Raw genomic sequence first — 71,601 nt, 5'->3', positions numbered from 1 at the left:
GAAGCAAAAGTCAATAAGACAAAGCTCACAAAGACTACCTCTGCCAGAATTTAGCGAGGAGATTGCTGCATAATTCGTCTTCGACCTTTCATCAAACATATGGTGGACATCATGTCGCTGCTCTACAAATGAAACAATAAGAAACAGCGATCTCCGACCATGTTTCCAAATAGCATGCTTTCTTCTTTTGGATGACGGTGTTCCAAATTATTGCTGTGAAATGCCACCACTTCGGCCTCACAAATATACCCCTGGCCTGAGAAAACTCAGATAGCAAAATAAGAGGTTGTCTTCCTTCGCCAAGAATAAAGACACAGCCCCATCTACCATTGGCTTTGTGGAAGCTCTTATGTACCCATCTCCAATCTCCAATCTCCAATTCAGTTTCATTCTTCAAGTCCACCTTCATTCCAGTTTAGTTCTGAACTTTGTCAAAGACAGTGAAAACAAAGATAAGAAAATGGAGAAGAAGAGAAAGCGGAGAACGGAAAAGAAGGCAGTTGGGCCTCCGTTACACTTTGGGCCTCTGTGAAGTTTCTGATGGTTGCCCATAATAAATCTGGGTGCCCAAAACAGAAAAAGAAAAGAAAAAGTCTGATGGGTATCTCCGGGATTCAGACGAAAATTAAAAAGTGCGACTCGGAGTTCTCTTGATGCGTTGAGGGTCCTTGTATTAAATTAGGGGCTGTGAAAGCTTCATGAATCGAGAAACATGACTCACGAGGATACAATAGAAGCTCATGTCCAAATTTGGGCCCATTTGAAGAATTCGGTAAAGCATGACGCTACGGGTGTCCATTGCAAAACACCCGGGCTTTGGGTTTCGTTAAAAAAATACTGCGGAACCTAAAAAATATTCTTTTGGTACAAAACCAAGGAAAATCCCAAAATCCACAAATTTATGAACTACAATGGTTTGATCCATTTACAAGCTTTTGCCTACATACCCTGTGAAGGGATCAAACCATTGTAGTTCTGAAATTTGTGGATTTTGGGATTTTCCTTGGTTTTGTACCAAAAGAATATTTTTTAGGTTCCACAGTATTTTTTAACGAAACCCAAAGCCCGGGTGTTTTGCAATGGACACCCGTAGCGTCATGCTTTACCGAATTCTTCAAATGGGCCCAAATTTGGACATGAGCTTCTATTGTATCCTCGTGAGTCATGTTTCTCGATTCATGAAGCTTTCACAGCCCCTAATTTAATACAAGGACCCTCAACGCATCAAGAGAACTCCGAGTCGCACTTTTTAATTTTCGTCTGAATCCCGGAGATACCCATCAGACTTTTTCTTTTCTTTTTCTGTTTTGGGCACCCAGATTTATTATGGGCAACCATCAGAAACTTCACAGAGGCCCAAAGTGTAACGGAGGCCCAACTGCCTTCTTTTCCGTTCTCCGCTTTCTCTTCTTCTCCATTTTCTTATCTTTGTTTTCACTGTCTTTGACAAAGTTCAGAACTAAACTGGAATGAAGGTGGACTTGAAGAATGAAACTGAATTGGAGATTGGAGATTGGAGATGGGTACATAAGAGCTTCCACAAAGCCAATGGTAGATGGGGCTGTGTCTTTATTCTTGGCGAAGGAAGACAACCTCTTATTTTGCTATCTGAGTTTTCTCAGGCCAGGGGTATATTTGTGAGGCCGAAGTGGTGGCATTTCACAGCAATAATTTGGAACACCGTCATCCAAAAGAAGAAAGCATGCTATTTGGAAACATGGTCGGAGATCGCTGTTTCTTATTGTTTCATTTGTAGAGCAGCGACATGATGTCCACCATATGTTTGATGAAAGGTCGAAGACGAATTATGCAGCAATCTCCTCGCTAAATTCTGGCAGAGGTAGTCTTTGTGAGCTTTGTCTTATTGACTTTTGCTTCTTGATTCCACACTCAATAGAATTTGGTTTCGTTATCCACTTCATGTTGCTGCACTTCTTGATCCTTTGTCTTATTCACCATAATTGAATGCCACCGCCAAGTTTTTTTATTATCTTCTTTAACATGCTTTATTTTTTGGTTTTGTCTTGGTCTGTTAAAGAAGACCTGATCTGTTGATCATGTAACTTAATTAAATGACTTTTCCAAGAGGTGCTTCTGTCATCTTGCTGAAGAAGAATTCGGCCACATGCAGAAGTGACCCCAAAGTGCATGATTAGCTCTCTTAGTCATTTGTTTTTCCCATCCTTCCTTGACTTTTATTTTGAGAGAAATCCCATCAAGCTCGTTTTGATTTTAAGAGCAGAAGAGCCAAAGTTTCAAGGACTCTCCGTGCTCGGATATTTTTGTTAGGATAGTCTGACTGGGAAGCTTTTTGCTTGCTTTTTCTCGATGTCAGTGAGGATGAAGGCGATGAGTTCATCTCTGTTTTTTTTTTGACATTCCTGCTTGCAGATTTGTTGCAGGCTTCCGTCAAAGCTTTGTGTCATTGTTGGAAATTGAGAGCAAAGCCCTTGCTGCTAGGATTTTACGAACCAACAGTTGTCACCCGGAATTTGAGGGCAAAAATGGTGCCTGAAGGTATCGCCGGAGCTCGAGGATGATACGGCACCCTAAGGCAGGCCGTGTTGGAGCTCGACGACAATATCAGCACCCTAAGGCACACCATGTCGGAGCTTGAGGATGATACGGCACCCGAAGGCACGCCGTGCTGGAGCTCGACGACAATATCGGCACCCTAAGGCACGCCGTGTCGGAGCATGATATTGATACCCTACGGTATCACTTCGTTGGAGGCCTACATCATTTGAGGACAGCAAAGGAAAAGGTGCAGATCGGTGAAAGGCTCACCTCCTCTTTCTTGCTTTCTTCCTCTCCTTGGCTGCTGTAACTCTGCCTCTTCACGCTCCTCCTCACACTGCTTTGCTCCTCCCCCTTTTTCTTTGGCTACGAGGGCCTTTTTATATTCAGCATGCTTGGGTAGTCGAGATTGAACGGATCTCACCAGTTTTAGTTTGAATGGGAATCATCCTCTCTGTAAAGACCACACCAGCTTGTATTTGTCTTCTACTTGATTTCTTTATTATGTGGAGTCTAGAGTGTTTTTGCAGATAAAATTATATACTTTGTTTGGACTTTGAACACATAGTCCTACACTCCTCCGTAGCTTTTGCTTTTGATAATTAAAGCAAAACTATAGCTAGCTTTATGAAGAAACCCACAGTAGATAGACCTCTAGAAGAAGCGTGCCACTTTCACACACTCTCCTTCACTGGAAATGTTTTTTTTTCTTTATGGGCTTTTGAATTTATTATTATTGTTTTTTTTAAGGTTTCAACAGAGAGAGAGACCATAGGAGACTTCGCCGGAGCCCGATCACCTGCCGCCGGAATCCGGTCACAGGTTGCCAGATTCCGGTCATCAGCCGCCGCCCACTGGACTTTTCAGAAACCTCACCGGGAAGGTTTATTGCCCCAAAAAACATCTATTGCCCCCTAATAGAGGGGCAATAGAGGTCTATTGCCCTCCAATAGACATTTATTATCCTCTAATAGAACCTTTTGGTTGCCAGAATATGAACTAATCTCCTAAATTTAGACAATAAAACTTTGTTTATAGAAAAAAACGAAGAGATTATATCAATTTAAAAACGTCTATTCCCCCTAATAGACGTCTATTGCTCCCTAATAGAACTTTCAGTCGCCGGAATGAAAACTAATCTCCCTAAATTTAGACAAATAAAATTTTGATTATAGAATAAAAATGAGGAGATTACATCAATTCAAAACGTCTAGTGCCCTCCAATAGACCTTTATTATCCCCCAAATATGGATATTAATACTCGATTTCTTTTTTGTCCTATATAACAAATACCGATATTAATCAAACCTGCAACATTTGACAAGTAAATTTCTCAGAAAAAAAAAATTGATTTGGCAGAAACGTATAATCGAGAAACACAACAATAATTGACATTGCTAGCTTCAGTTTCACCTTCCTCACCATTTTTATCATCCAGACTTTCAAGCATAGAAGAAGAAGAGTCCAAACCCATCTGGGCATTCTCTTTTTGTGCTTTCAAATAATATATATTTATATAGGTAAAGCTATGGTATGTTAACATTTCTCATACATCAACTATTTTTATCACTTTAAGGACTCATGTTACCACTTTGAGGACTAATATTACTATTTTGAGGACTCATATGGTAAACTAAGAAAATTTACCACTTTAAAGACTCATGTTACCACTTTGATGACTAATATTACTATTTTGAGGACTCATGTGGTAACTAAGAAAATTTACCACTTTAAGGACTCATGTTACCACTTTGAGGACTAATATTACTATTTTGAGGACTCATTTTACCACTTTTAAGGCAATTGTATGCATGTCATACGTTAACACATTGTAGAATTTTCCTATTTATATATACAAGCTACATAATAGAAACAAGTTGCCATCACCTCAATACAAAGTTACAAACCAGAAATATAATGGTCTGTAAAAGCACTTCCAAATTATTAGGAAACAAAAGCAAATCCCTATCCAATTAAATAATATGAAGCCACGGACTCACAAGATAGCTCATATGAGATCTATTTCCAGATTATTAGGAAACAAAAGCAAATCCAAATCCATCAGTCACAAGATCTGTTCATATCAGTGAGCACTCACAAGGAATGGATGCTGGCAAACCCCGCACTTAATTGTCTGTGAACCTGAGCTAGGAAGTTGGACCTGCAAGTGGACGTCGTCAACGAGAGCTTCAGCAGCTACGCCGCCGGCGCCACCTGCTGGACTGTCGATTTCAAGAGGTACGACGGCAACGTCCCCAACCTCTGATTGACTGGCCTCCTACTTCGACGACTACAACGACGGGATGTCGAGTTCTTCACTGGAGAGAGAGAGAGAGAGAGAGAGAGAGAGAGAGAGAGAGAGAGAGAGAGAGAGAGAGAGAGAGAATGACATGTGTAATAAATTAATTAATTTAAGAGTAAAATTGTCATTTTGCTTTAAACAGGATGAGTGAGAATAAAAATTTGTTGTTGGAATAAGTTGAGATACTTTTGATAAATTTTAGTGTTTTGTTCAATGACTTATTAAGAAAATAGGTAAATGAAAAAAAGAAGTTGATGTTTCTATGTAAATATGTTGCAAAACATTACGATATTTGACAAAATAAGCTTCTATAGTTGCGGTTCACCAACGCAATATCTACAACAACAAAAACGATTTAGCATTTATCAAGTAAACAAACTAAAATAATTGTGTATTAATTAGGAAAAGATCGTAGAATTTCTATCACATAGCCGGAAGGCTAGTGTCAGATCTAAAGTGCGTCCATTTAGCCGCAACTCCTAATAGAAAAAGTGACACATGGCACAACATTATTTCCAATTGTTTGGGACAAGTAAAGGGGTATTTGGGGTATTAAATTTTATACATCGACCTACATGGCGTCTCTTCATTGGCTTGCTTGACCTACCCAAGATCTTCTCGTGGTCGAGATTGAGAGCAACCGCCTACCCTGCCATTCCTATTAGACCGAAACAAATATGCTTTTGCTTGGCGGCATTTTGGTCTCAAGCAGGGTGAGCGAGCGAGCCGAGAATGTGAAGATGTTGAAGTAAGCTTGATCCGCGCCTAACCAGGCACACTCCCTACTTTCTGTTGTTTCAAATTGTTTTGCTGTTTTATTATTTTTGATCCAATTAAAAGATTTGACTTGTGTTTTGTTTTCAGAGGTCTCATTGAATCTGGGTCCCGAGCCATTGATATTGAGAGAGTTACACTGTGCTCTGATTGCAGTATTAAATCAACTCTCATCCGGGTATCATCTCTATTCGACCTTTGCCTTCTTTTTGCTCATGTACTACTATCTATGTTATTGTCTTTAACACAATATGCCTTTCAATTCACAGAAAAGTTTTTTAACAATAATTATATCCCCATGTGTGCAAGTTTTAGAGATTTTGGGAGTATGGTTGGTCAAAACCGAACCGGGTATTTCGCAGAATGTGCCTTCCAGTGGCACTTCCTAAGTTCCTAGTCTTGCTGGCCATAATAATAAACATGCACTTTCACTCTCTAGTGAATGATGTTCAAACTTCAAATATGGGATATTAGAATGCAGGATAGTGTGACCAAGGGGGCTTATTGTTTCTATACTGGCCTTAAAGTTTTTCTACATGGTAGTTTGACCTCTTCAGTATTTGTATTATATGGTTGATTTAATGTGTACGGCTGTTTGGTTCTGCAACCTGTTTATTCTTTTTTGAGCTTCTGCTGTTTTTGTTTTGCTGGTATATGTTGTCCGCTTTTATTGTATCTTGCATTTGCTTGATAAAATTGTGTCTTTTATAGCTTTCTCACAGTCCGCGTTTGGGTCCAAGGCATCACTTGCAATATTATGGAACTTTCATTTTAGGGCCTAGTCTTGTGCTAAAGTTTGTGTGAAGAAAACCTAAAGCGATGGTTGTTTGCATTTTCATTAATTTGTTGAAGTTGAGGACATATTCTATTAGAAGTGGTCGAATAGAATTGTTTCTCTATGCGTTTAATATCTCGTATGTACTGTGTGTGATTTGAATAAAAGTATATGAGTTCCTGTCCTTTCTTCTTTTTCCAAAATTGATGAATCACATTGGTCTTCTTGCTTAGGGCCATGGTTTCAAGTGCCTGCTAGCCAGTAAGTATTGGATCCTTAACAAGCAGTGAAAGTGGAATATGTGATAAAGTACAAAAGAGATATCAGATGTGGCACTGTATCTGATCTATGTGAAATCTTGTGCGTGTCTAAGCAGGTTGGCATCTAATGATACTTTTTGGTTTTGTTCTGTGTGCAATAACGTTTTGCGTACGATCTTTGAAAGACCATCTTGCTGAAACCACAGCATTAGAATGTTAGAGTGCATTATAATAAACCGCAATACTATTTATAATACAAAAATGGTCATTTTAGCGGCTTGTTTCATTCATTTGACTAGAAGTTGGTTTGGGACACTCTCTGGAAGTTAACAGGCAGTGATCTTTCGTGTAGTTCACTGCAATGGGTCCTGAAATTACCTCAATCACAACTTCCCGCAAGGGTTGTATTGACTTTAATATTATTCCTGCTTTTTATTTCGTCAGGTGGGCATTCCTTCTTGGAATTGAATCTCTAATATTGTTAAATAATTTTTGGTATGAATGTCACTGAAAATTTCTTTTATTAAATTTTATTTTGGTCTGCACTGGCATTGAAAGTTTATTTTCATGGTTGAGTGATAATCTCATTTACTTATCTCACATTGTAAAGGAAATTTATTTTATGCATTGAATATGCACCCAAATTGGAGCATTTTAAGGGATCTTTCTAAATTTGATTGGATCCCTAGTATCTGCTCCTAAAGTGATGAATTGGCTTTCGATGACTACACAATAAGAGACCTACTGTGTGGACAGATACGGGTCAAACATTTTCTCTATCCTGTTAATTTGAAGTTCAATTATAGTGTTTGTGCATGCAAGCTTCTTGTGTGAATGTTAATGAATATTTAGTGTTGAGCAGTCTTATTTTTCTGCCTTCTATGTGGAGGAATCATTGGCTTTGAATTAAGTGGTGTGCTGTTTATGATGTGGCTTTTCATACTGCTTTCTAAGTTTTGGATTGTGGTGAAGAAACAATTGAAGCAAGAGCTATTAAGGTGAAGCCAGAGCTCTTAACCATAATCAAAATGCTGTAGCTTAAGTACTAGAATTAGCTATGAAGGTGATTCATGTCAGAACATTTGCCACCTACTGGATTAGGTTGAAAGGCCTTACGAGTTGATAAATAAATATTCAGTCACTAAATCCCTTTGCTTCAGCTGTAACCAATACTTAGGCTATACATCGGATGTTTACCAAATCTCTTATTGAACACACACACACACACACACACACACGTGCACAAGCTTTCTAATATCTTTGACATTAAGTAATTGAAGTGTCAATGGAAAGTACAGTCATAGGGAAGAATGGAGGGCTTTAAATTCCGTTTATTAAATTGATCTGTTTATCACACCGTGACAACTTACTTTTTCTACTCAGGGAAGGAAAAGTGATACACATGCACAGCAATGGCTGCTGAAATCATTTTGCTTGTGATTGTAGAAGAGGGTAGTGGACACTATTGTTATCAATTCATTTGGAGCAGAGCTGCACATGGGCTATCTTAATGAGACCCTTTCAGTGGCCAAAAATGTTAAAATGGTCATTGGATCAATGGGTGCATGTTGACTCAGGCTTCAAAGTGAGTCCTTCACCTGGAAAAACCACCAATGCCATAAAAAGCTCCTAGGTTTAGAGTCTGTCAAGTGTCGAGATTAAGGTCATGGAGGTAATTGCTTCGGTGTGTATGGGTTTGAATAGTAAACTCAAAATGTAACATGTAAGTTATCCTCATTGTTTTACATTCTCACTGCACCACTTTTTTGATGGCCTCATTTTTTCTGTTAAACAAATTAGGTTCATGTTCAAGGAAGATCTTTGATTTCTCCTACCACAGAGCAGGTTTTATGGAGAAGATGCAGAGCAATGTGAGTAGAGCAGCTAGTCTTCTGCACCACATTTTAGGTGCTCTTAAGTGTGCTCCAAACTCTTGTTTAGTTTTGTACCATATTATGCACACACATATCTAGGTACGTTTTCATTGGTTTAGGTTTAGTAGTGTTGTAATTTCTGGGTTTTCAGTTGCATTTCTGGACATTCAGTACTCTTGTTGTAGTCAAAAGCTTGGGCAAGTGAAGCGTCAACCTAGAGACATGAAGTATAAACTAAAAAATTGTGTTTAGAGTATTAGAATGTCATGGAAGGAGAATCATAGTTCTTAAACAGTTCAAATGGATGAAAATAGTCATTGGAGGTGACCGACCAAAGTAGGATAAGGTTAATTTCTTTACTCTCAATCGATATATGTAACCCAGTTGCCATCTTAATTTGCTGGGGAAACTGGCCTGAGCTTTTTGATAAAAAGAGAGGGTCTTGGCATCCTATGATTAAAAGTTAGCATGTTCTGCAAGAAAATAGCTGGGATCCCAAAGTGATCCAAAGAGGGTGTAGTAGAAACCCGTGAAATGCTATTTCTCTAGGTATTCTGGTTTTCTGGACTGTTGTAAGTTGTGGAAAATAGTCAGATGGTGAGGTTCCGCAAAACAGTAAAATACTGAGGTTTTGGGAGGATGGCTGGGTTGGGGAGGACGTGCAAACATGGATTGTGTTTGTACAATTTGTCAACTACCATGGCTTGAATTTCACATATGTTTTGAACTCCACACGGATTTGGGATTTGGGATTTGGGGTTTGGGGTTTGGAAGGAATTTGATTGACTTGGTGGTGGAGTTGTCTAATGTTCTTACTATTGGGAATTTTGGAATTTTGTTACATTGCAGTCTAAAATTTAATTTGGATTTTGAGGTTGGAACCTAGATTTGATTTTTCTTGCAATTCCTACTTTGGATTTCTTTGTGATGATTCCATCGACCAAGGTTTGAACCCGCGGAAGTAATTTGCAAAGCAAAAGTTCCTCCCAAGGTCAAGTTACTACTACTTGGATTGAGCATCATCAGAGCTCACAACTTATGTTTAGTTCAGCAAAAAGGACCAGATGGCTTTTCCTGTAGCTGCTGCATCGTGTCTCAGGAGGAGAGAGTCTAAATCATTTTCTTAAATGGTAGAAGAATCTTTAACGATCTCTTTGTAACAATTAGTTTCATTTAAGTTGCTGATTTGCGAGTTTAGTAGTAGCCAGTAGAGGTTTTGACTGGGATATAATGTAGGGCTTTGTTAGCCAATCTAGAAGTATTTAATCTTGTAATTGAGAGAAATGAGATCGACAATATCCAGAATTTCCAATTAAAGAACCTAGACATTTTTTTCTTTTCTTTTTTTCATTTTCTCTCATCTGATTTCATTTTCTTCTATTTGTTTTTTAAGCATGGTGGCTGCATCACACAGGCCAGTAACAAACATTACTTGATTGGTGGAGAATGAAACCAAACAGGGTATAGAACTTTTTGAGATATCGTTAAATCAGCTTACGTATGTTTGACTGTATGTATTCTAGATCAATATACTATTTCAGGAAAAGAGAACACTTTGATGCTGTAAGATACTCCAACATCTCAAAAGTCTGCCATGAGTTTCTTATCCCTTTGCTGCTAAACTATTTCCCTTGTCTAAGATGTTCTTCCAATTTTAAACATGTTTGTGTGCGCGTGAGCTCGAGGTTTCCTTCTTGTGACAAAGGAATTGAAGATAATGTGCTTTATGCTTAAAGCATCCCCAATGGTGACACATACATAAAACGGCAAATATGGCATTCAACGTGACCCCAAAGCATAAGAACGTCAAGCTTGCACTTCACGTAAGTACTTATCTGTTGCCATATAATCACGTGTATATGCCCAAAATTATACAAACTGAAAATCTTATCAATTAATAATGAACCAGGCATCAATATCATTCCCCAAGAATGGGTCCTCCTCTCAAATCCAGCAACAGAGACCTTCCACAGAAAACTCATTCTCTATAGAGTCTGTCGAATCCTCGATACGAAGTCTGTTAAGGAGCTGGTACAGACGGCAGAAATGGCAAGTTTTATTCAACTCCACACCACCACAAGAACTTGATAGAGCTCCATGGAGAACCCATCTGGCCAGTTTCCTTGAATCCACACCAGTTCATGCAGTTTCTCTCGGTCTCCTCATTATCGATCTCATCTTCACCATCCTTGAACTCTCCTCATCTATACTTGCTACCAGTTGCAGGCCAAACGAGAACCACAAAGCTACAGAAGAAATCTGGTACCACTGGGTTGGAGTTGCTATTCTTACTCTGCTTTCGGCAAAGACTATTGCCCTTGCTGTGGGGCTCGGCACCACATTCGTTAGGCGTCCGGGTTATGTCATTGATGGGATCGTTTTGATGGGCGCGTTGGGGTTAGAAGTGTTTTTAGACAAGATAGAGGGTGGGTTGCTTGTTGTGGTCAGTTTGTGGCGAGTTATTAGGGTAGTGGAAAGTGCATTTGAGCTGAGTGATGAGGCCATTGAAGCACAGATTGAAGGTCTTGTGTGCCAGTTTGAGATGTTGAGGGAAGAGAATAGGAGACTGTTAGAAACCATTGCTGAGAAAGATCAGATTATCCAGAAGCTCCAGGAAGATTCAGATCAATGTACATGTTGCTCCAGTCGAAAATCTTTACCTTATGAATGATATTGTAAAGGCCTTAATGTATCTTTTGGCCAATAATTTACAAACCAAATGATTAACCATTCCCAAGTACAATCATGTTTTGGTTGTTCTAGGCTGATTAATTGATACTTTAATTGGGAGAAACAATTGAAATACTCTCATTTCAAGTTTGTAGTTCTGTTGCATATGACATATCATTTGATTCAAGAGTTAACTAATATCATGATTCAAGAGTTAACTAATATAACGGTCTGAACTCTCATTCAAACCATGCTGATTGCTCTATTTCATAACCAAAAAATGTTATTATTATTTAATGCTCATGACAGGAAGAACATGGGATGATTATAAAGCAAAGGGAAAATGCTAATTCAGGACTTACATGGGAAGAATACAAATAAATGACATTTACATTGCAGGTGATTGAGTCTTACACTTTAGTGCTTAAAGAAAATGTACAAATTAACGATTTGCTCTTGTATAGCATTGTTTTACTGACGAACTCACAATTTGAACTCACAGGCCATCAATGAAACGGTTTGACTGGCAAATCAAGTGCCAGGCATCTTGCGCAAGGCAATAAAACTGTACTTGTTTTAAAGGGTAAGTACTGTCTTGTAAGTTCCAATTATCGAAACTTAATCGTCCTAGTGAATTTCAAATGTTATATTAACAATTGGTATGGGCGTGAGTGCAGGATATAACAAAGGTTGGTCAGTTCTGGTTAGTTTCCAAGCCCAACACTCAAAACCCAGAAAAATATGAAGATCCTCTGGCCTTCAACCCATGGAGATGGGCGGTACATAAAAACTAACCTAGAATGGATAGAAAACCCTAACCTTAATCATCATTATTCTTAGCCCTGAATGCATGACGATGGAATGAATACAGGGTAAGGAAAGTGGTGAATCCAAAGATTTTATGGCTTTTCGTGGTGACTTGAGATCCTGCGTAGGAGCAGAAGTTGGTAAGGAACAGATGGCTGTATTTGTCCATTGCTTAGTCACAAAGTACAGGTAAGCGTATCCTCCAAATACAATAGGAGAGCAAGAGAGAGCAGGTACAGACTGATTAACATTTTTACTTCCAAACTTTCAGGTGGGAAGTGATCGGAGGAAAAATAGTCCGAAATCCTGGTTGCACATCCGGATACAGAAGAAAGATACAAGGAACAGCAAACAGCATATAACTCCAAATACTTAAACTGGACATGTTAACATGGGTTACACCATGGCAGACCACCACCTCCTGTTCAGTGAGGGTTGCTGCCTCTGGAGCACAGTACTCCTTTAAATGTTATATTGTTGAATTAGTAAGGTTTAGAGGTCAGACTAGTATGTTGGAAAATTTACTATGTAATTTAATAAATCCAATAAAATAAAACAAACGACGATAAGATGGCAATCCAAATTTTTAAATCTCCCTACGATAAGAAACAGGTTAACATGTACAATCTGAAGCTGGTATCATTTCAAGTTCCATGCACTATCTCTGCATAGAAAGCAAACCGATTGGTATGCAACAGACTTACCAAATTCACTGTTGCTTCACTTGATTGTGTGTCTGGTGACTCTGGTCACTTTGAATAGTCTTTTGTTGTTCTCCTTTGTTTTTTCTGGCCATGGTATCCAGTGTTCTCATCAACTTTCTGCATAACACTTGAACTCCTTCTTCGGCCATGCTTGTGCTTATCCTTATGGACATGGTGAAGGTCGTAATTGTAATCACTACTTCTTTGAAAGTGGCTATGCTTGTGATCATTGTGAGTGCTTTTTCTTTTATGATGAGTGCCATAGTTGTGGTGCATTGTTTCATGCCCATGATGTTTATGGACATGAACATGTCGATGATCTACATTAATTCTGTGTCTAGTATTCTTGGTGCTCGGACTATCCTCCCAGAAATGATCATCCCACCAGTCATATAAAGGATCAAAAAGTCCCTTCTGATGTAAAAGCCACAGTAGCACAATGACTGCACCTCAACGTATAATATGTTATGTTTTCTTTGCATCTCCAAAATAATCCCACTATAAAATATGCTAATTTTGGAAAAGTAGGTTTACCTGTTGGAAAAATTGCCAAAAGTAGACCAAACATCAGAATCCAACTCATACATATGTACTGTATATGGCATCTGAAGTCAAAGAATCCAGAGCATTTTGTTCTGTTCATGAAAAGAAAAAAGAAGCAAGAAGAAATGAATGAAACTTTGTATAACCGAGCAGATGCAGTTCCAAATGCCATTAAATAGGTTTGGCTTATGTGTATAATTGTAGAGTGAAAATATATATATGTTATGCTCTCTCACACAGAAGGAGAGATGATAGTTTGAAGTCGATTAGTTTCTGATCATACTTATCAGCCATGAAAGGATGGTCTGAATGCAACCAGCACATTGAACAGGCATTAACCAGTTACACATAATATGACTCAATAGCCACTTACAGTATTAAATATCTGAATCTAGAGTATATCAGTTAGAAATGAGCCAGAATTTTGATTATTCCACTGTGCAACAAGTACCTGCAAGATTTTCCAGTGATGAAATCTATAAAAGTCTTCCACGCATGGTTCCAAAAGCTTTCAATGGAGTCAAAGAAACCAGTTGTTCCTGTCTTTGGTGGCTTAAAGGGATTAACCTGCAACACATAATGACTTGAGTGGCTCATATAAATCAACTGTAGAAGGTTATAAAATTTCACGAAATAGCATCAGGTTGATCAGCTGTTGTATATTAATATACTGATCATATACCAAAAATGCTTATTCTACAGGGGTTTAGCAACATTCATACTGTCTTAAAAAACGAATGAGATTTCTTGTCTCTAAGCTACCACTAACCTGTGATCCATTATCAATGACAGTAGACGTCGTAGAAAATTGGCACTCGGCTCTATCCACTTCATTATAATTAGAGTCCTTAAGTATAGCTGCATTCAAGATCCATAAATGAGTCCAAGCCGACTACTTTAGGCCATTTTATCATCACTCTGGCTTGGGCAGATCATACCTGCACAGATGTATTTTGCAGCTTGATCGGTTCCTGGGTAAAGTTTGAATGATCGAGTTAACATTTCTTTTGGCTTCATAATGAAGTATTGCTCCTGAAAAACAGGTTCTCTAACAAATTAATACTCATCTTATTACAAGTCTAAATACATGAACTGCAGGGGAAAAAGTACCTCCATAAGGGTGACATCACTTGAACAATCAAACTGCAAGAAAGGTAAATTTGTGTCACAACATATTGCAATAGCCATCCACTGAAGTTGTAGATCGACAACTACTTCATTCAAGCTGGTAAATGAATAATGCTTCCATTTCAAGTACTATGGAAGATTCATTATTTGATTTTCAACCTTCTTAGCAAGTGGACAATATATTTATAGAATTTCATGGCCCAAAAGAAACACGATAAAATTTCTTCATATGCAATAATTACAATGAAATGTAAGCATTAGTACTGTCACTAGGTGTTCATTAGCATCACTAACTATCCAAGCTGTCAAAAAGTTTATCAGAAATTGAGAACCAGTTTTAAACAGAGCATGTTAAATAGTAGCACACGAAGTAATCATCAAGAGGAAATGACATTAAGCTTACTATAGCAAAATTAGACACTTCATAGGTAAAAGGCCTATCAGCTAGTTGTGCGTAACTTGTTATTTCTCAGCTAAAGAGAGTATCCTAGTATAAACAACCTAGTTGAACTCCCAAACATCAAGGGGAAGGGAAACAATAGTGCATTAAAAATAGAATAGTCAATAGTGTACCGTTAAGCAATAGGATGCTTCCACTTCACCAGTATTTTTTGCTGTGATTGTAGCAGTTCCAAATTGAGTAAGGGCCTCAAATGTTGGGATATTGATGCTTAAGATTTTCCCAGGACTCCTATATAATACATACCATTAAGTATAGAAAATGAACATTCTATGTGGAAAGTTTAGTTATTAGACAGGTACTGCATAATTGTTTCAAATTAAACGATACTGGTGAAGCATAATCAATGGACCGTAGATACATGAAACCTTGTCTGGAAATACTAACCTTTGGTAGACATAATCTACGTCATCAGCACTTAGTTCTATCAAGAGATTTGTATTAATGACTTCTGTGACTCCTATGGAAAACGAATGAGTCCCTGCATTCTGCAACCAATCAGAAATGATATGAATCCAAATGACAGAAATTCCTTGTGAAAAATAACTCAAATATTGCTGATACATTACTGGATGCTGGTTTATCCTTTCGAACCTTCCTTCCACACCAAAAAGTGGCACCTGTTTCCTTTCGATACGGTTTTGGTCAGCCTGTCATAAAGATAAGATCTCCCAATTGTTCACAAGAATAATAAAGTACTCAGGTATCAAATACAAAACAACCAGAATCCTATGAAAATCTCGTTAAAGGAAAGAGACTCTTTCTTTTCATACAAGTATAGACATAACTTGTATGTAAATAAATAATAGATAATAGAGCATGTAGCTCTCAGATTCTGATGCTGGGTCCATGCTAATCAACTTTAAACCAAACGCTTAAAGAAGAAAAACTGCCACATGATATAATTGTTCCAAGTGTAAGAGGTTAATACCAATATGTAAATTTAACCTTACAATGAGAAGACAGACTAAATTGGGGAGAGGAAAGTTAAAGAAGATAGAGCTTTGAAGGGGATACACAGACCTCCAAGAAATTCCATAATTGATTATGCAAGCAACTCCAGAATGGTGAAGAGCAAAAGTTTGGCTGCCCATTAAAAGCCTCAAAGTTGACACCAATTTTATTACATTCAACACCATCTAAAGTAAATCTAACTCTCTCCAGCAGCATCCACATAGAAAAGTTCCTTCCCAAATTCTGGGGTTGACCTGGGCCCCCCTTTTACAAAGAACAGGAAACTGTCAGCAATTTAAGATATCTAAAATATGGTGTCAGATTCTATAAACAAATTTGCCAAATAAAAGCTTGACCATTTATAGGAACCAAAATATAACAGTCTGGTAGCAGGTGAATTGAACGATGGATGTTAGTGAAAGTAATAACTTCTCTATGTGGATCCTTAGTGAACATTTATATAGTTGAGAAAGAAGACTCATTTTACTGAAAATGGGTGACAGTGCTATGAATTCTTTAAAACTTTGTCTCCTTATACACTGATTCGGAATCAGTGCATCTTACTTATTACAAAACCCCAACTAATATGCTTGAATATTTAGTCTATAAAAGCAGGAAATGTTTGTTCCAAATTTTTTTTCCCAACATTATGCAGATTGGTATGAGTGACAAGCATACCTGCCTAGGAATTACAAGGTAAAAATCCTCGAATGAAGGAATATTTGTGTATCCAACAAAATCTCCAATAAGATTAGCTCGCAAAAACTTATCATTGGATATTGCTGTTCTGTTTTCAGGACCTACAATCACTTCCTGGCAGAAAACAAAGGTGTACAAAAAACTCTCTTGGTGACCTTTATATAACCTCTCCTTTCACTTTCAATAAATAAATCACATAACATATAAGAGAAAATAAAAATTCAATGAAATCAATCAAAATTTCGCTCTATTAACAGTTAACAACTTACAAATCCGCTTTTAGATCAATCTAGCAATACATCAGGATGAAATGAAACTTGCTGAATTTATAGTACATAGGGTGCTGTAACGTAAAGAAAGAACAGGACTTCATTCCCGTGGGAAAGAGAACTGTTAATAGTTCAATATGCACATTCAATGAGCTCTCAGGACAGGAGAAATACATTCTAATTCTTCAGCAAAGCAGAAAGACAGAGCATTTTATTGTTTTAACACGTGTCAGACTAAATCAGGTCGTGTATAATGACTAATTTTTCATGGCAGAAAGAAGAGCACTACACCATAAGAAATCAATACAGATATGGTGCAATTATGAGGAAAAGCAACGTACCGAAACTTTGGATGCTGTCTTTACTTGAATGAGAACACTAAATCCCACTGAGCGCTGTCCAATACCAAAAACATGGAACCTAAGTAGATGTTAACGAAGAAAAAATCAGTCTACCTTGTAGAATGCTTTGATCAAAATATAACAAAAAGAACGAGAAACATAACATCTGACCACCGTACAAAACAATTTTTAAGCTTTAACTCATCAAATATATGATGCCATACATAAGCAGATATCAAAAGTAAAAATAGTGTCAAACTCTCAGTTGTACAAGTTCATGTGATGACATGCGCATATACCAAAGAGCTCTTGCATGTCTGATAGATCTTTTCTAGAATCAAATATCAATGCTCGAGAAATATAATCAGAACGAAAAACTTAGTACAAGGACCATACCAATCACCCGGAAAGCGGACACAATGGGCTGTATTCGGTTTTCCTTTCATCAACTTGTCAACTAATCACAAGAAAGTCAGGTCAATACGACAAACTCGTAAAAGGGACTGTGCATGTAATATTTAAGAAATACTAAACATGATAAAATCATTTTAATGCACTTACAAACACTTCCACATGATGAAGGTACCCGCCGCTGAGGCCCACAAGGACAGCACATTGGCTACAAAAAACAGAACAAACTAATTGGAGAATATGCATGATAAACAAAAAACGAGTACATATTTTGTAAGTAGTTCACCAGGGGAAAAATATACACATAACAAAAGAAGTGTAAGCAATCACAGAAAATAACCATAATGCAACTAACATCATCACAACATGTACTACACTAATGTGAGAAACAATTTAAATTGGGAAACTTAGTGATTTCACTGCTTCCTTACGGCCATATATGTACAATGCTATAGAATCTGATCTATAGGAAAGAATGGAAGAATGTGATGAATGAAAATAGTTATGGCCTTGATCCACTAAAGTACAATAGACAGAAAGTAAATGATCAATTGATAATCATATCTGCTGGACTAATGAGAGCTAAATTTCTGCCGGCTTAACAAGTAATGTGGACATTTTTATAATGACACGTCAAAGACATTAACTTGTGAGGAAAGTCATCCCTTTTATGTCAAATTCATACTTGGAATATGAGTAACTATGATTTTTTATGTTCATGAAATTCCAAATATCCAACACCACGTAGCAGTGCCATCTGATTCAGATAGTAAATCACATCGTAGATTTTCAATCATGCATAATGCTGTTGGAATCACTAACCAACTTTTAGATAGCAAATAAACGAAAGAACTACCGTCAAAGTGGGTACTAAACAGTGTGGAAAAGCTACCTCTGTATGTTCAATAATGGTACCATTTTCATCTCGTAACCTACAGATCATACAGCAAAAGTTGATCATCCTCACCGAAAATCCTAATTGTAGTAGCTAAAGTAACTCTTGGAAATTATAATCCAAAGGTAGGTAAGTACCATATTAACTTAAAACAATCAAAGAATAAGGACAGTAATCAAAATTAAACCCAATTTTAACAAAAAGGCTAATAGCTAGATTGTTTGCCTTGCCTCTCACATATCTTGACAACTTTTGCATCTGCATCTGGCTCACACTTTCGGGTCTTAACATAGTACTCTTCAGGCTTATATGCAACATCCTGAATAAAATATTACAGCATCAATCAATCGCAACGTTTCGAAATTGAGAAGCACAAACTAAGAGATTTAACAAAAATAAAACAAATTGAGCTTTGTCTGCTTACTCGAATGTACGTAAGCTCGTACAAGGCATAAGCTGCGGATTTATTGACAGTCAGGACAGGTGGTATTCGAAAAGTTTGCATCTTCTTGCTTGAATTCTCCTCTACCTCGACAATTTCCGCAACAATCGAAGCCTCACCTCCACTCTGAAAATCAATCCCACTATTAATTTCAAGCTAGCCGACATTGCAGTAATTGAAAGAGAGAAAATAATGTTCCTTTACCGCGCCGCTAGGGACGGCCATGTTGAGGACGATCTTCTTAGTGCAGTTAAGTTCACCGGATTCGGAAGTCTTCTCGCACTTGTCAAGTTTCGATTTGGAGAGGATCTGGACTCCAACGACGTCGCTTATGAAGAAGCAAGGGAGGAAGAGGAGGGTGATAAGCCATAATTTTGGTGGAGGGTTTCCCATTTTTGGGAATGTCTGGGAGAAAACAGAATAATGAAAAGCTGAAAAGATTGTAACATCTCCAGAAGGAAGATCCGAAATCAAATAAGGAAAAATCCATAAATTTCTAACTGACAATATAAACGAAACATCACAACCTAAGCAACCCCCAACCCTCAACACAAAAACAGAAAGTAAAAAGACATTGAAACAAAGTTAACTCTCACTAACAGATAGAGAAATGCGATATGATCTGTACGATTTTATCTTGGGAGGCAGCCGTGTCTGTAAGAAGTCAACAAATGGGGTCTCCAAATCCTCCTCTGAAATCTTTGAACTTCCATTATCTTCACCATCAGAGCCTGACGCCAAGTGCTGCTGAACAAGCTTGAAGAACCTCATCAACGGATTCTTCTCAGACTCTTGTCTTTGAATATCGCTGCTCATGAGTCCGGCACATTACACAACCCGCCGCTACTCTCATCCCAAATGAATGAGTGGGGGAGAAACAAGAGAGGATTGACGAAGGAAGCAGTTGTGGCGGGCGGGAACGGCCAACGACGGTTTCTTTTTTAAACAAGGAAATCCAAATGGCGGTTGGTTCTACACAGTACACTGTAGACACGACCCATACAAAGACAAAAACCTATTGGGCTGAAGTTAGAAACACAGATGACACAAGCCCAATCAGAAAGATAAAAATAGAGGAAAGGGTAACAAAGAGTAGTATTTTTTTTTTTTTTTTTTTTGCTTTAAGAACTTACTAGCCTCTTAACACACGCTCACGCGTGTGTCAATTGACATTTTTTACTTTATTTGTGTCTATAATATGTTATGTATAAAAAAAGAGTTTGTTTTAGTAATTTCTCTAAAAAAATGTTTATTTTTTATGAAATTATGAATAACTTTTTCTTTCTTCAAAAAAAAAAAGTTAACTTTTTGTTTAATAAGTAATTTTTTTATTTAAACTGCTAACACCAAAAAAAAAAAAAAAACTGCTATTGCAGTTAACAAAACAATAAAACTGCTATTGCAGTTAACAAAACAACAAAACGTCTAAGATCTTTTTTTTTGTAATTTGTTCAATTCAATTTGCTATTATATTTACTATTTTAGCCTTCATGTGTTAAATTATAAATTTTTAAACTATTATCAAAGAAGGGTAAATTGTGGGTTTTTAAAAATTTAATCATAAGCCTTCATGTATAAAAATTAATAGTGGGCCAAACTTCATGCACTGTTCCTAAAATTTTCTCTTTATAAATTATAAAATTAAAGCTCTTAATGAAATCTTCTATAAATTAAAAAAGTGCGTGACAGTTGAATGGTCTTAGAGCATCTTTAGCTGACTCTATTTTGGCTTCTTAACTTTTTATCTATTTTAGCAGTTATGCCAGACTTCTAAGTGGCTTTCCATTATAACTTTTAGCTATCTCGCTCCCAAATATGGAGAGCAAGATGAGGCTCTCTATAGTTTAAAATATTCATTTTGAGTTATTTTATGTAATTTGTAAATATATTTAAACTATTTAATCTTCATTTAAAAAATAATATAAATCAAAATTAGGCTAAAATAGAGAGCACTGATACAGACGTATTTCCGACTAGCAAAAATGACTTTTTAACTATTTTAACTAAAATTTGACTCAAAAATAATTACCGTTGCTAAAGATGCTCTTAATCACTACACTCATTGCTAATTTTACACGTGTATAATGTTAAGTACATTTATAACTAACCTCTTAACACACGCTCACGTGTGTGTCAATTGACTTTTTTAGCCTTCATGTGTTAAATTATAAATTTTTAAACTATTATCAAAGAAGTGTAAATTATAGGTTTTTAAAAATTTAACCATAAGCCTTATTGGCTTAATTAATATTGAATTATTGATATGCATTGCATGGTAAGATTACAGAGATGGAAACCACAACATAAATCAACATAAGTCCACAACCACTCCAATCGTCCTATAATATAACCAGCTGTGATGGTGACCATGAGCCTAATGAGGCACAACCTCTAACCACAATAACCACCCTTAAAATCTGCGCTAATGATAGAAAACTGACTCTTGAAAGTTTCGAATTTATGTACTTTAAGAAGAGTTTGACCCCATTTTGCACTGTTTGAGTTTTGAGTGTTTGACAAAGAACTAGCATACGTAATATAAGTGTGCAAGGTGGTACAACTGTAATTAGATTTACATCTAAAGATGAAAGATAATGAGCATTTCAAACCTCAAATCTAACAACAATGAAGCACGACTAAGTACCAATTGGGGAGGAAGAGGAGGGTGATGAGCCATAATTTTCCCTTTTTTGGGAGTGTCGTCTGGGAGTGAATGTGGGATTTGGGGAAGTGAATGAGTGGGGGAGAAACAAGAGAGGAATGGCAGTTGTGGCGGGCGGGTAATGTCGGTTGACACACGCGGTTATGGTAACCCGTAACCGCATCTGGGCATATCCAAATTGTGGTTTCAAATAAGTCAATTGATTGGCATTGGCGGGGGCGCATTGTTTTTGTTGGGTAAGCTCCTTTACTTTACTCTGTCAATAACAAGGTGTTCATATTGGGGTTTCGAATTAGTTGTGTGGTGTGATTGATCAAGCGGAATTGATTTTTGTAATTGCGCAAAGAGAATAGATGAGCTTGATCAATGGTTTTGTAATTGCTGAATGGGCCTCGTATGCTTCAGGATCGGATTTTGATTATTTATGTTCTCGGGGTTTGATTCTGGATTGCTTGCTTATTCAATTCGTTGCTCTATGCATCAGAATGTCATGTGCACTCTGATAGGAAAAGAGCTACTTGAGTGTGTTTTCAGGCAGAGATTGAATCTTATGTGCAACCTGGATCTGTATCAGTATATGTTCATTATGGACAGAGTTGACCAAATGATGCAAATCTTTTAGCTCAAAGCCATGTTGTGATCACTACTACATGTGGAGTTTTAGCATCAGAATTTTCTATGGAGTTAATGTAAACAAATCCTATTTTCGTAATTGTTTATGAGTTCTGCACTTGTGTATACAAGTTGAGTTTGTGCATCTGTTCCTTTCTCCTTGCCTCTCTGCATCTAGAATTCTAAGGACAATGGGGGACTTTACTCAGTTAGTTGGTTCTTGTTGAGGCGCATACCATAAAATCCTCTAAAAACCAACTCTCTATTGCTGCTGCTGCTTTAGTTGCTGGTCGCTGATGGTGTCTTACTGGCACCCCTATACAGGTAAAGTATTTTTTATAAGCTTTATGTTAATATTTGAGATTGAAATTCTTGTTAGTATTTGGAGGTTAATTCTCTGCCACTAGTCCTGACATTAACTTTGTCGCTATTAGAACAATCTGGAGGACATTTATAGTCTACTCCGGTTTTTGAGGGTAGAACCTTGGCCCTTGGGCGAATTGCGCTTGGTAAGCTCTGTTTTTTGTTTTCTCCATGGAACATAATTATGTTGTATAATCCAGATTCCAGAGTATTCTCTACATTGTTTATTTATATACTACATTTTGTAGAAGCTTAACTGTATAAATCTCATTAGTCTGCGATTTCATATGCTACTGTACTGATCTTACTTGGAGATGTTATGTAATTCAAAACTTAATCATGATCCATTGTCAACCTATCAGAATCTACAAAATTTTGTCTGGAAGGAAAATTTTTCCTCTTTTTTATTTTTAATTTTTAAAATAAAAAATGGTGTAAACTGGGACTAATAGAATCTCAATTTTTACTTTACTTTCACCATAAGTTAAGTGTCTTAAACTACAGTATGATTTATTTGATTTTCATTAAATCTAGGTGGAATAAACTCATCCAGAAACCCTTTGAGGAGGGTGATGAGAGAGGGTTAAAGCTGGTTCAATCTATCTTGAAGACGATTATGTTAGGGAGAACCAAGTTTAGCATTGATCATGAAGGCCAGTGAGTTGTTGGTTCAGGATATGCCACTCAATTCAATTTCCTTTTTTTTTTTTGGGATCCTAAGGTTTATTGTTCATTTCAGGCCTATTTTAGTCGTTCCTCCTGCTGATATTGAGGTGATTTATTGTGAACTCACAGAAGCTGAAAAAGACTTCTATGAGGCCCTGTTTAAAAGATCAAAGGTATTCTTTCATTCCCTTGACTGGACTTTTCATATTTGCTTTGATCTACTGTATCTCGCATTTGTAGTTAACACGTTTATTTCAACGTTTCAGGTGAAATTTGATCAATATGTCGAGTAAGGATGGGTTCTTCATAATTATGCATCCATATTGGAATTACGTTTACACCTTCTCCAATGTTGTGATCACCCATTTCTTCTGATGAGGTGTGCTTTAATCCTTTATCCAATGCAGTGAATTTAACCTGAGCAGCTTATTTCCTTCTCAATCCTGCCCTTAGCCTTATGGTTTGAATTGGCCAAAATTCTTTGTTTGCCTTGTATTTTATTCTTTACTTTTGATTGATATGTTTTAGATCCCAATTTTTGAATCACATGAACTGATCAATTTTAAATGAATTCTAATGAAAAGTAGATGTGGAGGTGAGAATTCCCCCCAAGGTTCTTAAAACTAAAATTGAGGTTTCTTTGATCTGTTCAGTCGAGATGATACACAAGAATATTCGGATCTGAATAAGCTTGCTAGACGGTTCTTAAAAGGCAGCCGGAATTCTGTGGAAGGGGAAGCCAAAGATGCGCCTTCACGGCTTATGTTCAAGAAGTTGTTGAAGAAATACACAAGGGGGAACAGGGAGAATGTCCAATATGTCTTGAAGCATTTGAAGATGCAGTATTGACACCTTTTGTTCATCACTTATGCCGTGGATGTCTCTTGGCAAGTTGGCAGAATTTCGATTTCTGGCTTGTGTCCGGTTTGCAGGTATATCAAAATGCTGCCTTATTATTAGGAATTTAATTTTAATTTTTCCTTGTTTACCTTTCGTATAATAAATTTTACTATTGTAGGCTTGAAATTTAACAGTTTTACCATTATAGGAGGAGTGTAAGCAAGCAAGATCCAATTACAGCACCAAGAGTCAGTTCTATGTTGATATTGAGAAAAACTGGGTGGAATCATCCAAAATAGTTCTTCTTCTTTTGTGTGAGCTTGAATGTCTTCGTTCATCAGGCTCAAAGAGCATTGTCTTCAGCCAGTGGACGGCCTTTCTGGACCTCCTGCACATTTATCTTTCTCGGTAATAATGACCACATACTCATACATTGGTTTGTTAGTACATGACAATGCCGAAGATTAACTAATATATTTGTAGAAATCAAAGTCGTATGCTCTTTGTACAAGAAAACTATATTGGAACACATGCATGCCTTGTATGTTCCCTAGTTTGACTATATGAAGGAACCACTAAACTCTTTGTTTATTAGCTTCAAAAACTGAATGGTCCTGACATGAATTATGGTATCTGTGAAGTACACTACGTTCATAAGTTTTGGCATTATGGATGATCAAGGAGGTATAAAGTGTGTGTATCGACCAGTGGTCATATCCTTTTTTATCTGCTTTCATCTTTTTGTTTGATGTCTTTAAATCTTGACATGATTTGCCACAAAAGTACCAGTGATGCTAATGATGTAAGAAATATAATACCTCTTTTCATTATATGCTGCTGGTGTTTGTTCTTGGAAAGTTTCTTATGTTAGAGTTACGATTAATCTTATTCATCTTCTAAAAGGAGTAACATTCCGTTTCTTCACCTGGATGGGACTCTGAATCAACAGCAGCGCGAAAAGTGTTAAAACAGTTTTCAGAAGACAGTGACATTCTGGTAGTGACTCCTGACTTTATTATATTTTGTTTGTTCATTTTCTTTATGAGTTAAAACAGTTTGGACATAAGAGTGGAAGCATAGTTGTTGAATCTGTTATCGTGTGTCAGGTGGTTGCTAATGTCACTGAAGGCCGGAGGAGTTGGAATTAATTTCAATTAGAGTTTGCTATAGAGGACAGAAGATGGTGAACTTGGAGTTTTAATACTTAAGATCTAGAAGGGGTCTAACAGGTTTTTTGACTTCGTGCTAGTTATAAATGTTGTTGGGCTTGTTGAGAAGAAGATCTTTTGTTTAGGAAGTTTTGTCAAATTTTGACTTTGAGCCGGCGGTGCCGTCACTGTGGTGGTGGTTTCCGACCACTTCCGGCCATTACAGGAATAGTTTATGTTCCTCTTTTTATTCTACACATCGATACGATCATTTCAATATATAGTTGGTAATTTTTGGAAATCGTATGAGTAAGTTATGAATTTTTAAAAGTTTAAGGGTTTTCGGTTCGATTGGTTTTCGATCCGAGAGGATTCGGCCGTCCGATCGATTTTGTAATTTTGATAGATTGAACGTATAAGTATTCCGGAGACCTCAGATGGTCTCGGATGAAGTTTCACCTTGATTGGCTTTACTTTCGAGATTTTAGTGCAAATGAGGGTTCGACACTTAATTGTTTTTGATTCGTGTACTAAGTTGTGTCGTACATTCCTTGGGTGATTGATGGAGACAAGTCAATACCTTATCCTTGCTGTAAGAGAAGACGCAACGGGATTTTGAGGTGAGTAAATCTCACGAGGTTCATTTATGAACGGAGTTACTTTTTTTTCAGAATTAATGGTTAAATTGTGAAATCGTTTTTCATAAATAAATATTTGTTTTAAAATTATATGAACTTGATCGTCAACGGTTCATGGGTAAGTAAAATGAAGTTTTATTATAAAAATGATTTTTCACGAGTTTAGTATTTGTGAACTATAGTTGGTATTAGTAGCAATCCTGAGCGGGTGACTACGTATATATATATATATATATATTTACGTGAAATATATGTATATTGGTGGAATTGAGTGTGTAGTTTACTATTGTTGTGCAATGTGATGTTGAGGAAAATAAATGATTTTGGAAAGAAAAGATGGTTTTGTCGGCTTTGAGTTTTGAAAGAAGTAGGTATGATTTTGGTGATGGTTTTGAGTTGAAAAAACAATATTTGAAAAATGACTTCATTATTGTTTTGAGGTTGTTGGACTTGAGGAAACAATCTTTTGTGATAACCAGTGTGGTGATATGTGAGATGATTATGTGTAAATGATGTGGGTTGTGGCGATTGAGTGATTGGTGTTATCTATGATTGATGGTGTATTGTTTTCTAGTTTATTTCTATTATTGAATTGCTGTTTGCTTTCGTGATCTCCTGAACTAAATTATATGCAGGGATTACTATTTTCTGAATTGGTTGGTTTTAATGTAATCTCCTGAACTAAATTATATATCAGGATTACTGTTTTCTGAATTGATTGGTTTTAATGTAATCTCCTGAACTAAACTATATGCAGAGATTACTATGATTTTGAATTGTGTGCTTTTAGTGATCTCCTGAACTAATTTTTTAAGCAGGGATTATTGATTTTATTTACTTTAATGATGAGAGTGCAGTTGTGGTTGAGACTCGTAGTGAGTTGAGAAATGTTTTATCACGTTGTTGTGGTGATAAATGCTTCCTGTCGAGAGGAAATGAGTGATTTCTTTGGTTTGTAGTTGAGCTTTCAAATGATGGTTTGTCATGGTGGTGACTCGTGTTTTCCTTAAAAAGAAAAGGATTTTGCTTTTGGAAAATAATTGTGTTGATTTGTTGTCCTTGGTTCGGAAGGGTGTTTTGTGGTTATTTAGGTTTACTCATACGAGCTTGCAAAAGCTTACCGGGTTTGTTGTTTCAACCTGGTGCACTATTCCATGGTGTAGGGTTTTTGTGCAGGCTGGTTAGAATCTCGAGTAACCGTTGTTGAAGCTGAGGTATATTTTCCGTAGCGTGGACGTAGAAGTGTTTTGGTTTTAGGCTTCCACTATGTAGAGAGTTGGTGAGAATGTTTACTTATTTAATTGTAATTCAGTTTAATTTGTAAACTCTCTATAATGTAATATGTGACTCTAAAGAACGAGTCAGTATTGACATTGTGAGCTCGATTTGTTTAGTTGCTTAATTTAAATGAAAAATTTTCTGAGTGTTTACTTGTTCTTGTTGAGTTTTCGCTTTTCGGATTTGGATTCCTTTATCCAAAATTGGGGCGTGACACTCTATCCCCCCTTTCCCTCTTTGATCTATTCTCTCTCTCTCTCTCTCTCTCTCTCTCTCTCTCTCTCTCTCTCTCTCTCCATGTCTGCAGATTGAAAATTTCCCATCGTTCAAAGAACATAAGGGAGAACAACGAGTTCGGGTTCGGTTTGTCTGAATCGAGGGAGCGCCAGGGCAGGTCGACGACGAGCGTTTTTCAGATGCTTGTTGCTTTTCTTGCTCTGTCTGGTTCCTTTCGGCCACATCGACTACAAAGACGTCGAGATTTGGAGCCACGATTTCAATTTTGAAATCAAGCAGCCGCACATCAATGTCCAGTTCGACGACGGTGGAGGATATCAAGTCGGGAAGCGCAGAGAGGATCTCATCTTGGACCTAAGCCACGTCGTGCCTGTGGCGGAGAAATATGATGATGATAATGTGAAATCAAGGACCTAGAATAATATGATGATGATAACGTGGTGACATGAAGTTTAATGGTCAGAGACATGTTTTTGGGGAATTGGATTTTTGTTGGAAGTGTTTTTCTGGAATTGGTCCACATATACTGTGATGACCTGGATTTTCATTATTTAATTTTGGCAATTAATAATGGACCAGTTATACAAATAATTGTTATTGTGCTTTATTCGTAAGTTGTATGTGAAGTGGAATGATTTTCGTACGTATAATTATTCGAATTTCACAGTTTAGGGGGTCGTGTGAAGTTTGACTTTTTATACATTGGGATTCTCTGAAAACTTCCTTCACGAAAGTTGTAGACCGTGTCGATACGAGTTCGTGAACATGTGGAACGCATCAATTGGAGTTCGTATGAAGAAGTTATGGGTATTGGAAGAAGTTTCCATTTTGGTATAAATAAGGAATTTCCGAAAATATTTTCATAAATCCCATTTTCCATTTCCGGAAACCCTCTTCTTTCTCTCTTCTCTCTCGGTTGCACCTTCAGTATCGAAGTTATCCGTCTGACCCGGCCGACCCTACCCTACTTTTCCGGGAGCTCCGGCAGTGAAACTCTCCATATCAGATCGCCTCCTTGCCCCGGTCGTCCCTCTAGCATTCTCTAGTAGCTATTCTCACCCATGACAGCGCTAGAAGGAGGCAAATATTTGTGTATTCGGACCCAATCGGTTCTCCAATCTCTCACGTCAGCGAAGCTTCAAACCAGGCTTGGGAAGATCGCAACAGCCTCATGGATTGATCTGTGGTGATTATTTGGATCGATTCACGTGCGTGAAACTTGGTTCAACTCAGATTGAACAGTAATCCACGGCTTACGAGGTAGTTTTCAACCCTTTACGCTTCGATTTTGACTTCGTGCTAGTTATGAAAATTGATAAGCATGCTAAGATGAACATCTTTGATGTTGAAAGTTTTGTGAAATATTGAGTTTTCGCCTAAATTGGCGTTACTTTGATATTTAGTTCGATTTGGGGATTCGAACTTTATTTAATTGTGATTTGTTGACTGAATCAAGGCTGTACTTCCTTAGGTACTTGACGAAGTATTTTTGGACGGTTATTTTATGGATTGGCTGCTTTGTTCTATATTGAAGACGCAGCAGGAGTTTCGAGGTAAGTAATCTCACAAGGTTCATTTACAAACGGAATACCCTTATCGTTTTGAGAGTTAATTATTAACTGCAAACTATAGTTGGTATTAGTAGGCATTCATGAGCAGATGACTACGTATATATATTTACGTGAAATATATATGTTTTAGTGGATTTGTGTATGAAAACAATATGCATGAATGTTGCTCATTTATTGTTTTGTGTTATGGCTTTTCAGAAAACAATGATTATAGAAATGTTGATTTCGATTGTTTTGAAAAGCGTTGAGATTTGTGTAACATTTTGAGTCCTATGTGACTTCTTTAATGTTTTATTCTAAGGGATTGAAAAGATCGAGGAATGAAGGTCTATGACCTTGGGCAGAATATCAGGTAATCACATCTTTGGCCGGACGAGTGGTTACGAATTCAGTTAGAGCTCTAGTCTGTTTTCCATTTGTGATTCATGGGGTAACGGGGCAAGGTTATATCTAACTCATGAGATTACGTGTTTTTAGGGAACAAGGTGTGAGTTGTTTCCTTATTAACGGTTTTTAAGGGGACAAGGTGTAAGTTGTTTTCCTTATTAACAATTTGATAGAAATCAAGGTATGAGTTGCTTTCTATGGTACGATTGATAGAATTCAAGGTGTGAGGTGTTTTCTATGTTACAATTAATAGAAATCAAGGAGTGAGTTGCTTTCTATGGTACGCTTTGATAGAAACTAAGGAGTGAGTTGTTTTCTATGTTGCTTGGTTTTAAGGAATCAAAGTGTGAATTGTTTTCCTTATTTCTTGTATGAGTTATGTTGATTGTTTTGAGTTACTCATATGGGCTTGCAAAAGCTTATCGGGTTTGTTGTGTAGCAACCCGGTGCACCATTCAAACGGTGTAGGGGTTAATCTTGCAGGGTAGGATAATCGGGGCTGAAGCTGAGATAACATACTTGCAGCTTAACGGTAGGAAGCCAATTTTGTGACTTTACAATTATTTGGACTTCCATTGCAGTAAGCTCTGAGGAGCATTTACGTTTCATTTTGTTGTCGACAATTTAATTCGTAAGCTTATGTAATATATGACTCTGTGGAGCGGGTCAATACTAACATAGTGGGTTCAGGGCATCAATATGTATGTAGTTTAAAGGGAAAAAGTTTCCAGGTATTTGATATTGATGACTGAACGATCACACATGTTTAATTATGGAATTATATATCGATTTTTATTTGTGTTAAAAATCAAGGGCGTGACATATATATATATATATATATATATATATATATATATATGAGGATAAGATTTCATGTATTGTAATGGTGATTTCTCCTCTCTCCTCTCTCCCCTAATAATCATATTATTGAATTGTTTTGCAATAATATGATTATTGTGGACAATAATATGTTTATTGGTAGGTAATAATATGATAATTGGGAGTCAATAATATGATTACTGGGAGGGCAATAATCATATTATTAGGGGCTACTGGGGGTCAATAATAATAGGGTTATTATCACAAATGGTACTTGAATTATACATCAATCTTATCGATGGTACCTGAACTTTAATTTTGATCACAACCAGTACCCGAACTTTTCGATTTCATTTTAAATGGTACCTAGAGCAACCTCCGGTCACTATTCCGACTAAAAACGGCATGGGAGGCCATCATAGTGATGATTTTTGATGATTTCGAGGGTTGCAATCATATATAGTGGTGATTTTTTGGTAATAAACTTGCCTTGAACATGTTTTTTTGTTTTTTGTTTTCTTAGATTTAGCTTTTTTGGCCGGAATAGTGACCGAAGGTGGCCTTAGGTACCATTTAAAATGAAATCGAAAAGTTCAGGTACTAGTTGTGATCAAAATTGAAGTTCAGGTACCATCGATAAAATAGATGATAAGTTCAGGTACCATTTGTGATAATAACCCATAATAATATTATTGGGACACAATACTATTCTCTCGTGACTTATGAGATCTCACAAGAGCTTTTTGAGAACTTCCGACGATCGGTGACGGGACTCCGGCGATCTGTGACCGAAGTCCTGCAAGGTCTCCGGTGACTTCTCTTTCTAAGTTACAAAGAAGGAGAGGGCAAAATTCTCCTAAAAATAAATAAAAAGTAATAAAAAAAATACTTAATTGGGTATTAGGGCAAAATATATATAAAATATTGTGTAAGTGGGCAATCTCTTAGAGTGTTTGGGCAAGTGAGGTTAATTAACCCCAAAATTGTGTAAATGGTCATTATCCATATTTTTTTATTAGAATCTTGCTGCCTTTTTTTTTTTTTTTTTTTTTTTTTTCTATCGGAATCTTGCTGCCGTGTTGGATGGAAAAATTTTGGAGAGGTCAGAAATTCCAAAGTTTTTCCTAGCATCGCTTTATTTTAATTTTAGGACGAAATACTGTTTAGTCCTTGAGCTTTTAACCATAAAACACTTCAGTCCCTGACCTTCTAATTTCACACGTTTAGGGATACTTCAAAATTTCAGACCAATAGGTCCTTGCCGTCTAAAAGTTGCGGCGAAATGTCTATTATGCCCTAAATTCTTTTTTTTTAATTAATTAATTATTTTATTTTTTTTGGAAAATTAAATTTTTTTCTCTTTCTTTCTTTCTGTTTATTTTTTTTTTCTGTTTTTTTCCCTTTCTTTCTTTCTATTTGAAAAAAAAGAATAAATAAAAAAAAGAAAAAGAATAAATTAAAAAAAAGAGAAAGGAATAAATTTATTTTAAAAAAAAAGAACTGAGGGCGTAATAGACATTTCGCCGCGACTTTTAGACGGCAATGACCTATTAGTTTGAAATTTTGAAGTACGGAGACTAAACTTGTGAAATTAGAAGGTCAGGGACTGAAGTGTTTTATGGTCAAAAGCTCAAGGACTAAACAGTATTTAGTCCTTAATTTTATGTGGTTACTAACTGTGGCTTGCTGGATACATCTTAATAGGGGACATGATCCTGTTTAATTGTCGTTCAAGACCACCTTCATTACAAGCTCAATCTTTGTATATCCATGTATAGAATTTCTTAATCATGTTGTGGATCTATTCCTTACATGGAAATAGAAATTGTGTGAGAGCTCCTTGGAGAAATCATGTTTAAATTACTTTCATTGTATAGAACTAGTGTATAAAGTGCTTTCTAAATATGGATCTATACTATTATTGCCAAAATCAAAAAATTTGACAGAAATGACCCTAGAAGATTGAAAAAAATTTGAGAATTAATTAAATCACAAGGATAATTATGACATTTATAAAATATATTTTTATTAAAAAAATAAATAACAAAGAACCCATAGCTCACTTTTCTATCCCATTATCTTTTATCTGCAATAACTGTTTTCTTTTTTATTTTCTAAAAAAAAAAACTGTACATGCAGAGCATTTGTGGAGAAATGATAGTATGCATAAATTCAACCTAATAGTTTGACCATTGTTGAACTTGCACACATGCAGATAACTTGTAATGCATTAAGAGGAATTGGCTTAAAAACAAGAAAGAAAGAAAAAACTTCTGCTCCGCGTTTTCCGTAGAAGAGAAAAACCGCTCCCCCAGTCGCACATCTTGCATTTGTGTTCTGTCCGATGACGACAGATCCACAAGTGAGGATCCAAGGCAGCAGGTGAAGGAGTGATGGTGGAGTTCTGGTCTTCATAGGAGCATTCTGCTATTGCCGAATTACATCAATGACGGGGGGATTAGCCTCGGTTGTGGGGCATTCCGGCCTCTGTTTCCGGGTCGTGGTCATGGAAGGGAGGTGCCGCCCTTTGTTGTTTGGTGGTCCAGCCGCTGTTCCTGAAGTTTCCAACATCAGTGGTGGTCCATTTTCAAGGGCACACACGGGGGGCTGATGAAAATTCCGGGTCGTGGGCATATCCTATGGGGTTGGGCCTCTTCTATAAGTCGGGGCCTCTCCGGTACCTCTCATGTGGGTTTTGGAATTTTCTTGTGGTTCTGTCCTATATTTTCTGTGTATTTTATTTGCAATAAATCCTTGCGCACTCTTGGTAAGGAAATGTAGGCTCTATCCCTGTCTGCATACTCAGTATGCCTTGTCTGCCCTAGAGAGACGGCAAATCATGTATTGGTTTCAATCTCCTACTGGTAGAATGAAATGACATGTCGTTGGATTTTTTCCCCATCGTCAACATATTGGGAGAGCTACTTTAATAGTTTTATGGCATTGCTTTCTTTCCGATATGCCACCATTCTTGTAAAGCAAATGGAGTAGTCAGTTTGACACTTTTTGCTATTTGGTGCATGTTTGAATACATTGTCGTTGTAGGTACTCCTGTTATTATTCAGGAGGTCCTCATACAGTGCATTGTCATATGGGGTTTAGGCTCTATGTCCCCCCCCCCCAATGTATTCATCTGTTTCATTAATCAAGGCTTGAGGGAAGTGGATGATCAACCCAGAAAAAGAAAATGAAGAAAATAGGCCAACAAAAATCATTCATGTAAATTTAGTTTGATATCAAACTCTGATTTGCTGACACAGGTTATGTGTGTCTATTAGGATGCTCTATGGTGACAATAAAATTGAGAGCTCATACGACACGATGAAGTAGACTCTACTGAATTACTTAGCTTGGTGTGCATATTGCTGCTGCAAATGCAGCTAGGGAGTAGCTGATTTCCGCAAATCTGTCAGTAGGTCCATGGAATGTTACATGAGAATGCAGTATGTTTGTTCTCATTAGTAGATTTTCTCATTAGTGCAAAAAAAAGGTCATTGATGATCTTTGTTCCTTTTTTTTTTTTCTCTCTGAAAGGGGTGCAGGACATTTAAAATCATAAACTATTGACACAATAAGGAAGAATACATCTACAAGTTTTAAGGTATTCTTTTAAATGAATTTCAAAATCTCTCCATCTCTTTCGTTTTGCTTCCTCAATTCAGTTGCTTTATTTATGTTCAAAACTGATTATAGAGGTTTGTAATTTTCTTTGCTTTACTTTGTTTCTAATACTAGAGTTGTGAAGATTCTTGACAAGCAAGATGAGGTGGTCTGCTTCCAACAAACCCAACTGGTAAGCAACTGCATTTCAATGTACATTATGCCTTTTTCTAATGTATCATTTACTTCTACTGGTATTTATTGGATTCCCAAGTTTTATTTGGATGTCCTCTTACGTAATTCGTCGTTGTTTATCTTATGAAAAGATGAATCTTAATTGATCTGTTAGTTAACATCCATTTGTATGAGTACAAATATTATTTAATCTTATCAACAATTGTACTGTTTTGTAGTAGTTAGCTTTCTGAACTCCTTCCTCACAAGCCTATATAATAAGATTTCAAATTCCCACATTTGATTCCATTCACATTTAAGATAATAATGAATTCAGTTCCATCAGTTGTATATAAATGTACATATGTTGTTAAGACATAAGTAGCTAAGCACTTCACTATCAAATCATAGATGGGATGTGTGCATCTAGAAACCACAATCTAGGTTACAAGACTTAATAGATGATTTGAATTGGTATTTTGTTTTCTGTCAATTGGTTTGTGTTTTAGCAACTTCTTTCAGGTAGTGGTTTGATATCAAACTAAATTTACATTTCTAGGTCTCAAGACATAGTTTGAACTATGGTATGCTTCCAGTGAAGTACTCTTTGGTTAAATGGCTTCTTCATCACAGTCTCTTGCACCACCTGATGGATATTAGGTATATCCAAAAGTTCTGACTTCCATTCCTAGATAGATTTGAAAAAGATAATTAATATTTTTAAGTTTATGTGATTAACAATATAGGAAACACAACTTTAGGTGCACTAGAGGCAAAAAGACATCGTCGGAATGCCCGACAAAGAGAAAGGCGACAGTCATTAAATTTCTCACAACGAGAGGAGAGTTCAGCTCAAAGACACGCCAGTTATCAAATACGGAAAAATAAGGAAAATACAAGTACTGACGAAAATCAACTGGAAGGACGGGAGGGTAACTTACTACCTTGACTTTCCTGAACTAGAATGTATTAGAAGTTTCGTAATCAACCCAACACAATCGATTAATTATTGAATATTTTTTCAATTCATGTGTCTTCAATTCTTTTATTTTTTAGCCAACATAGTCGTTAGTCAGGTAGTTTATAATTTGTTCAAATACAAAACTTTTTTGTCAACAATATTTACTTGAATCACAGAGAAGGATGATATGAACAATTAAACTCGAACATTGAAAAAATAAAAATAAAAGAAAACAAGCTTTGTAGTTCCTTTCCTTGGCCTTTCCATGATTTTAGAGATGCATTTGGCCACAAAACATGTTACCATATGTTTTATATTTGAACCCCTAGTTGCTTTGTTTATACAAGATTGGTCAAAATGAATATTCCTAATCTAATACAGAAGTTTGTTATTAATAGCAAAGGCTTAATGAACTTATTACCTCATCCTGATTTAAATTGCGTACTCCACCATTATCTACAAAGAGGTTGTTTGGATCATTTGACTGTGCCTCAACCCCCTTCCGTCTTTATCATGAATGGCAGTATTGAATCGAAAGTCTTTGTTGTGTAATGCAGCCCTATCATATTCGGTCTCTTTTGGTTACTTGAAGACTACTTCCACAATGTTATTCACTGCTTTTGTAGGGACTATTTCAACCAAAGTATATATGTTATGAACCGGATTGATAAGGTTGTCAACTTGTTGGGGAATGCTTGTTACCTTTTTATCTAGAGCTACCACATACCTTATCAAGTTTTTCCATATCAGCTAGAGCCTCTAAACTATTACGATAGTAAGGTTGTTTTGTTGCTGGATCATCATGTCGTATAACCAACCAAATCAGTTTCTCCAGCATAAAACTTTGTTCCACTAATTCTCTCCTGTTTCTGAATCCATGCACCCGGGGTTATAGAACTGTTATTAGTTGCCACAATTTCATCTTTCTCATGTTGGTTGCTGTGAGGGTTGTTCCCCACAGACAATTAATCTAAAATTTGAATGATGTAGTGTTGGGGTCCCTGGATTTTTAGATATAAAGGTTTGTGACTCTCTCATTATGGCCAATATTTTACATATTAGTAGCATATCAGGATGTAGTTTGTTCACTCACCCAAATAGAATCTTCTTCCAGTTTCATAGAATGGTGAATGCGATCCTGCCAACCTCAAACTTTTGGTCAATACAGATGGCTGCATGAAATAATGGAAATAAATCCATAAGGTTACAGGATGCAAGTGTTTTTATGTTTTCCAGCAACATATTATGAATCTAAGTTTTAGGCAATAAAATGTAATCAATTTGACATCTACACCATAAGGTTAGAGGATGCAAGTGGATGGGGAACAAGGTTCAAGCAAATCAGTTTCGAGCAAATCAAGTTGTTCAACTAGACCACTTCTTTTTCTTTTTGTGTCAAATGAGTTATCATCAAGAGGCCCATGGCTACAGATACAAACAGTAAGCCAAGCCATCAGCAAAGCCCAATGAGCAACTAGGGCCCTAGTCAAGCCCAAAAGGGATGACAAGGAACTAATGAAAAAAAATGAAAAAAAATCCAGAAGACTGGAGAAGAAGATAAGCATATTCAGTCCAATATACAAGTTTAAGAGAATTCAATTTGACGTCTACACCATAAGGTTAGAGGATGCAAGTGGATGGAGAATAAGGTTCAAGTAAATGAGGTTGTTCAACCAGACCATATTTTTTTCTTTTTGGGTCAAATGAGTTATCATCAAGAGGCCTATGGCTACATATACAAACAGTAAGCCAAGCAAAGCCCAATGAGCAAAGATACGCGTTGAAGCCAAATGTGAAGACAAAGATATAATGAAAAAAACCCAGAAAACTAGGTAAGCAGAAACACATATTCAATCCAATATATAAGTCCCTTGTATTCAATTACTACTACCATGTGAAGCCAAGACCAGCAATAAAGTGCATTTTCAGAAAACGACGGAAGTGGTGGTCCTGGTGATCCTTTACCTATTCTGTCTTGCTTTGCCAAGAATATCACATACCCTACATTATGTAGTTTCCTTCAATGCAGTCATCATCTTCCTCTTGATACAATAACTCACCCAACTGCTGAGCTTGTCGTTGCCTCTCACTTAACAACTCTATCAAATAATCTCTTTCACCAAACTCTCCTCATAAATGAGTTGAAATTGAAAAGAAATGGGTTTTGGGTTGACTTTAACACACGGATCGGATGCCAAACCTATGTTCATTGGTTTTGTAAATGCAAGTACTTGCAGCGCCGGAATAGACACATCTGATTAGGGCGTACTATCAACATCAAAAGAGGTTTTAATAAAGGAAACCCAACATGGCCCATGTGTGGCCCAAACCAATTATTAATTGTATATTCTACACTATAAAGAGCTTGGAAGAAATGACTACTTTCTCACAACTCCTACAGTCATACAATTATCCTTAGTGAATACCAACTATTAATTAATAGTACTAGTCTGGTTTAAGATTTTTGAATAATTTGACTTTTTTCTTGATTAGGATTTTTCCTAAGTCATGTACTTTTATCACATCATATTTATAATGATTTGTTTCATAAAATTTATCAATTTTCATCGGTTAATTTCATTAACGAGAAATTAAGCTTTCACACGGCCCTAAACTAACAACATTATTACAAATCACATTACATATATGTGATAACATTAGAAACATTAAACATATTAGATAGGGTTCAGATACATTACATACATTTGTGAAATATGCACAATAAAATTGTGACATTACATATGTAGGTTATCAGGATACATAAGATTAACATGAATTGAAAATACCAAGCTTTTTATCGTGCATTTTTGGGAATTATTTGACCTACAATTAAAATCACATGCCAGTACATTCCTGCTGCACAACATAACTTATTCTTCTTTAGGCGGTATATCTAGAAATCATGTAGCTAGTTTCTTGTAGAAGCAATCAATTTGCGGGCATCGAGCACATTTATATATGTTATGAGGGCAGCAAGGAAATTTATATTGTCGCACTGTAGATGATGATGGAATGGCAAAATCATGACTGGCTTCACATGGGTTCATATAGATAGTAACGATTGCCCCAACCACTCATCGGTGCGATCGAAGTTTTCGTCCCAATCGAAAATGTAACACCAACGATTAAATGGATTACCTTCAACGTCTTCCATAGGAAACCAGTCTGAAATTTCACTCAAATGCCTTCCTTCCATTTCATTCGACTTCTGTAAGATATTCTCATAAGCAAAACAATTTCCCATAGTTGAAATGGATGTTGGAATGGCATATAGTATCTCGTAAATGGAAGAATATGTGGTTGTTGTAATTGGATTGAAGTCATTGGTAAATGAAGAAGCTCTTGAAGATGGGTTCATAGGTTTTGGATTTAAGAACACAATGGTGGGCAATTGAAAATAAAGGTGCTTGTATGAACCATATGACCAAACTTTTAAATAGATCAGTATTCATCATGCATGATATGGTGATCTTCACGGACCAAAGTTCACCACTAAGTCCTAAGGGTTCTTCTTTGTCCTTGCTTGTTTGATAGGTCATGTCAAAATGTCTTGGAGGATTTCATGCGGAAGCTTTGTTTCTTGAAATATGTTAAGGCTGTGACTTGAACACAGTGCCTAGCTATCATTATTGTGTCATTTACCCTAGAACAGTGTATATGGAGGTGTGGTTGGGTGTGGTCTTACAATAACTCGATTTTAATTTGAAATCTGGTTGGAGCAATGGGGTGGTTTTCACAATTTAAGAGATTTATAGCAAGAGTAATTAATATTAATAAAAAATCACCAACAGCGTTCTCATTAAGCAACAAATTACATATAATTTAAATTTTCTTCACCAACATACCGACCGATTAATTATTGGGGCTATACAATACAACACACCTATCATTATCTTTCACATTAATATGTCTGGTGAAGCCTTCTCAGCTTACCTAAACCTTTATATTAACACACATCTTCCTCACCACAACAGCCATTCGGTAATTCTTACTATAGAGCTACCACACCTAGAAAACCCAAAATTATATCAATAGTAGCTATTCTGCACCAATACTAACTCGACATGAGCAAATGTGCAGGTTCTTCGGGCCAAGAAGACAACCATGATGATGTTTGGACTCCGCCGTTAGCCACAAATCTTTGAATTTTCATGAGTCATAAGAATGATACATCTCCACCAACTCATAATGTGAAACCAACACTATGCCAAAAAGGCCTTTAGACGACAGAACTGTTTTGTCGTCTGAACGAACAAAAATATGTCGTCTAGTACGGTGTCGTCTCTTGGGGGTATCAAACGACATAAAACAATAAAAGTCTTATGTTGTCTGATGAGTTTTGCATTTTGGGAACATTGTGATCTGTATCTTTAAAAGCATTCAAACAACAGTTTTGTATTGTCTGATAAACAAAACAACCACAGTCTTTTTTAAATACTATTGTGTGAAGCATATTTGCAAGACTTATTTGTGTGATCTGAATACCCTTAAATAAGAAATATGAAGACTCATATGTAGTGTCTTCTCTCATACAACAACAATTAAAGGTTGTGCTAATTGACTTTAAACGACAATTATCTGTGGTCGTAAGATGCATCAGAGGACAATTAAGTGTTAGTCTAAGGTAGGTTTATATGACATTTAAGTGTTGTGCGAAAGGTTTTGAAATTATACATATGTGACGTTGGGAAACGGTTTAGACAATAGATATCATATTCTTTCTGTTATGTCAGTCTCATTACAACGACAATTTACTGTCGTTGTTTGAGGTTATTTAAGACGACAAATATTTGTGGTCTGAATATAAAAAGGACCACTAATAGTACGTGTTTTATATTGTTTGTGATCAAGTCCAACCACATTTATTTGTTGTTATTATATGCTTTAGCCAACAATTACATCTAACTTATGTTATTGTTTTGTCATTTAGACTACAATTTTCTGTCGTCCCAATACCAAAAAGACAATAGACTTTTAATTGGTTTTTGTGTTGCTTTTGTGCAGTTGCAACCACACATTAGTGTGCTTTTGTTGTAGCTTGCAATTTAAGATAACACCTATTAGTAGTCCTCTGTTACAATTGGTATGCATGTGTTTTGGAAATTAAAATTGCCCATTCATGAAACCATAAAATCCACATCCAAAATCATTCACTGCAATTTCCATTAATCCACCATTGTCTCATGTACACAAACCTAATCATGAGCATCAGTTCAAAATGGCCCATATATACTAATCTGAAAGTCCAAATGCTTAATGAAGGAAGAACTTCTAGTAGACACAAGTCAATAAAGGAACTAGGTAGTTGTACTGCTGTACCAGTTTCATGATCTGATCATGAATGGAATCACCAGAATCATAGAAGTGGTCATAGAAAACGGAAGGTATTCCGGGGTGCGTGAGCATATATGCATAACCCTGCAGATAATATGCACATAGAATAAAGTTATTTGCTAGTGCTTTTAGTACATTTATGTCTAGATAACTATCACATTGCTTGAAGTTGCAAGGTCTATTTAACTCAATTTTATGAAGAACTAGACCAGTGGATTATAATAGTAGCCAAGACAAGAACACAATAATATCACAACAACAGGCCAACAACTTGAACAACATTTTCTTACCTCCATAATATGATTTGAAGGGAATGGCCAGTGAGCCTGCAGATAAAATGATTGTGAGGAGTGTAAAATTCTAGTTAAGTGTAGGTTATAATTATGTTAAATTTCTAGTCAAGTGTAGATTGTGAGGAATGGGTTTACCTTGAATGATGAGTAACGTAGTGTTACAGGGAGGAGTAGAGCAAAAGCGAAAACACAGAAAAATCAAAAGAGTAGCCAAAACTAAAACCATCTATAATTCACTTAGATCTGTGAGGTAGTAAATCAAAGCCTAAAACTGCATATTAGGAGTCTGCAGAAAACACAGAAAAGAAAAGCAGTCAATATCAGATAATATCAACTTGGCAAATCCAAATATGTAAGAGAAAGGTACAAAGGAAACTTACTTTTTAGTAACTCTCTTAAGCAAGATCAATGAATTTTCTGCCAAAATATATGTCAAATGAACAACAATCACAAAGAAAAGACCAAATACCTGTTGTTTAGTGAATGTACTAGCAACAGCGCCCACGCTTTGCTGCTGGATGTGAATCGCAACCATGAAATGTACTTATGTTTAGCCAACTGTGTCTGAAAATTTTGCATGCTATTAAGATCCAATGGCAAAGGTTAAAATACCAAATTGAATCTAATGGGAACAGCTTAGATAAAGTCATAATGGATATCAAAGTGGAAATACGGCCATGAAAAAGATGTCCCATTGTTTTATGTAGAGCGTTGTAGTCATGTTCACCCTTTGAATTCATTGAAATTTTTCCGAGTCCAAGCACAATGCTAATGTTTTTCTGTACTACCAAAAAGCTACTAGTACAACAGATTATAAGCTGGTAAATCTTGTATACTCCGATATCTTCTAAAGATGGTTCTCTTTCCAACTGCGTCTGCGTTGCTTGTAGGACATCTTGAAGGATTTGAAAGCCCTGAGTTAGTCATTTGGAGAGCTCATGAGAAGAAACAAAAAATTCAACATTCACCAAATTTAGGATCTAGGAATGCTAAGTTCTAATAATAATGAGAAAGAAATTATTAAAAAAAAAAAAAAAAGGGCCACTGAGCATGTAGAATCCTAATAACAGTTTAATAAACACTAAGCAAAATAATGTCTACCAGAAATTAGAGAGATATACACAACAACTTATATTATCTTACTGTGAATTACCTTTCTATGTTATGAATTGGTTCAACAATGCTCCAAGGCTCCGCAGTTCCACAGGTAACACTTGGTAGTAAAGAGGCGAATGCAAAATAATTCCGAGGAGATATGACATGAACATCATATGAGAAAATTTTCAGATTCCTTGAGAAAGTTGTTCCAGCCCACCTTCTTTCTTTCCACACCACGTGTACTACTGATCAGGTGGGAGTCTTGAGTTCGCTCGAGCATAAGCCACATAGTTGCCACCACTGCAACTCAAAGCAATGGACATAAGCCAAAAGATAATCAAGTCATGTATCACACATGAATTATGTTCAAATTAGAAAGCACAAAATGAGGGGTTTGCACTTTGCAGAAACTCTAGAATCTTAGCAATTCTATATCTCATATAGATTTTTAGCCTATGAATTTTAATTCCTGTCATTTAAAATTACACATTAAATGTTCCATGAGCAACCGAGCCTGAAATAAATCCGATGGAATAAAAGCTTAAGATTGCAATCATATATTTGTTCATTTCAATTAAGAACTAATTGATGCAAACCACAATATAATGAAGCTGAATCTGCATTACTGGACAATATCTATTAGTAAAATGGAGAAGTACGTTGTCGGATCTACCAAAGTAAGTTTCTGATTTGGAAATTCCTAACAATTTGAACCTTTCACATTCAAAAAGTTGTATTTCTGCATACTAATTATCAGTTATTTCTACCTTCTTTTCAACATATTTCAAATTTGCCTTCATTCTAAAACCATATCTTTTCTTTTGAAGAGACCATTGTATAAAGATGTAGAGAAATGAATTCAAGGGAAACACAGATAGGCAGACCATATAGCGGTTATTAAAGAGAACAAACAATTTAGCAGAACAATGAGTATTTCTCAATCAATTTAAGATACAAAAAAGCTGATAGCACACCTATGACGGCTGTACATTTTGAGATGCCAACAACTTGTCCCCTTTGCTGCATTACACAAAATAGTAAATTAGAACACTGAAAGCAAATCAGTCCCATGAATATATATAACCAGCAAGCTACAGCTCAAACTCCTAAACATTAAGAGTTTTTACACAACATAACTCTAAATTTTTATTCGAGAGGAAGAGGTCAGGACAAATTGGAAAGTACCCATCCTGTAATTTTCAGCAGAAATAAAGAGTAAAAGGAAAAGGAGATAACATGACAGCAAATAAAACCACAGACCTTCAACACAGAAATTAACTTCCAGCAGTAGTATGTGAAACCTGCAAGAAAAAATGGATCAGAACAAATTGGACATAAAAGCAACAACAACATAAATAAAGAAAAGTAATCAAAAAATTGAATACAAAAATCCAACAGACCATGTAACATAAATATACGACAATAAATTCAAATTCAAATGCTCAATAGGAGCTTCATTCACATAGTATTCATTTAATAACAATGCATTGAAGATCAGAGTACAGAATACAAACGGTTTGTTTTGAAATTGAACTATTATTAAATGGTTCATAAATGCGAAGAACTTGGTCATTCTAGTTTTTGATTGAAATATTTAGGATTAAGAGTTTATGTATTTCGGATTAAGAGTATTAAGAAAAACTAAGGTCAACACATAACCAGTACAGTTCTTGTAGCTCTTTGTAAAAGTAAAATTTGAATGAACATTAACTTTGAATGAAATAAATAAATAAAAAAATAGTAAAATTTGTAGTTACATGAACCTAAGTAAACTATTAGGCTCAGTAATAAACTAAATCATAAGGTTATAGAAAGTTTGCTTCAATACATAAAAGGTCCAGTTTCAGGTACACATCTCTCATGTCTTCAAGGAGGGGAATCAAGTCGCAGATAAGCTAGCTAAACACGGTGCCATGACTAGTGGTTCAGTTTGGTGGGATTCAATCCCTCAATTCCTGTTTAGTTCTCTTGGGCATGATTTTTCTGGACGTACTACCGGTTTTCTTAGTTTTGGTTGGTTTTCTATTTGTCTGTTCTATGTATAGGAGTGGTTAATGTCTAGTCCCCCGCCCCTCACTCTGTATCTTTGGATTCTTTTTTTAATAAATATTCTAATGAGGGACGGGAGGTGGGCTCGTGGTTGTAATGGTCCCCTTTGGGGTTGTGTGGGTACCTTGGTGCCTCTTTCAGACCGTTACAGAGGAACTAATATCGCCTAATCCTCATTAGTTTTTTTTTTTTTTTTTTAAAAGGAATTACTTAAACTAAGTTTGACACTGTAAAAAAGCACATGAGAGATAAAATCATTGAAAGACTCAGCCCACCTTATCAAGATGACCTTCTCTGCGTAAAGCTAGATCACCCCCCACTGAACCAAGGTTCACAAATATCTGAGCAGTTACTAGAAGACGATTATAATCTAAAGCATTGTTCACTCTTCCAAAAAAAAAAAAAACAGAATACTAAATAAGTTCACCACACCTTTCCAATCAATGTTACGAAAAGTAGGACACCATGAATTACGACCCCTGAACATTTGAATAACAGTTAGCAAGAAACTTCGCCGATAAACTCTAAAATAAATGCAGTGCAAGTCCATCTCACCATATAAACACACCTTGATTTCTGGAATACCAGACCCAGCTACTGCCGGGGTGTAACAATATAGAGAGAGAGAGAGAGAGAGAGAGAGAGAGAGAGAGAGAGAGAGAGAGAGAGAGAAACAAAACCAAAACTATGTTGATTTATATGTACACCATGAAACCAGCCAGATATGATTTTTGTATTATATTAAACACTACATGATCCGCATAGAAACAAAACTTACATGTTAAATCCGACATAAACATGACCAAAAGTCCCCTTCCAAGAAGCCTTCCCTTCTTCCACTTTGATAGGGCACAAGCTGTGCTTTCAGTGACTCCACTAGTTCTATTGTTGGGCAAGGAAGAAGGGTTGGTATTTTAGAGAATAATAACACAACAAGCAGAGCTTCTAATTAACCTACTTGCTGCTACAAACATTATAAAACATACATCAAGAGTGCCAAATGCAATACCTTTTGACTTCCTTAGCTGAAGAACCCAAGAGTTTCCTATTGGTGCCAAATGCAATACCCTTTCAGCTTCATTTTGCTCAATCCCATATCCATCTATACTCCTAATTCCACTGATTCCCTTAGCATAATCCAAGCCCATATTAAAACTACATAATCTAAACTCAACTGCAATTCAAATGCAACCAATAAATTAATAAGTATTAACATTATGAACAACCGATAGAATTCAGAATGCAACATAAATCTAGTCTAATAAATGGAATTAAATGGGGGAATCTCGAAATATTGTTACAATACCTCAAATATGTATTCACGAGTAATTTCAATCGGCATCACTAGAACAATTCAACCTACAACCGAGCAAAAAAGAAAAGAAAAAAAAAAATTCAAAACAGATGTTATAGCAATGTAACATACAACTCAAAATATTGAAGCTTTATAAAGCTTGAGAGGTCGAGACAGAGGGCAATGCTTAAATAAAAAGCCCAATCTTGAAACCCAAATGCAATCATGTAAACCCTAGGCAAACTGAATTGAAAACAAATCAAATTTATATCCAGAAATCAAAGGAAAACAAACCAGATCTATCAACTAATGAACCAGAAAACTAATTAAGCCAGAGAGAGATACATATGCGTCCGAGCAGGTTACCTAGCCTAAAGCAGAGGCCGAGTCAACATGGGCGACGAACAGGGACAAAGCCAGAGCTAGAGAAGTGCATAGAATGAACAAGGAGTCGAAAGCAAACGAGAATGGATTCTTGGTGGTGAAGATAAGCTTGTTGAGACATGCAGGGCAGTAGGCTCTGTGGAGAACAACAAATTTGACGTGTTGTAGTCAAATATATATGAGTGATTGTCCATACTTGCCAATAAAGCCTTCCTTTCCACCAGTTTTCCCTTTGCCACACCATCGCTACTGTCGATACCGATACCTCCTCCTTTGGGTTTTTCTTGGATTGAAGAAGAAACCCAAGATTCGGTGAAAGCTTCCATCTTTAGGAGACGAAGCTCACCGTCATTGGAGCCGGAGAGAGCGAACCAGCCGTCAGGAGTAATATACTAGAGCAGGTTTTCACTGTGGTTTGGCTTATGAGAACTGGTGTGGAACCCCATACGCCCGGAGAAGGAGATAGGGGTTTGCGTCTCCCCTATTGGGACATAATGATTTAGGGTTTACTTGTTTCACAGTCTGTAGGAGGAACCAATATCAATCTGCAAGAAGAAAAATCATGAACAAAATGTGAGAAATCAGACAAACCCCAAAGGTAAAAGAACACTAAATGCCCAAATTGAAACCATTGTCTTTGGAAGAGAAGCATTCCGGTTCCGGGGATTGGATTTGAACATGATTTCTGAAGAGAATTTAATTGAGAGAGATTCTAGGGATTTTGGGTTTCAGGGAAGCAAACGAGAGGTGGAGAGAGAAAATGGGGATTTTGTGTGGCTGAAAGAGTGAGCCGAGATGGGAAGGAGTAAATGTGTAGTAATGCCAAAAAAGACTTGGGAAAAAAAAAGTGAAACTCACCTTCTTCACACAACACAATTGTGTTGTCTGAGTATCACCCCCATTGACTAGTCAGCTAGGGTCTCGGCATTTTGAGAAGGAAAGGACTAGAACTTTTTGGAGGGAATTCCAAATATTCTCTTAGGGTTAGATTTGAAATATCCCCATATTTTACAACAACATATAAGTGTTGTCTGTATCTAACCATATTTTCAAAATGAAACGATCTTTGAGATAGGAAATCATCATCTTTTACAACTACACAAATGTGTCGTCTGAATGCTCACCATTTTTTCCAATTGAGTGAGTATGGTTTTAGTCTATATTCAGACAACACAAAAAAAAATTATGTCGTCTAAAAAAAAAAAACGACATAAAACAAAACTTATGTCGTCTGAAGCACATTTTGGCATAGTGCAAGATGCATCAAGAAGCCAAAGACAACACCGGTACAGACCAAAGATCACTCTCCGGCTAATCATTATGAGGATGCATGGTGTTCATGAAAGATTTAATTTGTTCAAGAACTTTGTGGTGAAGACGGATCCAACTGGGGGATGGGGCAGCTTTACAATTGAGTAAGCAACGACTGCAATCACTAAAGGCGACCTTGTTCGTCAAAACCAAAAATAGTACATTTCCAATCATTCCAATAGAGTTTTAATTGTATTAGGTTACATTAAGTGGCTTCCTTCGATTTGTTGAAGTTTGTAGGATAAATGTATGATTCAGACGAGACGACAGATAAATGTTGTCTGAACAAAAAAAAAAAACAGATACAACACGAACCAAAATCAAATTTATTTCCTTTGATTAGACGACAGATAACTGTTGTATGAAGACAAACCTAATTCTCAAATCTAACTTACCATGGTATGTTGCTATATTCAAACGACAGTTTTTACACTGTCTGTCATTAAAATATATCAGACGACAGAAACCAACCTGTCTGTCATCTGATGATGTTATTGGCATAGTATCAGAATGAAAAAGTTCAACATAAGTACCAATCTAGAGGGTGTATAATACAAGTCAGGCTACTAATAAAAAATTCCAAGCTTTTAGTGAGACTACTATAATAGTCTGCATCAATACTAACTATTATGTACTAGCAAGAACAAAATGCAAGATGATAATCATCAAAGGAATCCATACCTGATAATTATCAGATAAGCATCAATACTAACTATCATGTATACCCGAAAGAATAAAGACAATCCTTCATCTATCTCATAGAAACCGATAAGTGTCAAATCCGATAATTACATATTTGGGCCTTGGACCTTTTCCTGCAGATTTACCAGAATGGTCATTTTGATAACACATTGACAAATTTCACAATTAATATTACTCCCCCAAATAAAGCATACATATTTTGAAGTTAGTCTTCCCTTTGTTTCTATGTAAGGATGATGACATAATTTGTGTTTCAGATTGGTTTTAAGATGCAAATGGTCAAATTATCCTATTTAATATGCAAACCTTTAAGGCTCTAATCTTTTGTTTGATTAAAGAATGACTAAACACAATTGATGACTTGATAAATTATCTGTGATATTCAACGATTGGTATTTATTTAATTTGAAAAGGAAGAAAAAAAATGTCTACCTCTTTCTCTCCCTATCTAATGTCTCTGTCTCTTGTTGTAGCTGCTTCCTTTTCCTTTAATTCAATCATTTTCTATGTGTTTTCTTTAGGCCAATATGTAAGTTTCTACTCATGCAGCAAGTTACAACCTGCAAATAAATGCACACACAGTAAACCAAGTGCACCAAAAGCCAAACTCTTGCAGCCCAAACAAGATTCCAAACACGTGTTGGTGACGAAAAATTCCGTAGAGGATTTTGACTCACCAATGAATGCGGACTAGAGTGGGAGCTGACTGGGAACAATCGAGAAGCTTCCTTCGAGCATTGGCTTGAAGTTTGGCTGTCGGCTCGAAGAGAAGGGGGGGTACCTACAGAAAACCCTCCAATGCCTAAGTCAGTACGTTTCTTAGTTGTGGAGTAAAAACAAGTTGGAATTCGATATCTTACTTGACCAGTGTGTTCCCTATTTATAAGTGAAGGAGAGCTTGCCCCACAGGTCGCGTTTAATATCGCTTTAATACCTGTTCTTACTAACGCTATCACTCTGTGTTATTGAATAACGACATCACTCAGTGTTATTGAATAACGCCATAACACCAACCGCGTTATTAAATAACTCCATCACTCCTCGTTATTTAATATAAGTTCTTTTATAATCAGCAACAACAATCACTTCTAAAGATTGAAGTGAATCAAATCCGATCAGAGGATAACGTAATGGACTTATTCACTAAGTCATTACCTAAATCCACATTTAAGAAACATGTGAAGAGCATCGGATTGAAAAAGTTATCCGAACTCCTATGATTGTAGCAATCAGGGGGATATGTCGACATCAGGGGGAGGTATGATGTCTACATGTTCTATCTCAAAGAGTGAAGGACGTGTTGTACTGTTTTTCTCCTCCTCAGGGTAGTTTTTTGTCCCATAGGGTTTTTCACTCGAGCAAGGTTTTTAACGAGACAACGATTGAAGTGTCACCACCAAGTTTGAGTGGCACAAGGGGGAGTGTTGAAGAATGTTGACATTTAGTGTGCCTTGTCAAACTAGGATTAGTTCTATGATTGTAATAGGAGAGAATGTTATAAAATTCCTAGTCCTATTAGGATTAGTTTCCCTTGTATCATAAGTATTTGTATTTTGCAATCCCTATATCTAAGGCTCCTATTATCAATAGTGGAACACACAATTCTCTCATCAATCTCTCTCGAATTAATCCTTTATTCTTAAATAAATACTAGTGTTAGTCATTGAATAATATGTACGTTGTTCAAGTAAAACCCTAATTGTGTTTAGCCCAAACTCTAGGTTACTTTACCTTGAGGTAATAGGTTTAATTAGAAGAATCTAGAGATTATCTTTCCTTATATGATTTAGACTCTATGTATTGTAATCCTCTATATAAAGAGGCCCCTATTATCAATGAGAATACACATCGATTTTCTCTCAATTTCTGATTCCCTAAAACACGTTATCAGCACGAAAGGCCTAACCTTAAAATCCTAATTTCGTAGCCCTCAAATTTCAACATCCACCACCCCACATATTGAAGCCCTACCCTCAAGGAACCCGGAATTGGTGGCGGAACCACCGGAACTGGTTGAAAACCCTTGAACCGGTAGTCAGAAAAATCAGACCGACCCCTGCCCCCTGCAAGCATCTGCCAAGTCCCTGCACGACCCTACCGATATCTGCCGAGAAGCCCCGCGCGCATCTGCCGAGCCCTGTGCCTGCCCCTTCTGTCACCTGCCGAGACGTGTGCCTGCCCCTGCCGTTCTGCTGAGAAGCCCCTCGTGCATCTGCTAAGCCCTGTGCCTGCCCCTGCCATGACCTGCCGAGACATGTGTCTGCCCCTGTCGACAGCCCCGCACACACCTGCCGACATCTGCCGACACCTGCCAAGCCCCTGCGCAGCAGCTGCCGACAGGCCCTGCACATCCTCCGCACTGCCCCTGCAGCAGCCTTGTACACCCCGGCCTACCTCCGGCCACCATCAGTTTCAGGCATATTTTCCGGCGACCCCGGTACCTTTTTCCGGTCATCTTCAACATCCTTTTCCGGTCAAGATTTCTGGCATCTTTTCAAAGTAAGCTTTTCTAAAAGTTCCCTTTTTTAAAGTTTTTCAATTACTTCTTCTTTCGCTCGGAGACTTCCAACATCCCTTCTTCTACCCCCATTTCTTCTTCATAGGGGAGACCAAATAGCCGAACTGTGGGGGTTCATGCTCACTCCAAGCTTGGAGCTTGTAGAGTCCTCCAAACTTAGAGTTTGTTGAGAAGAAAATAATCGACCACATGCATCGTTGTTTCGATCTAATCCAAAACCCCTCTTGGAAGCGACTACGCTCAGAAAATCCCTAATTTCTTGGAAGCAACTACGCTCCGAAATTTAATAGTTTTTCGTGGTAGCCTTTTTGCTACTAAACTAAACCTAATCTTGTGTTGTTTTTCAGGATAAGTTAACTGAACAAGTTGAACTTTGTTCCACTGGAGACAATTGGCGCAGGATACCATAAGTGGGTCCGAGATGTACGCCAACGTATTAAGGTTGATGGACTTCTGGAAACCATCCAAGAGCCTAGTCAGAATGTGCTCTCTATTGAGCAAGCTACTGCTTTTGAAGCAAATCAAGCTAAAGCCATAATTCCCATGATAAGGCACATGAATGACACGCTCCAAAGTGAATACCTCAATGAGGAAGACCCCAGAAAACTATGGGTAGAACTTGAGCAGCGATTTGGCAACGTTCATGAGTCCCTGCTTCCTGATTTAGAAGTGAGATGGCATAGCCTCCACTTTTGTGATTTCAAGTCTGTGCTTGATTATAACTCGGAAGCTCTTGGTATCAAGTCTCTAATGGAGTTTTGTAGCCAAGCCATAACTGATACGATGTTGATCGAGAAGACTCTCTCTACCTTCCCCGTCTCTGCTTTGATGATTTCAAAGAATTATCAGACTGATGTGAATGCAGGACGTATCACAAGGTTTCATGAGCTCATTGGAGCCATGAACATAGCTGAGAAGCACGACAATATCCTTGTGAAAAACTATAATGCTAGACCCCTGAGAACCAAGTCTATTCCGGAGTCTAACTATAGTCGCGCCCCCAAGGGAGGAAGCAAGGAGCGAAACCCTAAGAGTAGGGACAATTCTGGATGTTCTGGTCCATATTCTTGCCCTAAAGAGGAAAGAAACCTTCAAGAGAGGCGTACACGGAACCGTGGAGGTCAACGTGTGAAGAGAGAGAGAGGCGGAGCCTCCGACCATGGTGGTAACGCTACCAAGAGCAATGGTCGTCCAAATCGTGCCCCAAAGGAGCCTCGATCAAGGGAGCCTGACCATAATGATGTTTGTTTTCGATGTGGATCAACTGAAGATTGGGCTAAAGCATGTAAAGCACCCCAGAATGTTGCAAACGCATATAAGACGTATCGTGAAGCAAGGGAGGCAAATTACATGGAACAAGAAGATCAAGATGGCTATCTCGATCTAAGGGTGGAAGACTACAAGGATCAAGACTCAGAAACTGGCGATTTTGATTAAGTCTTTTTATTTTCCAAGAGATGTAGGCAATTGTCATATTATTTTTGTAGTAGATGCCAACGGTATTAGTCCTTCTTCAAAGTAGGCGTACTCAATGTAAGTGTGATGTCTAGGAAGGTTTTGAGATAAGTGGTACTTAAGTGAGCTTTGCTCCACCGACATCTTTATACTCACCTCGTCACATTTGCATTGGAATTACCGAAAGAAGTTAGACGACTACCATTGTTTTGCATTAGCTAGTTTATTGGATTATATTTTCTTTGGTCAAAGAAACGATGATGTAATTCCGTTTGGCTTATTAATAAAAGTTGAGTTCTTTTCTTTACGACTCCTTTTTAATTATGAGCTTTTCTTTTAGGAATGGATGAACTACAATGTCTTGCGGATAGTGCGACTACGCACACCATTCTACGGCATAGGCAATTATTCTTAGAGATGTTGCCTACATATTCCTCTGTGACTACGATGGCTGGGCCATCAGGTTTAGTTCAAGGACATGGAATGGCCCAATTCCTATTGCCAAATGGCACCTTGAGTAAAGTCACTGAAGCTCTCTACGCTCCTAAAGCAAATCAAACCTTATTGAGCTTTAAAGATATAAGAGCCAACAGATTCCATGCGGAAACACATACTGAGAACGAAAAAGAGTTCCTTTGCATTACCTCTAATGATTGCGGACGGAAGCGCATCTTAGAGAAGCTTATGTGTCAATCTAGTGGACATCCTAGTCATGATATGATGCTCCGTATTCTAAAGACTTCACATGGACATCTATTCTTTAGAGTGAGAAGAAGCAAGAATCTAAAATTGATTCCTGGACTTCACAAGACCGCAACAATTGCAGCTTCTGGCGCTGCATCCGTCTTGGGGCTCCTTAGAGCCGCCCAAGTCCCATGTGATGACGTCATCAAGGGAGCCAACCATGAGTATGACGCCATGGTTGTTCCTCCCACTGGCCATGACGCCATACACACTAATTCCAATGGCTCCAACGCCATGTTGGGAGCTGTAGTCACACATTTTGCTTCTAATAGCGCTATAGACGCTCAGGCCCAACCAAAATCCTCATTGATTGCTTCTAAGGCCCCTCGCTTGTTTTGCAAAGCCTGTTCCTTTGGAAAATTAGGACCGAGATCATCCTACGCAAAGGATCCCAAAATACTCATTCCGTTCTAACAGAGAATCCAAGGGGATATTTGTGGACCAATTCAACCATCTTGCGGACCTTTTACATACTTTATGGTATTGGTTGATGCGTCGACATGCTGGTCACATGTCACGTTGTTGTCCACTCGAAATGCTGCTTATGCTAAACTCCTCGCCCAGATTATCCGTCTACGGGATCACTATCCTAACCATCCTATTAAATCAATTCGACTTGATAATGTTGGGGAGTTAGCATCGAAAACGTTCGATGACTATTGCATGTCACTGGGGATTGATGTAGAGCATCCAGTTCTCCATGTTCATACCCAAAATGATCTCGCAGAAGCCGTTATCAAACGACTACAGATGATAGCAAGGACATTGGTTATGCGCACCAATCTCCCTGTTTCTGCTTGGGGATATGCAATATTGCATGTAGCGACGCTAATTCGTCTGCGACCCACTGCAACCCAATCTTACTCTGCATTACAACTAGTGACTGGGTACGAGCCTGATATCTCGCACTTACGCATTTTTGGGTGTGCCATTTATTTGCCTATTACGCCGTCACAGCATACTAAGATGGTTCCACAACGACGAATGGGCATTTATGTTGGATATGAATCTCCAACCATCATCCGCTATCTTGAACCCTTGACAGGCGATCTCTTTACCACTAGATTTGCTGATTGTCACTTTGATGAGACAGTCTTCCCATCGTTAGGGGGAGATAAGAACACAGATGTTCAACAGCAACGACAGGAATTGTCGTGGTATGTCCCCACTATATCTCATCTCGATCTCCGTACCGCACAGTCTGAACTTGAAATGTGAAGAATAATCGAGGTCCAGAACGTAGTAGAATACTTTGCCTGATGCATTTTCTGATGTTGCCAAAGTGACGAGATTACACATACCTGCTGCAAACGTGCCTGCAAGGATCGATGTCCTGAAAACTGGACATCACGCCACTCCTGTGACACCAGGAAATGGCGCCATTGCCCAATATGGCAATGATGTGGCCTCTATGGCCATAGGTCCCACAAGGAAGCGCGGTAGACCGATTGGTTCAAAGGATACTCGCCCTAGAAAGGGAGCGAATGAGACACAAACAAATCCTTTGATCATCGATACTCAAAATTCGTCCCATGAGAATGTTCCAGATTATGGTTATGTCCAAGAGACATCATTGGCGGATGCCTCAATGTCAAAACCTATCCCTGAGTATGTAGAGATCTCTGTGAATTATACTAGTGTACATGGAACGTGGGAAAGAAGCTCCATCATCATTGATTATGTATTCGCATATTCAGTAGTGCGTGAGATTATTGAGACCGATGACATCGAACCATGCTCCGTTGATGAATGCCAACGTAGAGTTGATTGGCCAAAATGGAAAGATGCGATCTAGGCAGAACTTGATTCTCTAGCGAAAAGAAAGGTATTTGGCAAAGTTGTACCAATACCACCCAACACCAAACCAGTTGGTCACAAATGGGTATTCGTTAGAAAGCGTAATGAGAGAAACAAGATTGAAAGGTACAAAGTTCGCCTTGTGGCTCAAGACTTCTCACAACGCCCTAGAATTGACTACAAGAAGATCTATTCTTCCGTAATAGACGTAATAAAACTGAACATGCAGCTTATGGATGTGGTTACTGCATATCTATATGAGGATCTAGATACAGAAATATACATGAAGGTCCCAGATGGACTTTAGTTACCCAAATCAAGTGGCTCTAAACCACGGAGTGCATTTGCAATTAGATTGAAACGCTCACTATATGGATTGAAACAATCCGGAAGGATGTGGTATAACCGTCTGAGTGACTATTTGATTGGTAAGGGATATGTCAACAATGAACTATGCCTATGTATGTTCACAAAAAGGACAAGTTCCGAATTTGCAATAGTAGCGGTTTATGTCGATGACATGAACATAATTGGCACCCTTAAAGAGTTAAGGGAAACCGCTAAACACTTGAAATCTGAGTTTGAGATGAAAGATCTTGGGAAAACACGCTTTTGCCTCGGTTTGGAACTTGAGCACCGTAGATAAGGTATCCTGATTCATCAATCAGCTTATAGCCAAAAGATGCTTAGGCGTTTCAACACTGACAAGATTAAGCCTTCAAGCACCCCAATGGTCGTTTGCAGTCTTGATCCAAAGAAGGATCCATTCCGTCCAAAAGATGACGACGAAGAAGTGCTAGAGGCAGAAGTGCCCTACCTACGTGCAATAGGCGCATTATTGTACTTAGCACAATGCACAAGACCGGATATCTCATTCGTTGTGAACTTGCTAGCTAGATATAGCTCTGCGCCAACACGACTCCATTAGACTGGTGTTAAAGATATCTTACGATACCTAAATGGTACGATTGATATGGGCTTTTTCTGTCCCTACAGAAAGACAATGGATTCTGACCCATCAAATGCCCGGGACGCCACACATGGTGGACTGCGTTCCCTCTCCCCATCCCAAAACGATAAAAGTGTTTTAGAAGGTTTTACTGATGTTAGGTATCTCTCTGACCCACACAAAGGTCGCTCCCAAACTGGTTATGTTTTCACCATGGGAAAGACCGCGATATCTTGGAGGTATACAAAGCAGACCTTAGTCGCTACCTCTTTGAATCATGCAGAGATTATTGCTCTTCACGAAGCAGTTCGTGAATGTATATGGCTTCGATCCATAGTTACGCATGTTCGAAGCAATTGCGGTCTGAAGTCTACCACAGATGAGCCAACGAGCATTTATGAGGATAATGCTACTTGCATTGAACAAATGAAGCAAGGCTACATTAAAGGCAACAACACCAAGCACATATCACCTAAATTCTTCTACAATCAGCAACAACAGAAACTCCTCAAGATCAAAGTGAACCAAGTTCGATCTGAAGACAATGTGGCAGACTTGTTTACTAAGTCATTGCCTAAATCCACGTTCGAGAAATATGTGGTAAGAATTGGCTTGTGGAAATTATCTGAACTCCCATGATCGTAGTCATCAGGGGAGGCGCAGACATCAAGGGGAGATGTCTACATGTTCACCTCGAAACGTAAAGGGTGTGTTATGCTCTTTCTCCCCTTCGACCGAGGTTATTTTTGTCCCACTAGGTTTTTGTTACTCTGCAAGGTTTTTAACGAGGCAACGAGAGAAGCACTGCATTTAGCCAACACAAGGGGGAGTGTTCAAGTAAAACCCTAATTTGTGTTTAGCCCAAACTCTAGGTTACTTGACCTAGAAGTAATAGGTTTAATTAGAAGAATCTAGAGATTATCTTTCCTTGTATGATTTAGACTCTATGTATTGTAGTCCTCTATATAAAGAGGCCCCTATTATCAATGAGAATACACAGCAATTTTCTCTCAATTTCTGATTCCCTAAAACATACATGTAATATTTAATATTTTAATTGAATGCAGAGCTGTTTCAAGATGTAACAATGTTCCGTAAGCTATTAAATAGAACAACATGAAGGCCTAAAATGCAAAAGCCAACAAATGAATATAAACCAGGCTTTTCCAATAAAGCTTTACTGGAAGACCCTTTATCTCAGCTTTGGTTTAACTCCTGCATTTTCTTTTAGGTTTTATACATCTGAAAGTCTTTGGATCACTGTCTCCATATTCCGACTCAAGCCAAGGTCGTCTCTCATTGGTGTTACTCAATCCCTGCACTTTAAATATGTATTAACAGTTTCATGTACCAAAATACTCGGTTTGAAACTTTATATGTAAGAATTATTAGTGTCCTTTACTTAGTGTACTGTTTGTAAAATTTCCCCTTTACCTAATATTGCAAAGCGAATCACTACAAGAGAAAATAGCAAAAGCAAGGAATTTCATTGTGACAACCCAAAAATCGTTGCAAATTCGAGGAAATTTCAGTTGTCGCACATGATCCCATTAGCGACAACTAATTTGTCACATAAAGTAGGCATTTGCAATAAATTGACAGTTGTTACCCATTTGACATTATGCGACACCCAATTCCTCGCAAAATGTCAATTAGGCGACAATTTCTACCAACTGTTGGTTAATGTTTGTGTGACAACTTTAACTTCCTCACGAAAGACTAATTATGCGACAATTTTAATCTTTATGTGACAACTAGATTTTTGTCATTGAAGACTAATTTAGCGACAACTCATAGGAGTTGTTGGTTATTATTTATGTGGTAATCTTAATTTCCTCGCTGAAAATCAATTGGGTGACAACTTTAACGGGTTATCGCTTCATGTTTATGTGACAACTTGAACTTCCTCACTGAAAACTAATTAGGCGACGACTTCTACTAGCAGTCAGTTAATGTTTATGTGCAACTAGATTTTTGTCGCCTAAGACTGATTTAGCGACAACTCCTGTGAGTTGTCGGTTATTGTTTATGTGATAACCTTAATTTCCTCACTGAAAATCAATTGGGTGACAACTTTAACGGGTTGTCGCTTAATATTTATGTGACAACTTGATCTTCCTCACTGAAAACTAATTAGGTGACGACTTCTACTAACGGTTCGTTAATGTTTATGTGACAACTTGAACTTCCACATTGAAACCCAATTAAGAGACGACTTCTATGAGTTGTCGGTTAATGTTTATGTGACAGTTTGAATTTTCTCACAAATTGCCAAATAGACGACGATCTCAACGAGTTGTCACTTAATGTTTATGGGACAACTTGAAATTTCTTACTAAAAACCAAGTAGGTGACTACTTCTATCAATTGTCAGTTAATGTTTATGTGACAAATTTAATTTTATTGCAGTAGACTAATTATGTGACGACTTCTACAGGTTGTCGCTTAATGTTTGTGTGACAATTTGAACTCTCTCGTTGAAAACCAATTAAACGACGACTTGTACTAGTTGTCGGTTAATGTTTATGTGACAACTTTAATTTTTCACACAAAAGCCCAATTAGGGGACAACTTCTACCCGTTGTCGCTTAATGATTATGTGACAAATTGACCTTTCTCATAATCTACTGATACATCATGGGGGAAAAATATTTTATCTTCCACCATTTCTGCAAAATTTCTTCGATATATTAGATATTTGAGATATATTTCGATAAAATGAAGAAATATGTTTAAAATGTGAGAAGCGAAAAAATAAAAATAAAAAAGTTACTCGATTATTCATAGATAAAATACATTATGGAATATGGAGTTTATGTGGTGAAATCTCTCAAGGCGGTAAGGCGAAATCCCCTCAAGGTGAATCTAGGTGAGGTGAAACCTTTTAAGGTTGATTTGAGTGAGGTGAAATCTCTCAAGGTGAATCTATGTGAGGAGAAATCTCCTCAATACGAACATGGGTGAAGAGTAATCCCTCAAGGGAAATCTGAGTGAAGAGAAATCCTCTCTTTGTGAATTTTTTTGCTAATGTTTTTACTTTCTTGTCTAGGTGAAATATTTCTTTCCTACTTGAATTATATTACTTAGATTGGTTTGATTAGGTACTCTATTCCTTCCTTATTGGATTATGATTCTAATCCTATTCAACTTATATTTATTTTGTTTACTTCTCTATTTGCTACAATATGTAATTTCTATAAATATCTATAAGATGGAGAATAATAGATTCAGTGAAGCTTATTGATGAATTTTCCCTCCATCATTCTTTGACATCATGGTTCATTCAGCCGTCCACTTGCCACGCGAAGCTAAATTTGCTAGTCCAATAAGATACCGTTGGATGTATCCAATTGAGAGGTAATGTATATTATTTTGTTTGAACTTATTTATATTCTTTTAGAGTGCATTTATAAACTGAGTAATTATTTTTAATTCATAGGTTGCTGAGAATATATAAAAAATATGTGCGCAATAAAGAACGATTAGAAGGTTCTATTGTTGAGGCTCATATCTCGTATGAATCATTAACATTTTGTTCAATATATCTTCGAGATGTCGAGACAGCCTTTAATCGACCAAAACGAAATCAGTCAGGGAGTAAACCCAACATGGAGAATTTTGTTTTTGCTTAAAGAGTACGTCCAACTAGAAAAGGAGAGTGCACTGAAAACATAGATCAAAGACATATAGAAAAGTTTCAAAAATGGTTTCTAAGTCGTGCTAAGACATTATATGATAGTAAATATATTAATGATGATTCCACTGATGATAATCTTATGTTGGAGTATAACAGAGCTCCTAGTGAAAAAGAATTAATGGTTGATAGTGACATAAATAGTGGCTAGAATTATGACCCAAATTAATTAAATTGTAAGATAATCTATGTTGTTCGGTATTTTTGACGCTCAAATTCAATGCATAAAATTCAAAAATTGGGTTTATTCTTTTTCGACTTCTACTGTGAGTTCTATATATGTTATTTTTTACTTATCTTTTTGTTTTTTAACTGTTGCCATTTTTTTAGAGTTTTTTTTTTAAGTTAGATAAGTGTAATGAAAAATATGATACTTACACAAATATAGAGTTGTGCTATTGGTTTTGTCTTTTTTTTTAATAGGTTGTGGTGCTGGGTTCGATGTGTTTTTTCTTTTTGGTTTTTTCTTTCTTTCTACTGTACTGTGTTTTGGTTTTTTAGAATAAACAAAGATATTGCTTTTTTTTTTGTATGTGTATAGAAGTTAATTATGGTTGTGATTCCTTAATCATGATTATCGTTTTCTTGATTGATATATAATTATGGTTTTGATTATCGTTTCCTAAATCTTTTAAATCTAATATTTTTTCCTGTATTTCCTCTATTATCTATATGTCTATAACTTCGTTAACTTCGTTAAAAAGCAAAAGAACCCAAAATATAAGAACTTCTTCCCGTTCTCATCTCAAATAGCTGCAGAAATCTTCGAGCTATTCTTCCCATTTTCTCTCACACAGGCTGAAAAAGTAGGCAGGTTCCTAAGAGAAAAGAGAGGAGTCCTAATTATAACTCTTCATAAACCAAAAGATATGGAAGACAATATAAAAGGGAGGGTGGCTCTGTTGATCAGAACAGTTGACTACTCTCTTCGTCCAATCTTCGTCTGTATAAGGTTGAGTCTGTATTGTGATGGTTTGTGTTTCTGATTTCCTATATTTTCTTGAATGGTTTTGATTTTTTATTTTTACTCTTATGTCGAATTGCAGATTCAAGGTGTTCAGGATGTCCAAACCCAGCCACCAAAATGGTACGTTTTTTCTCTAATTTTTCGATTTGGATCCATATGTGCCTGATATATGGTTCTGTTTAACATTTCAATTTAGGGCTTAAATAGTTGATGAGTAAATGCAACAGAGGTTGGGCACGGTTGATTGATGTAGTTGTGATGCTTTTCTTTGTTCTTGAGGCTCCTGATTCTGTTAGTTTTAGAGTTCCTGATTATGATAGGGTTATTAGTTGTATAATTTATAAAGTATTCAAGAAAAAACAAACGAAAATGAAAGGGCCTCACATCAATCTATCACAGCATCACCCAAGTCCACAACATTTCAATTTTAGTCAAAGGACTAGCACTCTAGTATTTGAAATGAAATTTTCCACTGATCGGATTTTTTTGCTTTTACTTTGAAATGAGAGAGACGAGTGTTCTGCTTCTATCTCCTTTTCTATTCCAGTCCATCTTACTTTTACTAGTATAATATGAATTGCCCCTTTTTAGTATGATAAATGGGATAGTTTTCTAGTGTCCAGTGTAATCTAAGTAAATCATGATCAAATGTATTGTCTTTTTTTTTTTAATGAATAGTTTGACTCTTTCTTGTTATGTAATGCAGATGACATTTCAAGCTCTACAAGTAAAGGCTTTATCTACCCCTACTGAATTCAAAAGAAAGCGTGGAAAAACTACTGGAAGGGGTATGATTCAGATGATTGCTAGGAATGGCAACGAGAAGATGGAGATAATATTTGGCCGGATGTATTAGGTCCCTATTACTTAATACATGTACAGTAAGTTCACTAACTCTATAAGGATTCAGGTTCGAAGTCGAGCTCCAGTATGTTACTGTGGGTGGAATAAGATTCCAGCATATATTAAGAAGGCATTGAGAGAAGGATTAGCGGTAAGTTACTCAGTCAAATTGGTTCAATATAAAGTTAATATATTGTGTTCCTAATATACTTGGATGATTTGAATCTTGATTAGGTACATTTTGATGTGGAAATAGAACATCCAAAAATTGTGAATTTTGTGAATAACAAGATGCGCTTGGGACATAGTCAATTCAAGTGGAAGTTGCATGATCACTACGGAAAATGTGGAACACCTGCTCAGGGACGAGCCACACTTCCTCCACCAAATCTATGGGTATGAGGCCGAGAGAGGAATGGCAATGGCTATGTGATAAACTCTACACCAATCCAAAGTATATTGTATGTATTCTCTACACCTTCATTTTTTTTTCTCCAAAATATTTTTGTTATGTTTTTCCAGTTTTATGCTTGGATTAAAAATCTTAGAGTATATATGTTTGACATAACATTATTTATAAAGGATAAATGCAACAAGAATTCAGTTAGCCGAAGAAACAAAAGAGTATGAATCGTGGCGGAGCTATGCCTTTCATTTAACATGCCTTAAGGAGAGCCAAGAGATGAAGATGGTGTCAAACAATGCAAACAATTTGGAACTTGAAGAATATGATGAAGATGATGAAATTTGATACTTTGCGAAGTTTTGAGTAATAATTAGTTTAGGTTTTAGTTAGTATTGGTAAACTATTTTATTTCTTTTTTATTAGCTATTATTATTTTTTAGAAGAATATTTGTAGACTTTATTTGATTTATGATTTATTAAGTCTTCGAATATTATTATTTGCAGATAAACATTATTAATGAAGTTTTTTTTTTTTTTTTCAAATAATGGAATTATTTTAAATTTTTTAAATAATTAATTAAATTTGAGCAAGAAATATGTATCCATTTTTCACATTTTGCTTATTATTAAATGAGACAAACAACCTAACCTCTTCTATAACCATTTGCAATAGATAATCATTTCGCGTTGAATTGAAAATCCGACGACTTTGGGTTGTCGCAACTAGTTGTCGCCTAATGTGTTTTACTGATTGTTAAAAGCGACAAAATTGCATGGTTGTTGCTTATTCAATATGCGGCACAATTAGTTCCTCGACGAAATTATAGGAGACAAACAAGAAATCTCGCATATAATTTTCTACAACAAACACATATCTGTTACATATTAAAATATGCAACAAAAAGGAAACCTCACAGTTATTTTTTGCAACAAAAAAAAGTCTTGCATATAAATTTTTGATCAAACATGTAAGCCTCGCAAACGGAATATGCAACGCAAACGAAGTCTCGTATATTAGAAATTGTCACAAACAGAAAGTCTAATAAAACCGTTAAATCTATGCAATTATTCAATTTTTAAAGGGTAATTTTGGGTTTTCATATATATATATATATATATATATATATATATATATATATATATATATATGGATCCTATCCAAAGTGAGGCCTTACTCTGAAATTAAAGTGTAAGGTTGGAGTTTAGGATCACTTTTCGGTCTCATATCTACATCTAAATCGTTCAACTTTTAGGTACTAATGTATAGATCTCTACAAAATTCACTACAAGAAATTTGGGTATATGCAACGAGTTTATATGCAAGGAGTCAAAATTCCTTGCAATTGGTTGACTTATACAAAGAATTTTGTGAATCCTTGCATCTGGCTCTTTGAGTTTGCAAGGAATGCAAAAATTCCTTATACTTGGTCTTCTCAAATCTAAAAAATGGCAAATTCCTTGTATATAGATTTAGAATCCTTGCAATTATTGCGGGGCGGGATTTTTTAGCGCTCTCCAAACCACAATTGCAACGATCTAACTCGCTTCCTTGTTTTTATTTGTGGACACCTCTCAGAGCCTTTATCACTCGACTGACTCTAGTTAGAAAAAGAAGAAACAAAAGTTCTCTCTGGTCCTTCTAGATCGATGAAGAATACACCCAAAACACCAAAACCCCAAATCCAACTGTCAGTGGCGAAAATCGGCTAGTCGATCGAGCTAGGCGTGAGGGTGAAAATCGGCCGACAAGGCGGGCTGGGCGATTCCTAGGCGCGCTGGGCGCTGGGCAGTCGGCGACTAGGCGTTCCATCCCTTTTTTTTTTTTTAAAGAAACTCGTCCTAGGAGGCTAAAACGCCTAAAACGCAATCTGACCTAAAAGTTTTCGACTAAAGCTCGCCTCTCTCTCTCTCTCTCTCTCTCTCTCTCTCTCCAGCACGGCCGCATGACGCCTTTTCTTTCTTCGACGGTGACGCCGTGATGGACTGATGGTGCGCGGTGAGTCTGGGTTTCTGTAATTCTCTTAATTTCTGCTTCTGGGTCTTCACTCTTCAATCGATTTATGGCTTCCTCTTAATTTCTGCTTCTGGGTATTCAATTTTTAGTCTTCAAGTTTGGGTTTGGCTCGAACTCTACTAGGTGAAGCAGCTTCGATTTCAGTTTTCGACTCGATTTCGGAAACTTCAAGCTTGGTAAGTTGCTGCCATCTTTCTTGCTTCGATTTCTGGGATCGAATTGCATCTGTTACTTTTGCTATATGCTATACATACGACTAATATGAGATGAAAATTGGATATGTGATCTGTTTTGTCCTTCTGGATTTCTGGGTTCTAATTGCTTCTGTCCCTTTTTATCTTTCTGTTTTGACTTTTGACTTGAAAATTTGAAATCGAGTTGCATTTGTAGACTTGTATCTGTTTTGGTAAAGCATTGAATTGTTTGATGTATTGATAGCTGCAGGTCTTATGAGCAATGAAACCATAATGCTTCAAAATTTAGCTGGGAGGCCATGGTCTATTAAACTCAAAGGAACGACAAGGGGTCAATTTGCGTATGGAAGGCTAGTGTAATATTTGTAAAGAGAACCAAATTTCATTTGGAGACACCCTTGTTATTGAGGTAGTCAAGATAGTTGTGGTGGTGCTGAGAAGAACTAAGCTGGGAAGAAGAAAGAGAGTGTATGGAGCTTGAAGAAAGACCATCCTTTTTCAAGGTCCTTGTTGGTGACTTCTCCTAGCAACTGGTAATGTATATTAATCTCACTTGTTTTTCTTTTTCAAGGTTCTCTGCATAGCTCATCAATGAAATTCTGAGCTAAGTCATGCCCATCAAATTCCGTTTACTACTATTTGTTTCATGTTCTTTTGGGGAATCAAGTATTAAAAATTCCTACCACAGTCTGCAACCAAACAACAAGCCAAGAATTCCAACAAAGGTTACAGTTTTTAGTCATCTCTAGTTTAAATTCTTTATTTAGTTTTGTTCATAGCAAATTATATAATTGCAATAATCTGCTTAAATTCCCCCAGTGTTCCTTTAAGGGAAAATTTCTTTTGCATACAAGAAATTGATGTAATGTGTTTTATATATAACTTCAGCATATTAGAAAACTGTATACTTATCATTTATAGATCGATTATTTGATCTTTGGTGAGAAGGAATGCCTATGAAACTAAATCTGGTTAAATGAATTTTGTTTTTCCTGAGCTTATATTTGGCCTCTTGGTTGGGTTTGAAGTGCAGATGAGATCAAATTAGGTAGTTTTGATATGGACTGAGCATGGTCATAGCTATTTGCCATTCAGAAGACAAACAAGTAGTAACTCCAGCAGGTGTGCTCATTTTGTGTCTACCAGCCTATTTTTGTTGCTTATAATTTCGTGCATTTCTTTGTGAAACACTAAATATGGGGGCTTCTTGACATTTACATATGCATTTTGCTGATACGTACTTTTGTTTCCATTGTTCCTTTAGCTAATCATGAAAGTTCAATTCTAGAGATAAAAATAGCCTTATGATAAAATGTGCAGATGCCTCTTCTTTGAGTTGAACTTTTGAGCAGACAATTTAAAATCCTTGGGGTTTATGGATATCAATATTGCTTTGTCGATTCATATGTAGAAAACCTTCCCTTACTTGACAAGACCCATGCTGTTTCTTACCAGGAAAGAAGTGGCAAGATGGCTATTGCACTGAGAGCAGAACATTACATTCAAGTACATTTATTGTTATTTGTTTCTTCTATTTTTTTCTTTGTTTGTTTTGTGATTTTCTTTACTGTATAATACACACTAAGAATACTTTCATGGGTTGTAGTAAACACTTTAAGAATCACACATTAAAGTTTTCTTAAGGGCACATTAGAAACATATACAAAGTATGTCTGCATCATTTATTAGTCGATGAACTGTAAGTCCAAACAAGATTTGAGCTTGTTGCCTATTAGCAGGAATGATATAATATTGAATTGATGTTATTATATCACTATAGTCTAGCAACAGATGTTTGTTAGTATACTTTAAGTTAATGAAGCTCACAATTGGTAATGCTTTCATATTTGGTCTGCTGCAAGGCCTAGCATACTGGTAAATGGGAATTGATGAGCAGATTGCTTCCAAAGTTTCAAGAGTATGAAGTTTGTGGACTGCATTAGATCCTTTGAAAGAGAAAAACAAAGTTATCTATCAAATTTTCAATGGTATTAAGAATGCTCTTCTTTCACTTAAAGCTATAATTGGTTGTATCATGTCTATAAAATTTTATTGCTTTATATGTTTGTTTCTGTTCCAAGTAGAGATCCAAATGAAAAAAGTAAAGAATCGACTAACATTATGATCCTATAGAACATAGACAAAGTAAGCTGAATATTGTTATACTATTGGTAACTACTAAATTGAATAAACACCATAAAGTCTGAGCGCAGTTATCTATTGTGATTTGCAGGTAGCTGGAGAAAGTTGCACTATTTGATGAGTATTTTGTTAACAGAAAGCTGTATCCAAATGTTGATTTCTACTCTGGTTCAGATATAGGTACTTGTCCTTGTATAAAGATATGAAAGCTTGTAGGTTCCTGTTTGTAATTGGTAAGAAAGTATTGACTTCTTGTTAAACAGAGCAATCAGATTTCCAACTGAGTTCTTCCCAGTTTTGTTTGCAATCCCTCGAATGGCTGGTTACATGGCACACTGGAGAATCCCTGGGTGATTCTAATACTAAGATCATGAGGTCTGCACAGGTTAGTTCAATTATGTGTTCAGGCATCTTGAACATTGTTTTTTTTTTTTTTCTTTTTTCTCGAGTTATTGTAAATGAACTTATATGTCCTAATCATTAGTTGCTTCTATGAGTGATCTGCCATGTTTCTGGCCATGCTGTTTCTCAGCTTTTCCCATCTTCTGTTATTCAAGTATATATTGGGGAGTGGCTCCGGCACTATATGCCATTGAAGGAACGGACACTAAGCAAAGATGCAGACAAATTGTCACAAGTTTCTGTTTCAAACTCCTCTAAGCGTCATTTGTCTGAATCTGGAACTAGAAGTGTTATGTGGTTAAGTGAAATACTGCTAAATTGCAATTTTTGATGTACAAACAAACTAATTAATTGTTTTTAATTCAATGAATAAAAAAAAACTGGAATGACAATTGGGGTATTTTCTTTTATTCAGTTTTAATTTTTTTTAACTAAATGCAAGGAATTCTCCTTGTATATCAGCTAACCATAGTTAACCTCAGGTGTTAATTCCTTGCATTTGAGATTAATAATTCCTTGCATTTGCAAACTCAAATGCAAGGAATTTTCAAGTTGTTGTATTTGCTCTTTTGCAAGGGCCTCTTTGCAAGGACTCAAATGTTTGGGTTAATGCAATGAATTTCCAGCTTTTTACAAGGAAAAAATTCCTTGCAAAAAGCCTTTTTTCTTATAGTGATTTCAGCCAAATTAATGGTCGTTAAGGCGTTGATAACTACCTTAAAGCTAGTACGGTTCAGGTTGGACAGATTCAGTTCATCCATTGGTTTAAGCGAATTAGATACCTTAAAGATTATTAATTTGGCTGAAATTTTGCAGAGATGATCTATACATTAGTACCTCAAAACTGAACGGTCGAGATATGGATATGAGACCAAAAAGTGACCCTAAACTCTAACCTCGCACTTTAATTTCAGAGCGAGCCTCGCTCTAGATAAGATATGTATATATATATATATATATATATATATATATATATCTCTCTCTCTCTCTCTCTCTCTCTCTCTCACACACACACACACACGGACACCCAATTTTGGGTAGCCTTCTCCTACTTCTTCTTCCTTCTTCTTCTTCTCTCCCTCCCCTACTTGATTTGGATACTGAAATCTGGGTACCCAAAATCTGATTTTCTTCTTCTTCTTCCTTTTTCTCCTCCTCCTCCTTCTTCCTCCCTCCCTCCCTTCTCCCGATATCAAGTTTCTTCTCCTCCTCCTTCTTCTTCCTTCTTCCTCCTCCCTCCCCAATATCAAGGTTTGATTTGGACACCCAAATCTAGTTTTCTCCTCCTCCTCCTTCCTTCTTCCTTTTCCTTCTCCTTCTTGTCCTCCTTCTTCTAGCTGCAATTTTCTTTGTTTTTTGTTTTTGTCAATCCATGAGGAGACAGATTTGCCTTTACAAATTTGACCAAAATCAAACTGACTAACGAGGGCTGTAAAGACATACACTGATTTTGGGTCAGAATTGTAATGTCATATACCGAAATTAGTTCTTTGAAATATGATACACCGAACTTCGGAATGACCTATATGTCATGTATAGTTCTTAAAATTTTTCCTTAAAAGTATGTTTCATGGTTGCCACTTATGCTTCCTAGCCTTCTAGGGTTAGCATATAATATGAAGACATTTGACCAACTAGAAGAGGGCAAGGACATCAAGACTGACCATTTCAGGCAAGCTGATTGAGTAAGTCAGTAAGTCTATAGACGGAAATTTCTTTTGGGTTTACATAAGTAGTTGGAGTTGCACCCACGCGTAATATCGTGAATAAATTGAAGCTTCCCTGTATTGTCCCACATAATTCATCGTGGCTTGGTCAATTAATTACACGATACATGTGGTCGATCCAAATACAACTAGTCAATCATCTTCTTGTGTGAGTATATGGAATTATATACACACATATTTTTAATTTTCTATTTGAAAATGTAAATTTTTGAAATTTATTATTCTACATCAAAAATATCGTCACCTAATGTGGTTTGAATTTTCCATTACAAATGAAAAAAGGAAATGTACTTGCAAACAATGAGAAATTGCATTTGGAGACTTGGACTTTGATCAAATGCCAGAGCATATATAGTCAAAAACAATTCCAAACTTTCAATTAATCAGTTTAGTAACAATCACACCTGTTATGATTGATTCCACATTATTTCGACAAAAAAATTTTGACCGCATAACAGTCACACCATAATACTAGTATGAGTGTATAAAAGTCACAAAATTTAGGTTTAACCTCCCATGCTGAGTCAAATGCTTCTGTCTTGGGGCGTTCGTATGAAGACCTGGGAGTTGTTTTGGGTTCACACACTAATCTGAGAGTTACTCATATTAGAAGGAATGCAAATATGGTTGCGCACCGGTTAGCTGCGCATGCTAGTACACTTATGCAAGCTTGTTTTTAATTTTCTACTCCTGATTTTCTGCTAGCTGCAATTGCAGCTGAGGTTTGTAATTTTTAATCATTTTTAGTTCAATAAAGGGCTGACCTATTTCTTTCAAAAAATAGATAGTTTTTTTTTTTTTTTTTTTTTTTTTTTGAAAAGGAAGTAGGCAGATATATTTTTAATTACTTTGTGGTGATGCATATGCACACACAAGTTTACTACTGGTTTTTGACTTGATCTTCCTTGTGAGGATAGGAAGGATCACTTTCTTACCTAAAAAAAGAAAAAGATATAATAGTCATGATCTCAGAACTTGCCATGAAAGGGTAGCTGTAACTTCATCAATTATAAGATGAATAGGTCATAATCAGTAGGAAAGCTTGATCTAAATTTCAGATTAGTTCTGTATTGCTAATCTTTAAGCTATAGTATTAGTACCACAATAATAAGTGAAGATGGTCCCATGACTCCCAATCTCCCATCATAAAATGGAAGCCTAAAAGCAAAAGCCAACCAATGAATATCAGCTAGCTAGCTCCCCCAGATGGGGTCGAAGAAAGAAAAAGATACTAGCCCAAGATTACCTAAAGCCACCAGCTAATTTCACAGCTGCATTTTCTTTTACGTATTATACGTCCAACAATCTTTGTACTACTGTCTCCATATTCCTGACTGAAACCAAGGTCGTCTCGTTGGTGTTACTCATTTCCTGCACTTTTAATATGTCCAACAGTTTCTGAAGAGATTTATCCAATATTGCACGTAGCTGGTTGCCGTACTTGTGCTTTTTGTAGCTGTTCCCTGCACGAAGATTGGACCGTAAGAGGCGCAAGGTTTCCACAAGCATTTTGAAATTTTCTAGTCCTTCTTTTGGGTGATCCAAGACATTGTTATATTTTGCCTGCATATCTTCGATCAGTGGTTGTAGAAACTCTAGCTTGGAATATCTTCCCTTCATCTTATATAGCGCATCAAACAGCTCTTGTAATATTGTACCCACAGCAGCCCGTTGCACTAGCGATGCCAAACCTAGATTTGCAATACCAATTAAAGTAGTAAATTAACTTTGTATTGTTTCAAACCTCACCGTTGATGCAAAAGTACTAAATACAACTATGATATACGTTGTTAACTTATCTTTTAAGCTACCGTTGAGTTTAGATGCTTAAGCTAATCGAACATGAGCAAGCTGTATATGAAATAATCAGATGTACAGAACGTTATTGATCAAGTAATTCCGAAGAAGTAGAAAGTTTACCTTTCAAGACACCATTCTCTTTAACTCGCTCCAGCGCCATCTCTGTACTCGTCACCAAAATCCTGGTCTCCTCCACATTTCTTGCTTGCCGCTGCAACAAGGGTTTACCAAGCAGTAGTTTAATAGACGCTGCCAATTCAACAAGCTGTTTACTGCTCTCTACTGCAGAAAGCAACGCCACCTTCGCTTCCCTAGGCTCCTGCCTCACATTCAGTTTCTCCCCAAGCATTTTGAGAAGCTCCTCCATTTCGACTAGTTTTGCCGTTTGTTTTCTCATCTCGAGATAGATCTCCTTCACATCCCTTGCTTCCTGAAACTTGAGTCTATCCAACAGTATCTTAAGCGATTGATCCAGTTTAACAAGCTGGCTGCTATAACGTCGCTTGACTAACAAGTACTCCCTCTTTCGAATCTGGCTCAGTCTACCTACCAGCTCTGCGCCCTTCCCCATCTCTCTCATGAGATCTTCAATTTCCGAAGTTGGGAGATCCAGTTTCAAGTTCAGCTCACCTATCTGGAAGATCAGAGGTTTCAGAGAGTCAAGGGTGCAATTGAGATTCTCTAGGTGGCCTCTAAAGCGCTTAGTCTCGCCTCTTATTTCCTTGAACCCCTTGTACAGCTCAGCGAACAGTGTTCCTAAAACAGCACCTGCAACAAGATCCCCCACCATTGCCATTATTCTTGATTCTTTGCATGAAATTATTTGTATTTATTTCTTGTGATATGATAAAGATAGTAGTATCTGCTTGGGCATATATAATTATATATACAACTTGAGATTGATAGGTTTGTTAAGACCGTCGACTCTTTCTGAGATTATGACCGCTTTGACAACTGATCAAAGTTCTAGGTCTAGCTAGCTAGAACTATCACCAGAGGTTCCTTTGATGGCTACATTTCCAACAGGAAATCTTGAATGCGTACGATGGTAGAATATGTGTGGTAATTTCTCAGATCTTGCAATGTGTAACACATGTTCCTTCTATTTCTCCGAGTAAATTAAAAGTCTTCGCATCGCGATCGGCTTGGCCTTTCATAAGTGGGGCCAGAATTTAAACCCCAATGGTGGGTACGAGAATGGCAATTCAATGAGCTTTGAGGAAATGGAATTTCTTTGAAAAAGCTAGGTACGAGATTGAAGGATTTTATGAACCAAGTCAACGGGCGAGGGATGATGGAGTTATGGAATTATCTACTCGAAATGGGTTCTGCTCGAAGGCTAACGTAGAAGGGAAGAGTTTCCGCATTCAAATCATGAGCTATTCCCCGAAATTCATTTCTTGGATAACTTTCCCCAGCTACGAAAGACTCAATTCATTCGGCCCGGGAGCGCTGGCTTTTCAAAGAGACTTCAGCGCGCATGGTCATATAGTTCAACATGTAGTGGCGTAGGCGTTGCGAGGCCCATGTAAGAGCACAACAGGTCTTTTCTAGAACCTTATACCTTGTCTCATCATCTGTGAACTTCTTGCTGAGATAGCATATGGCTTTCCTTCCTACCAATTTCATCGTGCTGACCAAAGACACAACTCATGGATGCTTCCATTACTGACAGCTACATCAAGAGAAATCAACTGCGGGGGAGAATTGAGTAGATATTTCTTAACTCTGTCAAACGCCTTTTGTCAACCGCACTTCCTTGTGTCTATCTTTTCTAGAAGGCTTTGATCCTTTCCGTGGTTCATCCTAAATTCATATGTATCTAGATCTTAATAGAGGTATCCAATTGGGTTACAAACGATACATCAAGCCGGGGCACGTTTTTCCTATTCTTATTCCTCAGTTTAATTTAAGCTAGTGATGGCAATAAGAAAGGCTAGGTAGCTGGCTTTCTTGGGATTGCTCGCTGGCCTCTTGGCTCGTCCACATCTGCTTTTCCAGTTAGGGCTGCGCCCTTTTGTACCGACCGAGATACGGAAGAATGGACTCATGGAGCTCCTGGCTAGGAATTCAATGGAAATAATATTGTACAACAGGCCAAGTGGAACTAACAGCCCGGACCTGATATTTTCAGACATGGGCAAACTTTAACAATTGGATCCTCAAATCATAATATTCATTATGTTTAAGCACATCTGTTTCATGTATCTGGCCCAAATTCTAGTGATTTGTCCAAGTTGTAATAGGATTAGTCTTACAGATATTCTCCGAGATATCTTAATAATTGTATGATTTAGTTTCCTTGTGTTGGTGAAATTACAATAAAAATTATAATTTCTCTTGAGAAACTCTTTGACAAAAGGCTGAGGCGGGTATCTCGCTCTCTTTAAGGAGATTCAAGCCCTCTGCGGAACAATACCGGTGCACCAGAAATACCTTTTTGACTTGTCCCCTCCAGGATACAACAGCCCAACAAAAAGTTGTACGGCTCACACCAATCTGCACAAATTGGAGGAACCCAAAGCTCCACCAAAAAAACACCTTTCTTTGGCCAAAAAACACACAAGACACTTTGGGGGATTTTGAAAAGAAAGTTTATAGGTTAATAGTAGTGTTTCATAATAGTATTACGTAAAAGCAAGGATTTTTTTTAGCATGCAACAAATGGTGTTATTTATAGGCTCTCAGGACACTCCCTACTAT

General features: G+C 37.0%; 3 protein-coding genes and 4 long non-coding RNA genes across 16 annotated transcripts; 4 read left to right on the top strand and 3 right to left on the bottom strand.

Annotated features, from left to right (window-relative positions):
• Positions 1–5,416: 5,416 nt before the first annotated feature.
• Positions 5,417–11,370, top strand: LOC112196188 (voltage-gated hydrogen channel 1). Of its 4 annotated transcripts, none has more exons than XM_040519268.1 (6): positions 5,417–5,567; positions 5,684–5,771; positions 6,602–6,744; positions 8,012–8,300; positions 8,429–10,325; positions 10,412–11,370. In XM_040519268.1, the coding sequence occupies exons 5-6, from the start codon at positions 10,275–10,277 to the stop codon at positions 11,171–11,173; spliced, it is 813 nt and encodes a 270-aa protein (XP_040375202.1). In that variant the 5' UTR covers positions 5,417–5,567; positions 5,684–5,771; positions 6,602–6,744; positions 8,012–8,300; positions 8,429–10,274; the 3' UTR covers positions 11,174–11,370. The 4 variants fall into 4 exon arrangements, with proteins under 4 accessions (XP_040375202.1, XP_024192259.1, XP_040375201.1 ...); XM_024336491.2 differs by having other exon boundaries at positions 8,012–8,351; XM_040519267.1 differs by having other exon boundaries at positions 8,012–10,325.
• Positions 11,371–12,552: 1,182 nt separating this feature from the next.
• LOC112199168 (protein HAPLESS 2) lies at positions 12,553–19,865 on the bottom strand. 3 transcript variants are annotated; one of them, XM_024340224.2, is made up of 19 exons: positions 19,426–19,862; positions 19,030–19,230; positions 18,808–18,951; positions 18,614–18,702; positions 18,381–18,420; positions 17,639–17,696; positions 17,474–17,534; positions 17,078–17,156; positions 16,447–16,581; positions 15,838–16,032; positions 15,384–15,464; positions 15,202–15,302; positions 14,928–15,045; positions 14,337–14,369; positions 14,165–14,258; positions 13,996–14,084; positions 13,678–13,793; positions 13,218–13,318; positions 12,553–13,126 (listed from the first exon to the last, which is right to left on the bottom strand). In XM_024340224.2, exons 1-19 carry the CDS (start codon positions 19,639–19,641, stop codon positions 12,729–12,731), a joined length of 2,349 nt encoding a protein of 782 aa, XP_024195992.1. In that variant the 5' UTR covers positions 19,642–19,862; the 3' UTR covers positions 12,553–12,728. The 3 variants fall into 3 exon arrangements, with proteins under 3 accessions (XP_024195992.1, XP_040375017.1, XP_040375018.1); XM_040519083.1 differs by having other exon boundaries at positions 19,454–19,593; XM_040519084.1 differs by lacking the exons at positions 12,553–13,126; positions 13,218–13,318 and having other exon boundaries at positions 14,165–14,197; positions 19,426–19,865.
• Positions 19,866–21,362: 1,497 nt separating this feature from the next.
• LOC112200139 lies at positions 21,363–25,819 on the top strand. 5 transcript variants are annotated; one of them, XR_005809442.1, is made up of 10 exons: positions 21,363–21,723; positions 22,278–22,423; positions 22,534–22,608; positions 22,997–23,119; positions 23,202–23,301; positions 23,395–23,507; positions 23,782–24,060; positions 24,177–24,376; positions 24,872–24,964; positions 25,075–25,817. It is a non-coding gene; the product is annotated as an uncharacterized LOC112200139 (long non-coding RNA). The 5 variants fall into 5 exon arrangements; XR_002936167.2 differs by having other exon boundaries at positions 21,972–22,423; XR_002936169.2 differs by having other exon boundaries at positions 21,363–22,423; positions 24,180–24,376; positions 25,075–25,819.
• A 14,273-nt stretch (positions 25,820–40,092) lies between these two features.
• LOC121052708 lies at positions 40,093–40,636 on the bottom strand. The gene is made up of 3 exons (XR_005809844.1): positions 40,544–40,636; positions 40,406–40,441; positions 40,093–40,199 (listed from the first exon to the last, which is right to left on the bottom strand). It is a non-coding gene; the product is annotated as an uncharacterized LOC121052708 (long non-coding RNA).
• Positions 40,637–41,717: 1,081 nt separating this feature from the next.
• On the bottom strand, positions 41,718–43,939 carry LOC121052623. The gene is made up of 4 exons (XR_005809642.1): positions 43,831–43,939; positions 42,767–42,807; positions 42,481–42,526; positions 41,718–41,806 (listed from the first exon to the last, which is right to left on the bottom strand). It is a non-coding gene; the product is annotated as an uncharacterized LOC121052623 (long non-coding RNA).
• A 19,821-nt stretch (positions 43,940–63,760) lies between these two features.
• LOC121052919 lies at positions 63,761–64,784 on the top strand. Its single transcript, XR_005810264.1, has 2 exons — positions 63,761–63,949; positions 64,690–64,784. It is a non-coding gene; the product is annotated as an uncharacterized LOC121052919 (long non-coding RNA).
• Positions 64,785–64,919: 135 nt separating this feature from the next.
• On the top strand, positions 64,920–65,702 carry LOC112197000 (citrate synthase, glyoxysomal-like). The gene is made up of 4 exons (XM_040518732.1): positions 64,920–64,928; positions 65,065–65,149; positions 65,233–65,354; positions 65,502–65,702. The coding sequence occupies exons 1-4, from the start codon at positions 64,920–64,922 to the stop codon at positions 65,700–65,702; spliced, it is 417 nt and encodes a 138-aa protein (XP_040374666.1).
• The last annotated feature ends 5,899 nt before the right edge of the window (positions 65,703–71,601 follow it).

Source organism: Rosa chinensis, chromosome 4 (assembly GCF_002994745.2).
Source record: "Rosa chinensis cultivar Old Blush chromosome 4, RchiOBHm-V2, whole genome shotgun sequence".
NCBI lineage: Eukaryota > Viridiplantae > Streptophyta > Magnoliopsida > Rosales > Rosaceae > Rosa > Rosa chinensis.
Note: the sequence above shows the minus strand (reverse complement) of the source record. Positions and strands in the feature narration are given on the sequence as shown.

Excerpts from the sequence above, each read along its gene's own strand:
- LOC112196188 (XM_024336495.2), top strand. The coding sequence starts at position 10,275 with ATGGCATTCAACGTGACCCCAAAGCATAAGAACGTCAAGCTTGCACTT. Across the intron at positions 10,326-10,411 it reads ACGTCAAGCTTGCACTTCAC|GCATCAATATCATTCCCCAA; the intron begins GTAAGTACTTAT and ends ATAATGAACCAG.
- LOC112199168 (XM_024340224.2), bottom strand. The coding sequence starts at position 19,641 with ATGAGCAGCGATATTCAAAGACAAGAGTCTGAGAAGAATCCGTTGATG. Across the intron at positions 17,697-18,380 it reads CCATTATTGAACATACAGAG|CCAATGTGCTGTCCTTGTGG; the intron begins GTAGCTTTTCCA and ends TGTTTTTTGTAG. Across the intron at positions 15,046-15,201 it reads GTAGATTATGTCTACCAAAG|GAGTCCTGGGAAAATCTTAA; the intron begins GTTAGTATTTCC and ends TGTATTATATAG.
- LOC112197000 (XM_040518732.1), top strand. Across the intron at positions 65,150-65,232 it reads CTACTCTGGTTCAGATATAG|AGCAATCAGATTTCCAACTG; the intron begins GTACTTGTCCTT and ends CTTGTTAAACAG. Across the intron at positions 65,355-65,501 it reads AGATCATGAGGTCTGCACAG|CTTTTCCCATCTTCTGTTAT; the intron begins GTTAGTTCAATT and ends GCTGTTTCTCAG.